General features: G+C 41.3%; 8 protein-coding genes across 9 annotated transcripts; 4 read left to right on the plus strand and 4 right to left on the minus strand.

Annotated features, from left to right (window-relative positions):
* Nucleotides 1–8,883: 8,883 nt before the first annotated feature.
* On the minus strand, nt 8,884–10,396 carry LOC106582333 (gamma-crystallin 1-like). Its single transcript, XM_082966900.1, has 2 exons — nt 10,289–10,396; nt 8,884–9,169 (listed from the first exon to the last, which is right to left on the minus strand). Exons 1-2 carry the CDS (start codon nt 10,394–10,396, stop codon nt 8,897–8,899), a joined length of 381 nt encoding a protein of 126 aa, XP_082823026.1. The 3' UTR covers nt 8,884–8,896.
* Nucleotides 10,369–28,866, plus strand: LOC106582329 (gamma-crystallin M3-like). Of its 2 annotated transcripts, XM_082967189.1 has the most exons (4): nt 10,369–10,620; nt 22,619–22,857; nt 28,196–28,444; nt 28,541–28,866. In XM_082967189.1, exons 2-4 carry the CDS (start codon nt 22,819–22,821, stop codon nt 28,820–28,822), a joined length of 570 nt encoding a protein of 189 aa, XP_082823315.1. In that variant the 5' UTR covers nt 10,369–10,620; nt 22,619–22,818; the 3' UTR covers nt 28,823–28,866. The 2 variants fall into 2 exon arrangements, with proteins under 2 accessions (XP_082823315.1, XP_014020786.1); XM_014165311.3 differs by lacking the exons at nt 10,369–10,620; nt 22,619–22,857 and adding an exon at nt 27,890–27,966.
* Nucleotides 15,223–16,907, minus strand: LOC106582332 (gamma-crystallin M2). The gene is made up of 3 exons (XM_014165314.3): nt 16,724–16,907; nt 16,252–16,494; nt 15,223–15,636 (listed from the first exon to the last, which is right to left on the minus strand). Exons 1-3 carry the CDS (start codon nt 16,730–16,732, stop codon nt 15,361–15,363), a joined length of 528 nt encoding a protein of 175 aa, XP_014020789.1. The 5' UTR covers nt 16,733–16,907; the 3' UTR covers nt 15,223–15,360.
* LOC106582311 (gamma-crystallin M3-like) lies at nt 25,071–25,917 on the minus strand. Its single transcript, XM_014165266.3, has 3 exons — nt 25,862–25,917; nt 25,494–25,742; nt 25,071–25,396 (listed from the first exon to the last, which is right to left on the minus strand). Exons 1-3 carry the CDS (start codon nt 25,874–25,876, stop codon nt 25,115–25,117), a joined length of 546 nt encoding a protein of 181 aa, XP_014020741.1. The 5' UTR covers nt 25,877–25,917; the 3' UTR covers nt 25,071–25,114.
* Nucleotides 28,867–38,329: 9,463 nt separating the features above from the next.
* On the plus strand, nt 38,330–44,214 carry LOC106582327 (uncharacterized). The gene is made up of 6 exons (XM_014165309.2): nt 38,330–38,393; nt 38,591–38,833; nt 38,966–39,268; nt 43,323–43,379; nt 43,516–43,758; nt 43,882–44,214. Exons 1-6 carry the CDS (start codon nt 38,382–38,384, stop codon nt 44,161–44,163), a joined length of 1,140 nt encoding a protein of 379 aa, XP_014020784.2. The 5' UTR covers nt 38,330–38,381; the 3' UTR covers nt 44,164–44,214.
* A 4,215-nt stretch (nt 44,215–48,429) lies between these two features.
* LOC106582326 (gamma-crystallin M2-like) lies at nt 48,430–49,513 on the minus strand. Its single transcript, XM_014165308.3, has 3 exons — nt 49,372–49,513; nt 48,909–49,151; nt 48,430–48,787 (listed from the first exon to the last, which is right to left on the minus strand). Exons 1-3 carry the CDS (start codon nt 49,399–49,401, stop codon nt 48,491–48,493), a joined length of 570 nt encoding a protein of 189 aa, XP_014020783.1. The 5' UTR covers nt 49,402–49,513; the 3' UTR covers nt 48,430–48,490.
* Nucleotides 49,514–52,738: 3,225 nt separating this feature from the next.
* Nucleotides 52,739–53,805, plus strand: LOC106582328 (gamma-crystallin M3-like). The gene is made up of 3 exons (XM_014165310.3): nt 52,739–52,894; nt 53,114–53,356; nt 53,485–53,805. Exons 1-3 carry the CDS (start codon nt 52,865–52,867, stop codon nt 53,758–53,760), a joined length of 549 nt encoding a protein of 182 aa, XP_014020785.1. The 5' UTR covers nt 52,739–52,864; the 3' UTR covers nt 53,761–53,805.
* An 11,658-nt stretch (nt 53,806–65,463) lies between these two features.
* Nucleotides 65,464–66,408, plus strand: LOC106582323 (gamma-crystallin M3). The gene is made up of 3 exons (XM_014165304.3): nt 65,464–65,565; nt 65,714–65,956; nt 66,088–66,408. Exons 1-3 carry the CDS (start codon nt 65,536–65,538, stop codon nt 66,361–66,363), a joined length of 549 nt encoding a protein of 182 aa, XP_014020779.1. The 5' UTR covers nt 65,464–65,535; the 3' UTR covers nt 66,364–66,408.
* Nucleotides 66,409–70,433: the final 4,025 nt, after the last annotated feature.

Consider the following 70,433-nt stretch of genomic DNA (forward strand, 5'->3'; position numbering starts at 1 on the left):
CCATAGCAGACAAATCTTCCCATCCACGTCATGCCATTGTCATTTCCCATAAATTATTTATCAGTCTCTCGGGGATGATAGGAATAGTCTTTATATGCGGATTTTAAAATGGATCTTGGAATTAAGTTCCAAGATCGTAAATGTTCAGTGACATTTGTCTGCCAAATTAAACTTCTAACTTTGGTGATGTTTATAAAAGCACATTTTTATCATGGCTCCCATTATTACATCATTGTTAAACAACGTGTGAGAGAAAAGTTACTTACTCTTTCTGCACCTGTCTAAAACAAGTGACATAACACTAATGCAAAGATTTTCATGAGCAACAATGTTTTGCAGTGTTTTAAAGCTCTGGACCTGATGACTGACAAGTGGATGGGATTTAGATGTTTCGATTTTCCAATGAACCACAAAAAGCCTCGTTGAAAAATGGACACCACCATTATTGCATTTGTCATAAAACATAGCCACCTCGTAAAAAACTTGGCACAAAAAGATCAGTTTATCACCAAGACCAAATAGTGCAGTGTATGTATATTGCATGTACGGCTATTTATAGCTATGATCATTTTGGATCAGACATTCTAGTAACACTGGACCTTGAAATGTGCCAAGATGTCAAATAGGGCTTTAAATGTATCCCCTTAAATGAAGTGCCTCAGTGATCCTCATTTATTAAACAGGCCATTAAGAATATTGCAGAGAGAGCTGATCATGAGAATAGCTAATGTCAGGTTTTGCTTGGTGTCAGGTTTGGGGTGTGAACCCCCTTCCTATAAGAGGTATGTCATCCTGTAAACCTCTCAGACAGACCTCTGGGGAAGCCGAGGGAAGGATTTCATCACAGCTTCTGGCTGGTAACTGTACTGTATTGGCTGCACTGTTAACTTCTTAGTGTAATAGGATAATAGGGTCAGCTATTAAACATGTATTAAACTTGGGGAAATCTTATCCCAAGCAGATACACTACATGACCAAAAGTATTCCAAAATCATGGGCATTAATATGGAGTTGGTCCCCCATTTGTTTCTATAACAGCCTCCACTCTTCTGGAAAGGCTTTCCACAAGATGTTGGAACATTGCTGCGGGGACTTGCTTCCATTCAGCCACAAGAGCATTAGTGAAGTCAGGAACTGATGTTGGGCAATTAGGCCTGGCTCGCAGTCGGCGGTCCAATTCATCTCAAGTTGTTCGATGGGGTTGAGGTCAGGGCTCTGTGCAGGCCAGTTAAGTTCTTCCACACGAATCTGAACAAAACATTCTATATTGACATCGCTTTGTGCACGGGGGCATTGTAATGCTGAAACAGGAAAGGGCCTTCCCCAAAATGTTGCCACAAAGTTGGAAGCACTGAATCGTCTAGAATGTCATTGTATGCTGTAGCGTTAATCCTCCTCCACCAAACTTTACTGTTGGCACTATGCATTCGGGCACGTAGCATTCTCCTGGCATCTGCCAAACCCAAATTTGTCTGTCGGACTGCCAGATGATGAAGCGTGATTCATCACTCCAGAGAACGTCCAATGGCGGCGAGCTTTACACCACTCCAGCCGACGCTTGGCATTGCGCATGGCGATTTTAGGCTTGTGTGCGGCTGCTCGGCCACGGAAACCATTTTCATGTAGCTCCCGATGGACAGTTATTGTGCTGATGTTGCTTCCAGAGGCAGTTTGGAAATCGGTAATGAGTGTTGCAACAAAGGACAGATGATTTTTACGCCCTACGCACTTCAGCATTCGGCTGTCCCGTTCTGTGAGATTGTGTGGCCTACCACTTCGCGGCTGAGCTGTTGTTGCTCCTAGATGCTTCCACTTCACAATAACAGCACTTACAGTAGATTGCAACGGGTGTGGCTGAAATAGCCGAATCCACAAATTTTAACGGGTGTCCACATACTATTGTATATATAGTGTATATAACACTATTGTTTTGGTCATACTCAGTCAACCCACAGAGAAGGTTAGCCCCTTGTCAAGGAGTCGCCTCAGCACTCACTTTTTCTCTCTTTTTCGCTTCTCTCCCTTTCTCTTTTTTCCCCCTTTTAGATGATCTTTTTCTCTCTCTACTTTATTTTCCCTTCAATCCATAGCAGCCATACATGGCAAATCTCTGGTCTAGAAAGTTTATTTTCACATTCTTTCCCTGGGGTTAGAATAATTCCTTTCAGCCGACCTCAACAGAGATAAATAGCTCAGAGAGGATGAGGGATGTTGGCCAGTGTGGTCCAGCTTCCGAACCACAAAGAAGATGACCATATCGGAGAGGGACATGTTTGCTTATGTCTTAATGGCTTTTACAGTAAAGGCTCTATGGTGCATGCAGTGGCGATTTTAGCCTGTTAATCTTGGTGGGGCAAACTCAACATTATTTAAAAAAAATGTATGCCAGCAAAGCCACTACACAACACAAAACAACACTAGGCAATACATTCATTGCACTATAACAATGACAAACTGTGTCTACAAACTGTTAAGACCTACATAAAGCTGTCCCAACAGCAGAGTTTTCTTTTCATCACAATGGAGTGAATGCTTACCACTGCTACACCTGGCTATCAGCGGAGACTTGTCTGGCAGCGAAACAGTTCATTCAGCCTCATTTACTACCGTTAAAAAAAACATAGTTGTGGCTGACTTGCTTAAACAAATTTGGTTGCTAATGACAATTGAGATGTACAAACTATGGCATAAGGGAACGATGAGCGGATAAGAGGCAATACGTAATTTTGATTAAGACATTCATGAGCGAGCTAAGATGGACGTAGTCAAAATAACTATATGTTCAGCACTTTTGAAATGTACAGTGACAGAATTCAGAACATGGGCCGTTCTTACAGTATTCTCCCTGTACACCAAGTCAGAACCGTAGGATAAATAAAGGGAGCATATAAGCAGACAATGAAAGCAATTACAATATTTGATGGTGACATTTCTCTAAAACAGGCTATAGGCTACATGTGCACCACCAAGTCAGAACAGTAGGCGAAATTAAGAGGGGTAAATAGACCAAATTATTAGGGTGAGGCACAACAGCTTACTACACAACATACACTTAGTATTACTTTTTTATCTTCCTGGCATATCACATAATTCATGCAGCAGCATACAATACATTTTTGGGCTCACCGTTGCACTGTGCTCACTTGAACAGAAAAGTGGCGCAGCGGTCCTTCTTGTGGGCAAATTTTGTCATGAAACTTTGTCATCAAGTCTGGCATTCTCTGGATTGATGGTGCTTTCAAGACAACTGGGAATCGGGAAAAAAATCGAAGTCGAATCATGACGTCAGTGATCTTCAGTCAGAGCTCTAGAAAAAGGCCAAGTTCCCGACTTGTAATTCCGAATTGGATGACCGTTCAAAACGTATTTTCACAGTTGGAGCAAAACATTTTTTTGAGTTCCCAGTTGTCTTGAACTCACTGAAGTCTGCAATTTCCCAATTCCGAGTTTCCAGTTTTTTGGAATGCGCAGAAGTCATGCTGGACTGACAACATGGCCAATGTAGTCAACCTTTTCTGGCTCATGGTGTTGAGTGTGAATGTTTATCCTTTTAAGTTTGGAAAAGAGACCCATAAACCCAGACTTGGACCGCACTCCCTCTTCATTGAATAGCAGGGGAAGCAAAATATTGATTGCTTTGCACTGCTTGCAGTCAGCCATTGATTCCTTCCAAACCACTCATTGCTGAATTTGCAATTTTAAACTTGTTGTGTAATGTTTTTATCCAATGGCAGATGAGCACCGATACGTTTTATCTATAATTTATCTTCATAATTATGACAAGGATTGAAAAGGATTTGCCAGTAGATTGTCAACTTGATTCATGATGATGACTGCTTGTTTAGCTTGCTAGCTAAGATTTTGAAATTATGATGTTGACATGATCAGTCCAATCAAAGCTTCGGGAGATATGTGATTTGACGTCATTTTATCTGTGGCCAATGACCTTGAGCCTTCTTGGATATGCACTTCTAATGAAAATCTGTGGCAGCACCCAAGGGGGCTTGAACTTTCTACAGTAGCTCTCCCTGTAGATTTTGCGGTGACGTAGTGTCCTAATGAGTGACAGAACACTGAGCCAATCACGGTGCATCTAGAGAAGATTACCAACCCCCACGCTCTGTATTTTTTGATGACTGCCCCACCAATACAGAAAGGACTGAGCTAGGCTGAAACACCTACATTTTGGAGCTGCTTTACTCAAGAAAGCAAAAAAGGGACCATGTTTTTATGTAGCTTTATTAAATCAATATAGATATATTTTTTTACATTGTTTGGAAACTGTTATGTGACACGTATTAATGCCAAAATAACATGCAAAACAGGTATGTCACAGGAAGGCCAAAAACATCATCAAGGACATCAACCACCCGATCCACGGGCTGTTCACCCCACTACCATCCAGAAGGCGAGGTCAGTACAGGTGCATTAAAGCTGGGACCGAGAGATTGAAAAACAGCTAATATCTCAAGGCCATTAGACTGTTAAATAGCCATCAATCGCCGGCTACCACCTGGTTACTCAACCCTGCACCTTAGAGTCTGCTGCCCTATAAACATAGACACAGGTCACTTTAATAATGGAACACTAGTCACTTTAATAATGTTTATATACTGGTTTACTCATTTCATATGTATATACTGTATTCTATTTTACTGTATTTTAGTCAATGCCACTCCGACATTGCTCATCCTAATATTTAGATATTTCTTAATTCCATTCTTTTACTTTTAGATTTGTGTGTATTATTGTGAATTGGTAGATATTACTGCACTGTTGGAGCTAGGAACAGAAGCATTTCGCTACACCCGCAATAACATCTGCTGAATATGTTAATGTGACTAATGCATTTTGATTTTAGTTGGAGAAAAAAATATATATATACAGCATATATTATAAACTCAGAAAAAAAAGAAAGGTCCTCTCACTTTCAGCTGCGTTTATTTTCAGCAATCTTAACATGTGTAAATATTTGTATGAACATAACATTCAACAACTGAGACATAAACTGAACAAGTTCCACAGACATGTGACAAACAGAAATTGAATAATGTGTCCCTGAACAAAGGGGGGTCAAAATCAAAAGTAACAGTCAGTATCTGGTGTGGCCACCAGCTGCATTAAGTACTGAAGTGTTTCTCCTCCTCATGGACTGCACCAAATTTGTCAGTTCTTGCTGTGAGATCCCAAGTGGCGCAGCAGTCTAAGGCACTGCATCTCAGTGCAAGAGGCGTCACTACAGACACCCTGATTCGAATCCAGGCTGTATCACAACCGGCCGTGATTGGGAGTCCCATAGGGCGGCGCACCATTGTCCCAGAGTCGCCCAGGTTTGGCCAGTGTAGGCTGTAATTGTAAAAAATTATTTGTTCTTAACTGACTTGCCTAGTTAAATAAAAAATAAATAAAAGATGTTACCCACTCTTCCACCAAGGCACCTGCAAGTTCCTGGACATTTCTGGGGGGAATGGCCCTCACCCTCCGATCCAACAGGTCCCAGATGTGCTCAATGGGATTGAGATCCGGGCTCTTCGCTGGCCATGGCAGAGCACTGATATTCCTGTCCTGCAGGAAATCACGCGCGGTATGGCTGGTGGCATTGTCATGCCAGGATGAGCCTGCAGGAAGGGTACCACATAAGGGAGGAGGATGTCTTCCCTGTAATGCACAGCGTTGAGATTGCCTGCAATGACAACAAGATCAGTCCGATGATGCTGTGACACACCGCCCCAAACCATGATGGACCCTCGACCTCCAAATCGATCCCGCACCAGAGTACAGGCCTCGGTGTAACGCTCATTCCTTCGACAATAACCGTGAATCCGACCATCACCCCTGGTGAGACAAAACCATGACTCGTCAGTCAAGAGCACTTTTTGCCAGTCCTGTCTGGTCCTGCGACAGTGGGTTTGTGCCCATAGGCAACGTTGTTGCCAGTGATGTCTGGTGAGGACCTGCCTTACAACAGGCCTACAAGCCCTCAGTCCAGCCTCTCTCAGCCTATTGCGGACAGTCTGAGCACTGATGGAGGGATTGTGCGTTCCTGGTGTGACTCGGGCTGTTGTTGTTGCCATCCTGTACCTGTCCAGCAGGTGTGATGTTCGGATTTACCAATCCTGTGCAGGTGTTGTTACACGTGGTCTGCCACTGCGAGGACGATCAGCTGTCCGTCCTGTCTCCCTGTAGCGCTGTCATAGGCTTCTCACAGTACGGACATTGCAATTTATTGCCCTGGCCACATCTGCAGTCCTCATGCCTCCTTGCAGCATGCCTAAGGCACATTCACGCAGATGAGCAGGGACCCTGGGCATCTTTCTTTTGGTGTTTTTCAGAGTCAGTAGAAAGGTCTCTTTAGTGTCCTAAGTTTTCATAACTGTGACCTTAATTGCCTACTGTTAGCTGTTAGTGTCTTAATGACCGTTTCACAGGTGCATGTTCATTAATTGTTTATGGTTCACTGAACAAGCCTAGGAAACAGTGTTATACCCTTTACAATGAAGATCTGTGAAGTTATTTAGATTTTTACGAATTATCTTTCAAAGACAGGGTCCTGAAAAAGGGAAGTTTCTTTTTTTGCTGATTTATTATTATTTATTTTTTTAGCTAAACAGGTGGGGCTCAAAATGGGTCGCCGCTGCGTGCATGCATGTCTGTACTGTATTGCCTGAATGGCGGGTCGCCACTGGGTGCACATCTCTACTGTATCGCCTGGTAGTTTGGGCCTTCTCTGTCTATTGTCATTCCCTGGGCCTGGGTAGAAGCAAAGCTCTGTAGATTAAATCCCCAAGCTGTGATGTTATGGTGGCAGCCTGCTAGGTCGTTGTGTCAGATGTCTTCAATGGACACAGAGATTCTCCATTGGTATGAGATGCAGTGGCAGACCCCACAGGTACCAGGTAATTAACCCCTGAGTTGGCCTAGTGACAGGGCTTTGGCTTGGTACACTCTTAGAAAAAAGGGTTCCAAAAGGGTTCTCATAGGAGAACCCTTTGAAGAACCCCTTTTGGTTCCAGGTTGACTCATGTGGGTTCTCCTATGAGGATCTTTTTTGGTTCTTGATAGCACCTTTTTTTCTAAGTGTGTACACCTTCCTGTAAGTTCTTCTTATTCATTACCAAAGTCAAAACCCTGAAACATTCCCTGTATTTGTCAATGGTCCCAGCTATCTTGGATCCTTGGGACGTCCTGACATTACACCATTGAAGTTGACATTTAAAATGGTGAAGGTAATGGTTAAGGTTAGGGTTAAGGTTAGGATTAGGGTAAGGTTAAGGGTAGGGGTTTAAGGTAGGAACGTCCCAAGGATTCTGGATTGCACTAACCATTTGGCAATGTCATTCAAGCGTATTTCCTCTCAGTTGTTGACCAGGGCAAGCATGGCTGGCTCCCCTATCTGGATGGAGGACATTTTGCTATCACTATATGACCCAGGTGTGACACACCACACCAAACAGCAGGGGTCACTGTCTGTGTAACTCAGTGTAACTGCACCCCCATGTATAATCTGTCTGTCTTCCTAAACCTCTGCGCATTTTGGCGTCCATGCTATTTGGCGTCCATGCTAGAAGAGGCCAGTTTAGGTAAACAAGGGTATAGTGGAGGCCAGTGACCCCGCTGGGGGAAAGTGCTGGCATAGGGCCTTTTTGTTGAAAAGGCCTGTGTTGTTTCAGAGAGCCCTGTGCCTGCTAGTATCAGCACCAAGCGGGACTGGCATGCGCTGGACCCCATTGGCAAATCCCATGAGTCATCAGCACAGTGGTCCGACCTCTTTGTTAGAAGGTTTAACTGCATGCTGCCTATTGACCACTTTCTATGGTAACGGTGCTGGACTCCTGGCATACCACATCATGTACCGCGGGCAAACATAGGCCTGCCCCCCTGACCTGACGCATCACACACACCCATCTCTCTCCAACCCTCCCACCTGGGCCCTACAAACAGAGACAATACATAGGCCTAATACCTTTACCACATATTTTTTTGCAAAACTTCATAGTTTCCCTAGTTACACCCAATCTCTATCTGAAATATTTAGCATTTCATGTTATTGACAGAAAACAACTGTATTGACCAGAAGTAGAGAGTATATTTATTTATTTATTTATATTTCTTTTCCACTGAAATTCAGGTATTAAAGTATATGGTGAGCAATTCCAGTAGAGGGGTAGAGAGAGTTTCCCGTTGATAACCAGAATGGGAGTCAATGGACAGTAGGTGCTGGCTCAATGAGAGAATAGAACATCAGAAACAAAGAGAAGAGTGGAATGCTTTGCCAGTCTGATTCTGCAATAAGTCTTGATAGTCTGCGATAAATCTTGATAGTCTGCGATAAGCGTTGATAGTCTAACAAATATTGATAGTACTCAATAAATCTTGCTGGTCTGTAAAAAGTTTTGATGGCCTATGATGAGTCTTGACAGCCTGCAATAAGTCTTGATGGCCTGTGATCAGTCTTGATAGTGAGCAATAAGAATTGATAGTCTGTAATAAGTATTGATAGTCTGTAATAAGTTTTGATTATCTGCAAGGAGTTTCATAGTCTGCAATAAGTATTGTTAGTCTGACTGCAATAAGTCATGATAGTTGCAGCATCCAATCTTTGCATGATTTAAGTTAATTGAATTGACTCCTTTCTAACCCATTAAAGTAATTTATCTGAATGAAATATACCCCTTGATTTAGAAGAATTATCATTTTGCATCATAAGCGGATGATTTCTGTATTTTGAAAGTTGGATATCTTGAAAACGTTTTTGTGACTATGACAACAATGGACTACCGAAACGAATACCAAAGAAAGACCGAGGTTCATCTATCATTTGAACACAATATTTTAATTGTATTAATAAATGTGAAATAACACTTATGACTATTAACAGGCATGTAGTGAGGCAACTCTAAATGTTCTGAACACGGCGGATGGACCCCACGTTAGGGTGCATGGCGTTCCACTCGGTGAAGCAGCGGTACTCTGCCCTCTCCAGCAGGTGCTGGCGGCCGCGGTAGTTGGGGTGCTCGTAGAACACCCAGGCGCCGTCCATCACATTGCAGGAGTGCACCTCGCGGTGAGACCAGCGCTCGGGGAGGTTAGGCTTGTCTTCGCTGAACTCCATCATCTGACCGGCAAAGTCAGGACGCTTGTAGAGGCGGATCCTGAACATGCCAGAGGTCTAGAATACAAAGAGGGAACAGAGAGGGTATTTGTATTTATTATGGATCCCCATGCCAAAGCAGCAGCTACTCTTCCTTGGGTCCAGCAAAATGAAGGCAGTTTATACCATTTAACACATTCACAGATTTCACAACACACTGTGTGCCCTCAGGCCCCTACTCCACCATAACCACATATCTACAGTACTAAATGAATGTGTATGTATAGTGTGTGTGTGTGTGTGTGTGTGTGTGTGTGTGTGTGTGTGTGTGTGTGTGTGTGTGTGTGTGTGTGTGTGTGTGTGTGTGTGTGTGTGTGTGTGTGTGTGTGTGTGTGTGTGTGCCAATGTTTGTGTTGCTTCACAGTCTCCGCTGTTCCATACGGTGTTTTTTATGTTTTTTACATCTAATTTTACTGCTTGCGTCAGTTACTTGATGTGGAATAGAGTTCCATGCAGTCATGGCTTTATGTATATACCCATGCTCATAACTTTTTAACTGTTTTAAGGCATTGCATATCTGATTCCACACCTGTGCTGTTAGATTTCACATTTGGATATAGGTAGTTAGTAATCCACTAGGCTACAGTGTGGATCATAACGATACACCTACATATTAGTAGGTTTTCATAGGTTTTCTTCCAATACCTGGTTACTGATTTTGATTGAATGCAATACAGCATATTCAGGACATTTGGTTGTACAGTATGATTGATGAGATAGTGGGTAAAGCTATTGTGGGAAAATGCTACGTGGAGATATGCAAGGTTTGGTTCCACATGATGTGGCTACTGTGCGGTGGCAGTTATTTTTCACAGAATTTTATATGGGGAAGACACTTGACACTCTTTCTCCAAGAAGCATCCTCCAGAGCTCTAACATACAGCAACTGTGTTTTCTAGGTTTTGAGTTGTGTGAACTTAGCTTTGCTACAACATTGATCTTATCTACTATTTCTGTGTATTTCTCAGTCTCCTCATAAGCCTGCCGTTATGCTGCACAGGACACATGTTGTAACACGCAGGTTTGTGTGTGCCAACCTCTGTGTGCGCATGTGTGTGATTGAGAGAGGAAGGTTGAGAGAGAGGTAGGGAGAGATAAAAAAATAGAATTACATTCTCTATTGGCATTAACCCAAACCAACGCTGCCCGGCATGGCCCCAATCTTGAAGCCAAACCCTTGGCCTCCTGGGTGGGACTTAGATTGCGGATGATGCGGCAGGACCTGATGTTGTCATTGTAGCCCATCCAGCGCTGGTAGTCAGGGTACTCCCCCCTGGTCAGGATGTACTGAGAGCCCAGGTAGTTGGGCCTCTCCTACAGCACCCAGTACCCACTCTCCACCCGGATGGAGTTGCAGCGGCTTAAGTGGGAGCTCAGCTCAGGTCAATCGCTACTGCATTCAAAGTGGTGACCCTGGAAGTTTTTGTCCTCATAGAAGATGATCTGTGGATTGAGAAGAGGGGAAGTGGGTGAGTAGCCTAGAGAAACCAAACTGATCTTGCGATAGCTCACATTTTGTTTAACTTCAAGACTAACTAAACGTGAGCACAGTGGTCAGTCTGCTTGACCAGGCTAGTGGGTGAGAGTATGCAAGGTAAATTAGATGGTTGCACATTTTCTGAAACTTTCACAAAGTTCCCAGGATATTCAGAAATCCCAGTTGGAGGATTCCCAGTTGGAGGATTCCCAGTTGGAGGATTCCCAGTTGGAGGATTCCCTATCCGCTCATTCCTTCCTGATTCCGGGAATCCTCCAACCAGGATTTCTGAAAAACCAAGGAACATGGAAACGTTTCTGGAGTTTTGCAACCCTGTTAGGTAAGAATATGGAGGTGGTGTCAAAAGGAAAATTACAGTTAAATGACCTACCTTTCCGATGCGGTCCATGATTGGGGCTTATCTCTGACTTTTTTGATAACTGAATGTTTATACCCCCCTATCATATACAGCAGTATCACTACTGGTGTGGACCATATTTATATATGTGGGACATTGAAATGCAATGCCAGGGGAATCATTGTCATTTGAATAGCCTCAGCATTGTTATCGGCACAATAGCTGATGTGGCAAATGTTTTAAAAGTGCACCCACTTTATACAATGTTTGTCCGGTAATTGTATACCAGCTGACCTTTCGATCATACAACGCCCGATTCCAGGAAATGATTTATTGATGTAATTACATTGTTTTCTGGGCAGCTGGTAGTGCGATGGCCTCCATGAAGTTGGCTTCTGGCCACACGGCTCTGTCCTGTAAGCTTTAACATTTGCAATGGAACTGATAGGAGCATTTCCAACAGCCATCATGCCCCACCCTCCATCTTGGCTACTGTACAGCACACCACATTTACTGTAGAATGAGTCTACCAACATGGAGTTACTCATATAGAGTAGAAGGATTATAATCTTAGTCTTGGAATGCCCTTACAGTTCAATACACCGCAAGATTCCAACACATGGTAAAAGGTTTTCAGTGTAAACTTAAAACAACAAAAACAGATATACAGTATATAGAAAAGATAATAGACCAATATATTTTTTAATACGATCATCTTTGAGAACTTATAATTATAAAAACTAGACAGTCACAGAGAATTTTAAATTCCCAAAATGATCCATTCAGGAGTATTTTTTTCCATGGCATGGGGCCCACATTGATTTTGTTAGAATGTTTGAGTCACTCCGATAGCATAAGAACATGGCATAAGCTATGACAACATGTGTAGAATTGCAGGAAACTAGCTTTAAAATAGCTAAATGTTCTCTATGCGGCCAAGAGGAGGGCCTCTAAAACGTTGGGTTGGCGACCGCACTAATGGCCAAGCCCACTGCCACACCCCGCCATGCCCACCACCTACGCCCCATTTTGATCCAGAAAAAAACCCTGACAGTATCCCTTAATTTAGATAATCCTTTATATTTACATTGAAATTACTATTAAAACGTGAACAAATGTAACATTTAAGAAAACTTTACAGTTAGGCCAGTCGTACAGAGTCATAAAGGTAAAATCCTAATGAGGCCAAATATGATTCTCTATGCAGTTCATACAGTTCATGCTAATGCATTCTTTACTCAGTATGCCAACTGTTGGCATTCATGCTGTAGTTGATGAAACCATGAATTATGTTGTGTAGAGGTTAAAAGTGACATTAATTTCTGCAGTCTCCCTCTGCATTTTTTCATCCATATACTGTAGCTCTGTTTCAAACCAAAGCAACTGTATATAAAGTATTTAACTTGCAGAAAAGCCCACCAGCACAACACCAACACAGATTTCTAACAACTTTAGTAAGGCGATATAGTTCTATGATTCTGATTGTAGCTAGCTTTAGCTATTGGTTAAGTTATTCATTTTATTTGCACTGATTTACAAAATTGTTATAGACAGATCCAGGATCAACACAGCTTAATGACGATCCAGGATCAACACAGCTTAATGACGATCCAGGATCAACACAGCTTAATGACGATCCAGGATCAACACAGCTTAATGACGATCCAGGATCAACACAGCTTAATGACGATCCAGGATCAACACAGCTTAATGACGATCCAGGATCAACACAGCTTAATGACGATCCAGGATCAACACAGCTTAATGACGATCCAGGATCAACACAACTTAATGACGATCCAGGATCAACACAGCTTAATGACGATCCAGGATCAACACAGCTTAATTAAGATCCAGGAGTTAGATCAACATGAACTTGTTTCACAGTCAGAACATTGGAATATGATCCAATAAAGGATTATCTAAAGATGTGGAAGTACATGCACGCTGCGCCTTGGCTCATTTATGACAGGGAGTTTGAAGACAGTGACCGTGACAGAATTACCCACCACAAAAAGGCCAAGCAGCGTGCGCCTACTGGGAAGACGAGCTGGACCGGGGAGAATCAACCACGACGCAAGCACGAGAGGCAGCCCCCCCCCCAAAAAATAGGGGGGGGCACACGGGTTGGTTGGCGGAGCGAGGTTTCAGACCAGAGCCAACTCGCTGTAAAGAGCGTGTGACCGTGCAGGCACCATGCTTTGCGGTTACTCGTACTGTGTCTCTGGTACGCATCCACAGCCCGGTGCGCTCTGTGCCAGCTCCCCGCATTTGCCGTGCTAGAGTGGGCATTCAGCCAGGACGGATTGTGCCGGCTCAGCGCTCCTGATCTCCGGTGCGTCTCTTCAGCCCAGGATATCCTGCGTCGGCTCTGCGCACGAAGCCTCCAGTGTTGATCCATGGCACGAAGCCTGTAGTGATGATCCATGGCACAAAGCCTGTAGTGATGATCCATGGCCCGAAGCCTCCAGTGATGATCCATGGCCCGAAGCCTCCAGTGATGATCCATGGCACGAAGCCTCCAGTGATGATCCATGGCACGAAGCCTCCGGTGATGATCCATGGCACGAAGCCTCCGGTGATGATCCATGGCCCGAAGCCTCCAGTGATGATCCATGGCCCGAAGCCTCCAGTGATGATCCATGGCACGAAGCCTCCAGTGATGATCCATGGCACGAAGCCTCCGGTGATGATCCATGGCACGAAGCCTCCGGTGATGATCCATGGCACGAAGCCTCCGGTGATGATCCATGGCACGAAGCCTCCCGTGATGATCCATGGCCCGTAGCCTCCAGTGAGGAGCCAAGTTCCGGAGTCTCCAGAGACGGTCTGCAGTCCGGAGTCTCCGGCGACCGAGAGGAGATGCCCACCCGGACCCTCCCCTATAGGTTCAGGTTTGCAGCCTGAGTCCGCACCTTTGGGGGGGGGTACTGTCACGCCCTGACCTTAGAGAGCCTTTTTTATTCTCTATTTGGTTAGGTCAGGGTGTGACTTGGGTGGGCATATCTATGTTTCTATTTCTTTGTTGGCCTAGTATGGTTCCCAATCAAAGGCAGCTGTTTATCGTTGTCTCTGATTGGGGATCATACTTAGGCAGCCGTTTTCCCACCTGTGTTTGTGGGTAATTATTATTTTCTGTGAGTGTTTGTGTGCGCCACAGTTGCGTCACGTTTGATTTGACCTGTTTTTTGTGAAAGGTTTCACTTCCATTAAAGATGTGGAAGTACATGCACGCTGCGCCTTGGCTCATTTATGACAGGGAGTTTGAAGACAGTGACAGTCATGCACGAAGTAGATGTCCTAACCGACTTGCCAAAACTATAGTTTGTTAACAAGAAATTTGTGGAGTGGTTGAAAAACGAGTTTTAATAATTCCAACCTAAGTGTATGTAAACTTCCGACTTCAACTGTATAAAAATGCAGGTCAGGCCATTATTTTTGCAAATATCTTGACTACCATGGCTATGGCCCTATAGGATGACAAGGCCTCCATCCACAGGGCACGATTGGTCACTGAATGGTTTGATGAGCATGAAAATTATGTGAACAATATGCCATGGCCATCTCAGTCACCAGATCTCAACCCAAATTAACACTTATTGGAGATTCTAGAGATGCGCCTGAGACAGCATTTTTCACCACCATTAACAAAACACCAAATTATAGAATTTCTTGTGGAAAAAATTGTGTTGTATTCCTCCAACAGAGTTCCAGACACTTGTAGAATATATGCCAAGGTGCATTAAAGCTGTTTTTGTTCATGGTGGCCCAACACCCTATTAAGACACTTTATGTTGGTGTTTCCTTTATTTTGGCAGTTACTTGTACATTCCTTTGTTCAGAGACTTTCCTTCTTAATCCAATTCTTACTGAACTGTGTTGTGTGCTGATATGATATGGTATTCTAGGTCTTTGAGTGGCACAGTAACATTCTGATTCATTGTAATGTGTCTTGAATTTAAACATGCATCTTCTGTTATCATCCAACTTTTCATTATGACTTGTATTGTATGTTCATTTTTATTGTTAACCTTTACAGAATTGTGTAAATACTTATTTCCTTGGAGGGCAATAAACTGTTATATATTATTCTATTCTGTTATATTCTGTTCTACAGTTGATGAAATGCTAGCAAAGATTATTAAAGAAAACTGAGTAAGTAGATCTACTGGTGTTGACATACATGTGTGCCCTGTGTTGATACCCATGTCAAAGTAATGAAGACAGCAGCGTGTGTGCAGATTAGACACGGTTTTATTTGTTGGACTGCAACACTCTCACACAGAGGTGGGTGTCATAAGAACGGCAGAGAGGTTAATGGGAAAGGATGTAGTCGTAGGGCTCTAGAACTAAAACAATAGGGGTCTTAGGATTCTAAAACTCTGTGATCCTGCGGAAGGAGCCCACGACAGGGGAGGTGGCGCCCCAGTCTGTGAAGTTACGGTACTCTCCACGCTCCAGGAAGTACTGCTGCCCCCTGTAGTTGGGCAGCTCATAGAAGACCCAGGCACCGTCTATCACTACAGCAGAGTGGAATTCACAGAACTTGAAGGCTTTGTTGACCGATGGGCAGTCTTCGCTCCACTCTGCCATCTGGCCAGCTAAATCTGGCCTGTCATAGAACCTGATCTTGTAGGAATTTTCATAGACCTGCAAAATAAATACAACCAAAAATACATAAATGCCAGTATCCTTAATTATTAATATAAAAGTAATCACTTTAATTATTTAAATTGCCATTACTCTGTATGTTCTTAACAATATTAGGCCTTTGGAATGCCTCTTTAAATGGGTTTCTTGGCTGTTGTCCTGGTTTCCTTCAACAATTGATGTGCATGGGCCTGGACGTGAGGGAAACTGCTGCCAAAACATGAGCCTTTTATCTCTCCTTATTGTCTGTTGGCTTTTGACTGATCATTGCCTGGTTGGTGCACCCTGGGGCATTCCATTCACTGCCCTGCATCCAAATCTGGTCAGATACTTTTTAACATCCTAATTGCCAAAACCCAAATGTAATATAAATGACAAGTTTATGATGTCTCTCTGATATAAAATGTAGAACATTTAAGATCTGGGAAAGATCTGTCAAAAAGCAAAGAATGCTGGAAATATAGCAAATCAAGAAGCGCAGATTATCAACTTCTTGCCTCAAGTTGTCAGTATCTATCTACTGACACACGTCCGATCCATCAGTGCCATCTTCAAACTTAACGATGAAGTTAGTAGGCTTACAGTTTGTAGCCTACTATTGGTAGGAAGGCTTACATTTTTAATAGAGCGACAGGATCTGATGTTGTCGTTGAAGCCCATCCACTGCTGGTGGTCAGGGTACTCCCCAGGGGTCAGCACGTACTGGTAGCCTCCGTAGTTGGGGCGCTCGTACAGCACCCAGCAGCCGCTCTCCACCCTGATGGAGTTACAGCGGCTGAAGTAGGAGTGCAGGTCTGGGCAGTCGCTGTTGCACTCATAACTACGACCTTGGAAATTCTTATCCTCAAAGAATACGATCTGGAAGAGAGAGAGAGAGAGAAAGAGAAAAGCCTGGTAAGATACAAGCCATACGTTTCATACAGTATGTCTTCCAATCTGTGGCTGTCACGATTGCTTTTTTGGCGAAGCTGCAATACTGCAATACATACAATGCTGCTTGAAGTTACAGAAGTTACAAAAATCTAATGTCAACTTTTTTGTAAAGTTTTAAATGTATTCTTGTATATAATCCAAAGGCTCTTCTCACCTTTCCCATTTTTTTATTGTTATTGTTCACCTCCCACTCACCAGCAGCACTGCCGAGGTTTATATCCAAATCCAGAATGTGCTGACAATGGTAAAGCCTTTGTTAACTAAATTAGCCTGATTTGCATATCATCAAAATGGTTAGTTCAAGTTTGATTTCCCTTTGTCCCAATGTAATGGCTCTGTATCAAAGAATTGCCAGAACTGTGACGTGAAAGTTATAAAGGCCAAGTCTCCCAACCTATCCCCTAAATGCGTTATATGGATTGCTTTCAATCAGTCTGCTATCAAGGAACCTTTATTGGTTTCTATTGGCGTCTAGTATTGTGTGATCTATAAACGTTTTTTGGGGGGTGGCGATTTCATTTTGTCTTGAGCATGATGTTCAGGAACTGTCTTGTTTTGCAACTGTCTGGTCTCATCGTCTGGAGTTGTAGAACTGTCTGGTCTCATCGTCTGGAGTTGTAGAACTGTCTGGTCTCATCGTCTGGAGTTGTAGAACTGTCTCGTCTCATCGTCTGGAGTTGTAGAACTGTCTGGTCTCATTGTCTGGAGTTGTAGAACTGTCTCGTCTCATTGTCTGGAGTTGTAGAACTGTCTCGTCTCATCGTCTGAAGTTGTAGAACTGTCTGGTCTCATCGTCTGGAGTTGTAGAACTGTCTCGTCTCATCGTCTGGAGTTGTAGAACTGTCTCGTCTCATTGTCTGAAGTTGTAGAACTGTCTCGTCTCATTGTTGAATTCGCCAGGTAGCCTAGTGGTTAGACTGTTGGGCTAGTAACCGAAAAGTTGCAAGATCGAACCCACGTGCTGACAAGGTAAAAATCTGATGTTCTGCCCCTGAACAAGGCAGTTAACCCACTGTTCCTAGGCCGTCATTGAAAATAAGAATTTGTTCTTAACTGACTTGCCTAATTAAATAAAGGTAAATATATATATATATATATGGTATGGTAACAGACACAGCATCTCAAGGGGAAAATGAAATCAGATGGCCCAAAAGCATCAGGCAAGCAGTTATTTAAATAATTCTATGATGGAACAAGGCAAGAATGTCTCAGAGAAAGATAGCCTAACTAATACAGAGGTACACACACATTTCACACGCTCAAACCAATCAGGGATCTTCGGGATGAGAAGACAATATTGAATTTACTTGAAAATTCTGTTGTAATCTCAGGTCAAGGTCCGAATTGCTCCTTCATTAACAAAGGAAAACTGTCCCTGTTCAATAATCTATGGTTGATATTTGATCTTTGTCCACTGAGATTGAGACTAAATCAATCTCAAGGCGATATCAAAGGATTAATGAAACGGAAGTTAGGCAGCAATGCTTTAGCCCAAAGTTCTATGTGTGCTACAGAGGTCGTCCAGGAGGGAGTCCCCTGTGGGGACCGGGACAGTTTCTGAAGGACATGAATAATGTCCTTCACAGTATTTTATCATTTTCCAGGGCTAGTTCCTTTGTTATTAAATGGTGGCCATTTGACGGTTGTCAGTAATCTGATTTTGAAAAGGTGGAAGATGAGGAAGAATGGTTCCCTCTGAACTGGGTGTCTTCCTGGATGAGGCGAAGCCATGGAAGAAGAATGGAGATCTTCCTCCCCCATGAAGAGGTGTCTCCTTATTTGAAGGTTGTTTGTCCTTCTCCATCTTGGTGTCAACTGTAGATTGGGAGAAGGAGGTGTCTTTCCTAGTCAGTGGCACGGCATGAAGTCGCTACAGCTCTAACGACTGAACTTTCATCCCAATAGTAGTTATCGAGTCATCATTTAGTAGGAATTGATGTGTTCCTTTTGTGACTTCCGCTGTGCTCTTAATTTACAGTAGATACAGAGGAATGAGCATGCCAATTGATTGTTAACAAAACTGCCTGAAATGATTGATGACACAACATGAACTCCGAACCAAAGCAAGGATATTTTCTCAGGTTGCAAGTGTGACCACTATGACTTAATTTCTTCAATCTTTCAATGAATGTCTCACTCGGATTGTGAAATAGTATTGACATATTTCAAGAATGACAAAGGAACTCCTCTGTGAGCTCTGTGCAGTGTAGAGAGTTCCTGGATGACTATATAGGGACTTTGTGACTCCGTTCTATAACAAAACGATGTGAAAAATGTGATTTGATATATTAACTCTGAATCTAAGGCTGTATTACTCCATTGAGTATTTCTAAACAAACAATGTATAGCTTCAACATGTTTAAAACTGTCATGCCGATCTCATGGACTGTCACTTTTAGTTATACTGTAGATCTGTCATTCTCATTGAAAGCAAGTCTAAGAAGCGGTAGATCTGTTCTATGTGCACTATTTCTGTGCTTCCCTTTTCCTTTCTGGGTCTTTTACTTTCAGCTTTGTATATCTGCTTCAAACCGCTAAAAATACAATATTTTTGGTTTATGCAAAATATATTTCAAAACGGTTAGATGGTACGATGATCCTCTACACTATACTTGCTTGTTTTGTTACATAAACTGAAATTAAGTGAACTACTAGAATTTCAGCAACCAGGAAATGGCGGAGCGATTTATGCATAGAGCACCTTTGATTTCTTGAACCACTGTTGGCATTTTGAAGCATGCCCTTGATTAAAGCCACAAACATTGGCTTTGTATGGGGGATAGGGCTGGGGAAATGTAACCACAGAGCTATGGATGCCAGGTTTGACTGTCCATGAGATTGAAATGATAGCTTTGAATGTTTACAAATACTCACATGACAACACAAACATAAACAGTGGAGTAAAACAAACTTATATTTTTCATTATTATTGTGGAAAGACATTTGCACTATGTCAGTTCCCACATATTTAGGTCACTTATTGTGGGAAATTGGACTGACGTTTGTATTTTATAGACAAGTCTCTCTTGAGAAAGAGAGCAACAGATTCAGTATAATATTGGCAGTTCAATGTTTAAACTCACTTTCCTGAAATGTGCTGATTATTATCATAATAAAAACCAGCATTTTGTGTTTTTGTATGGCACTCCTAAACGGTAGACTAATACACGGTAAACTCCTAAATGGTAGACTCCTAAATGGTATACTCCTAAACAGTAGACTAATACACGGTAAACTCCTAAACGGTAGACTCCTAAACGGTATACTCCTAAACGATAGACTCCTAAATGGTATACTCCTAAACGGTATACTCCTAAACGGTATACTCCTAAACGATAGACACCTAAACGGTATACTCCTAAACGGTAGACTCCTAAACGGTATACTCCTAAGCGGTAGACTCCTAAACGGAATGCTCCTAAACGGTATACTCCTAAACGGTAGACTCCTAAACGGTATACTCCTAAACGATAGACTCCTAAATGGTATACTCCTAAACGGTAGACTCCTAAACGGTATACTCCTAAGCGGTAGACTCCTAAACGGAATGCTCCTAAACGGTATACTCCTAAACGGTAGACTCCTAAACGGTATACTCCTAAACGATAGACTCCTAAACGGTATACTCCTAAACGGTAGACTAATAAACGGTAGACTAATAAATGGTAGACTCCTAAACGATAGACTAATAAACGGTAGACTAATAAACGGTAGACTCCTAAACGATAGACTAATAAACGGTAGACTAATAAACGGTAGACTCCAGTAGACTAATAAATGGTAGACTAATAAACGGTAGACTAATAAATGGTAGACTAATAAATGGTAGACTAATAAATGGTAGACTAATAAATGGTAGACTAATAAATGGTAGACTCCTAAACGGTAGACTAATAAACGGTAGACTAATAAACGGTAGACTAATAAACGGTAGACTAATAAATGGTACACTAATAAACGGTAGACTAATAAACGGTAGACTAATAAATGGTAGACTAATAAACGGTAGACTAATAAACGGTAGACTAATAAACGGTAGACTAATAAACGGTAGACTAATAAACGGTAGACTAATAAACGGTAGACTCCTAAACGGTAGACTCCTAAACGGTAGACTAATAAACGGTAGACTAATAAACGGTAGACTAATAAACGGTAGACTAATAAACGGTAGACTAATAAACGGTAGACTAATAAACGGTAGACTAATAAACGGTAGACTAATAAACGGTAGACTCCTAAACGGTAGACTCCTAAACGGTAGACTAATAAATGGTAGACTAATAAATGGTAGACTAATAAATGGTAGACTAATAAACGGTAGACTAATAAACGGTAGACTAATAAACGGTAGACTAATAAATGGTAGACTAATAAACGGTAGACTAATAAACGGTAGACTAATAAACGGTAGACTAATAAACGGTAGACTAATAAATGGTAGACTAATAAACGGTAGACTAATAAACGGTAGACTAATAAACGGTAGACTAATAAACGGTAGACTAATAAACGGTAGACTAATAAACGGTAGACTAATAAATGGTAGACTAATAAATGGTAGACTAATAAACGGTAGACTAATAAATGGTAGACTAATAAATGGTAGACTAATAAATGGTAGACTAATAAACGGTAGACTAATAAACGGTAGACTAATAAATGGTAGACTAATAAATGGTAGACTAATAAATGGTAGACTAATAAACGGTAGACTAATAAACGGTAGACTAATAAACGGTAGACTAATAAACGGTAGACTAATAAACGGTAGACTAATAAACGGTAGACTAATAAACGGTAGACTAATAAATGGTAGACTAATAAATGGTAGACTAATAAACGGTAGACTAATAAATGGTAGACTAATAAATGGTAGACTAATAAACGGTAGACTAATAAACGGTAGACTAATAAACGGTAGACTAATAAATGGTAGACTAATAAATGGTAGACTAATAAATGTTAGACTAATAAACGGTAGACTAATAAATGGTAGACTAATAAATGGTAGACTAATAAATGGTAGACTAATAAACGGTAGACTAATAAATGGTAGACTAATAAATGGTAGACTAATAAACGGTAGACTAATAAACGGTAGACTCCTAAACGGTAGACTAATAAACGGTAGACTAATAAATGGTAGACTAATAAATGGTAGACTAATAAACGGTAGACTAATAAACGGTAGACTAATAAACGGTAGACTAATAAATGGTAGACTAATAAATGGTAGACTAATAAATGGTAGACTCCTAAACGGTAGACTAATAAACGGTAGACTCCTAAACGGTAGACTAATAAACGGTAGACTAATAAACGGTAGACTAATAAATGGTAGACTAATAAATGGTAGACTAATAAATGGTAGACTCCTAAACGGTAGACTAATAAACGGTAGACTCCTAAACGGTAGACTAATAAACGGTAGACTCTTCAAAATTAGATTCCTAAGCGATAGACTCCTAAATGGTAGACTCCTAAAAGGTTTACTCCTAAACGGTAAGAAATGGACTCTGTTCTCTACATTCCTGCTTCCTCCGTGTGTCTTCAGCTGGTCCTCAGTGCCATGGGCACTCCTTTCTGGTAAGTCACGACAGTACAAAAAAAAGAATGACGATTGCAGACCTGCTTATTCATCAGGTTCCAGAAAATGTGAATAACAAAACCCCATTGCTGTCTGTATAAAAAACCCCTGGCAGCTCCAGGTCATTGGACAGAATCCCACAAACAACATCAAACATGGGCAAGGTATGTACAGATCAGCCAAATGTGGGTCAACCTGTCAGTCCTCTAACGCAGCACAGTCATATTCATCTGGGATTCAGCTAATGGAAAAGAACAGCAGACAGCTTGAAATGGGATCAAGATAAACAAAGATGGATAATTAGATCATTACATATAGTAGGGTGACTGTGTCTTTTCAGGCATGATGAAAGCAACGGCTTAGTGTCACTCATCCTGTGTATTAGTAACAAAACTTCACAGAACTTCAGCAAACAACTTGAGAAAGTGAATTGAACATTTGATGTGTGGTCTCTTTCAGATAATTGCTACGAGGACAGGAACTTCCGGGGCCGCTCTTATGAGACCAGCCAGGACTGCCCTGACATGTCCTCCTACATGTCCCACTGCCAGTCCTGCAGGGTGGAGAGCGGCTGCTTCATGGCGTACGAGCGCCCCAACTTCATGGGAAACCAGTTCTTCCTGAGGAGGGGAGAGAACTCAGACTACATGCATATGTGAATGAGTGACTCTGTCCTCTCCTGCCGTATGATCCCTCAGGTAGGAGAAAGTCTCAGTGATCCATATAACTCGATACAATATCTCTGGGGATATTTTATCATCGGTGTATTTCTGCTTAAACCAGCTTGATTTGATTTTCTTTATTAGGTTCCCCATTAGCCGACGCCAATGACGACAGCTAATCTTACTGGGGTCCGACATATAGCGAAAAATACATTACAGACCAAAAACTTTACAATTGTCATACTGTAACTGTAATTTCCTATGTATATTGGTTTGGCTTGCTTGTGTTGTTTTATAAACTAATGTTATTTTCTTCTGGGAAATCCCGATCTCCAAATGTCTCTAATTCATGTTACAATGGATGCTGTAAGGAGCTGTTGATGTCTACACAGATTCAGTTGAATGTGACGGAACATTTCAAATCAACGCAATGTGGTATTAATAATATGAAAAGTTTTATAATACACAAGTCTTATTTCATCTAGGTTCCAAAAGAGATTTATCAGCCATGACAAACTTAATTTTCCCTACACTTTAGCAGAGGCTCTTACCAAGAGCAACTCGGTTCAAGTGCCTTGCCCAGGGGCACATTGGCAGATTTTTCACCTAGTCGGTGCTAGGATACAAAACCAGTGACTTTCCGGTTACTGGCCCAACGCTCTTAACCGCTAGGCTACCTGGCATACTTTAATTGGAATTACAGCTGTAAAGGAGTGGTGATTATGAGCATGATTTATTTTGCACAACAGCGCAGAGGATCCTTCAGGATGAGAATCTACGAGAGGGAGAACTTCGGAGGTCAGATGCACGAGATGATGGAGGATTGTGAGTCCATCCAGGAGCGTTACCGCATGGCCAACTGCGAGGCTGCCCAGGTCATGGAGGGATACTGGCTGATGTACGAGCAGCCCCACTTCAGAGGCAGGATGATTTACATGAGGCCCGGAGAGTACAGAAACCTCAGGGAGATGGGAAGAAGCAGAATGAGATATAGTTATGTGAGACGCATCATGGAATCCTGTTAAATCTTTTAATTTGTAGCCCTTTTCAATTGTGAAACACGTAGTGATAATGCAATAAAATACCATCTAAGAACATTTTTGTATCTGCCCACCTTTATTGTAAATGATTGTGGTTTTTGTTGTATATTCTGATTTATTTAGAATTGAATGACTGACTTTGGTTGTTCCTCTCAAAATACAACCTAAAATGATTTGTCCACTTGGCTGTAGTTGATTCCCCAAGACAAACCTTGGGGATTTAGTTCCCTTACTGAGATACTTCATCGATATGTTTTGGCAGCATTATATTTTTCAAGTCGATTTATTGATTTAAAAAAATGGGGGTTGCTTCAGCTGTGCTATAATCAAACATCACATTTTAAGTGAAATATAACATAATAATGTGACTTATCAATAACATTTAAATACCATTTCAATCACGTTCAGATTATGTATCACTGTTTGAATAAGCATTGGATTAAAACAAAATTACCAAATAGCATGAAAAGTGATGAAATACTATTTCAAATACAGTTGTATTACTTATGGATAAATTAGATTTTCTGACAGCACAGCTCTTTAGAGGAGAAAAAATACAAATGCAAATGTTGTAGCTACTATAAAATAGGTGTACATATATTTGTTTTTTTGTTTTGATTTTTACTCAGATCATTGGACTATGCACTTAATTAGCCTTCAAGAAAAAAATGGAAATATGTTTAGTTTTCAAGGCTAAGCTTACATAGAACAATAAGGGTCCAAAAACTAAACCTTGCGGAACACCGAAAGTTGAATTTGGTGTTCTGCAAGGTTCAGTGCTAGGAACTTTACTATTCTCTCTCTCCATATATGCCATCCTGTTGAAATAATAACCAATAAACATTGAATGCTATTTCATTGCTATGCAGATGAAAGACAAATCTACTTGTCAATACAATCAGATGATACAATAAAGACATAAAGGATTTTCAGCACAAGCTACAGCCAGTGATTTGATTGTGCCTTTAGGTATACAGTTTTATATTTTATTATTAATATGTTCTCTCTTTGTTTATGAGGCCCTCTGCAATGCTATATATTTGATAGCAATGGTGCTTGGCCCTCTTAATTGATGCTTTTAGGTATTTTCTCATTTTCACAGATATAATAAATGTTGTATACCATGTCATGTCATATCTTATACAATGTAAGTGATATTTCAAAATGAAGAGGATGTATGTGGTGATCAAGTAAGACAAATACTGTACATAGTGTTTTTGCACATTTATTTGAACAATTGACAATCAGATGATTTAGCATATGTCGGTGATACGCCTCATGCTCATGAACCTCATGCCCTTGGCCCCCATGCCCATATCCTTGAAGCTCCTGTACTCTCCAGGCCTCATGTACATCATCCTGCCTCTGAAGTGGGGCTGCTCAAACATCAGCCAGTGGCCATCCATAACCTGGGCAGACTGGCAGTCAGACATGCGGTAACGATCCTGGATGGAGTCACAGTCATCCATCAGCTCCATGCTCTGACCTCCAAAGTTCTCCTTCTCGTAGATCTTCATTTTATAGGATCCTCTGTGCTGTTGGTGGAGAATTTTTTTTAAATTAATTCCAAAGTATGACAGTTTTAGAAGCCTACTTTGTAATTTAAAGGAAGAAATGCTATTTCTTCCATACCATGGGGATCATACGGCTGGACCTGATGCAGTCGCTCTGGCTCATGCCCATCAGGCGCTGGTTGTCGGGGTATTCTCCTCTTCTGACCAGCATCTGGTGTCCCATGAAGTTGGGGCGCTCGTAGACCATAAAGCAGCCGCTCTCAACCCTGCAGGAGTTGCACCTGCTCAGGTAGGAGGACATGTCAGGGCAGTCCTGGCTGGTCTCATAGGAACGACCCTGGAAGTTCTTGTCCTCGTAAAAGATGATCTGCAGAAAAGGTTTTAGAATGCTATACAACACCTACTCAGAATTAAGGTGCAGTAGACACACATCAAAAGCAGTCATTTAGTTAGAATGATATGAACATTAGTTTAAATGCCACCTACCCTGCCCATGGTCATGGTGGCTGTTGGTTGTTTAAACTTGACTGTAAATGCTTGTGCCACCCTTGCCCTTTTATACTTTGTTAGATGCCCACAGCATATGTAACCACATTGTGTTCAATTCCTGAGTCATCACCATGTAATCTACTGTAAACTAAAGCAGGTTCAATATGATTGGTTTTAGTAGTGTTTGCATAATATTTGAAAGAGTTAGTATACTGTAGTAAATGAAACATGTAAATGACTTACCTATGGCGTTGATGATCATGGAACATGAACTATGATTCCTAACTCTAAACAACATCACCTAGAAGTAGAGATGGAGGTTGGCACACTGCCTACTGTGCCAACTAAGCAAAGCAAAAAGCCGCTTCACTGGGACACTGAGTATTGGTCTGCCCTCAGGCCTAGGACTAAAGTACAATAATCCCTAGTCTAAGCTAAATCACTTGGAGTCAACAGTAATGTGTTGAATGCAAGCATTATGGACTATAAAAAAAAACATTCAGTTCAAGAGACAGAGTTATTGTATTTCCTCGAAAACCATCAACATAAGCAGGGTTGGGAAGACTTTGGGAACGGATTTAATGAAGATTGCTTGGTATCCCATCCTCCCCTAGTGCCATTATTGGCACCAAAGGAATCACAAATATTTCCATTTTATTCTATTTTGTGTTGTGCCTTTCTGACTTATTTTAAGCAAAATGCAATAAAGTTCCTGAGGTTTGATATGACTATTTTTATACAATATTATTGAAAAACATGACAATTGGATGAAAATTACAACAAAGTAGGTCTAAGAAAAAAAATATATATAAAATAAAAAATGTAAAAATAAAACAAAGTAGGTCGATACCAACAGTGATGTAGTGGTAAAAAATATGTGGTTGAACTCTGATTGCCGGTCACGGTGAAAAAGGTAACACTCCCTATACTTTCAATGGATTTTTCTGCAAACGGTGGGTAAACAGTTGGGCAAAATGTGTTTACTTGCGTTTACCCTGCACTACACCACTGGATACCAACCTTAACCAAAGTTAGTGACTTAAAGGGGCAATCTGCAGCTGCTACATCCATTTTTGTACTTACAAATAAATGATACATACTCAATGACGCTTGAAGAATATAACTTAGAAATGCCCTATGAGCTTAGTTGTCTTACCCCATCAGAACCAAAAACATAAGGTTGTTTTACTCCAATGTTTGTAAACAATGTGAATGTAAACAAACACTGTATAGCTTCAAAACATGTTAAAACGATAATGTTGATATCATGGATGTTCCGTTCTTGCATCCATAGCTCTGTCTATGATTTTGAGTGGTTACATTTCTCCAGCCCAATGCCTCAGATTTGAATCTTTGTTTTCATTTCAGCAATGTTCTACTTGCGATGTGCTAGACGGCTTGCTCAAGATTGTAGTAAAAAAAAATTGACTGGGGCTGATTTGCTTGATCCCTCCTTGCTGCAGCTTTCTGCTCCTCTGATCGCAGCATCTTTAACACCTATTTAACCTTAAAAGTATTTCTGGTACCATCCCCAGGGTCTGGAAGGTGGCCCATATACTTCCCCTTCACTCCCCCTTGAAGAATGTGTTTGTTTCATATGATTGTGTTTTGCTTTTCGTGTTTTGTGTTTGCTTTTCATGTATTGATGTGCATATAGATATGTATAGTGTAATTGATGTGTATATAGATATGTATAATGTAATTTATGTGTATATAGATATATATAGCGTGATTGATGTATATAGAAGTGTTGGGCAGGTCGTCACTGTAAATAAGAATTTGTTCTTAATTGACTAACCTGTATAAATAAAGGTAAAAACAAAAAAAGCCAGAACAGTCGATGCATTCGCTGCCCCCATGCACCTGTTCCCCATAGCAGCGGGTTTCAGTTGGCACTGCCCCAGATGCATACAATCTGGAATAATAACCATTTACAGACTGATTTAACAAACTTTACAGCACGCTATGCTGTGTTGCTGAGTTAGGCATTAAAAACAATGGACCATAGATCATTTAGCAATCAAGTTGAGTATAAAAGTGACAGCGGAGGATGAGTGAGCAAAGTGGCAGTGTTGTCAGTGATAGAAGAAATCATGGGCAAGGTAGGATAACTATATCTGTTGTGGACTTCCATGGGTTGGTCAAAGTCTACGCTGACACAAACAATTCAATACGTTATTAAGTAAAAATCATGTAAATTCTAAAATACAGAAATGTGAGTGAACTCACCTAGATGGAGTTCACATTTATGTATGTGATCATATTTGACTGGTGACATAGCTCATTGAAGATGTGTATTTTAATAACTTTATAAAAACCATATCTTCCTAGATCATCTTTTACGAGGACAAGAACTTCCAGGGTAGTTCCTATGAGACCAGCCAGGACTGCCCTGAGCTGACCTCCCACCTGAGCAGGTGCAACTCCTGCAGGGTTGAGAGCGGCTGCTTTATGGTCTACGAGCGCCCCAACTTCATGGGACACCAGATGCTGGTCAGAAGAGGAGAATACCCCGACAACCAGCGCCTGATGGGCATGAGCCAGAGCGACTGCATCAGGTCCAGCCGTATGATCCCCATGGTAAGAAGAGCTAATGTTTCATGGTTCAATTCAGTGTGTTGTTTATTTCATTTACCACACATGGATAAGCAATTCCAATCAAATTCCCCAAAACAGCACAAAGGAAACTACAGGATGAGGATCTACGAGAGGGAGAACTTCGGAGGTCAGATGCACGAGATGATGGACGACTGTGACTCCATCCAGGAGCGTTACCGTATGTCCGACTGCCAGTCCTGCAACGTGATGGACGGCCACTGGCTGATGTACGAGCAGCCGCACTTCAGAGGCAGAATGATCTACCTGAGACCTGGAGAATACAGGAGCCTGAGAGATATGGGCTTGGGCCCCATGGACATGAGAATCGGCTCCATCAGACGTATCACGGACTCCTGTTAAACCCCCATCAAACTCCACCTAATCATAATAAATATATGCTTTTATCTGTTGTAAGACTTTTGCTCTTTTACTCCCTTCACAACAAGTGTTCAGTATTGTACTTATCAAATAATGTAGACTTCATGTAGCAGCCTTAATTCAACAGATACTGCATTAAGACTTCACTTTCAACCAGATCTCGCATACTTGAGATGTACAATTCATATTTAAAAAACATTTAAAAAAGGATTGTACTCTAGGTTTGAGAGATGTTCTGGTTAGGGTTCCATCCGGAGAATAAATCCCTTTTTCTACCAGGTAACCCGGTATTTCCCGGCAAAACCGGAAATATAATTCTAAAGCTTTATAAATCATTATAAAGCATTATAAATCATATAAATGTCTAGATATGATTAGAGCTTTAATCAGCATGAACATTCAAATCTGATGCTACCTGACCCTGACGTGCCATATATTAAATACATGTTATGAGCCCTACTTTAACAACATTTAATGAGCCCAAGCCCAAAGAAGCCCAAATGATTGTGCCGTTATCCAATACATATGTGATATAGGCACATTACGCACAACAGAAAAACATAAAAGCCAATAGATGTAGCAAGCTATATATGATCTCTTGGGTAAATAAATTAAACAAGCTTCAGTAGGCTAAACCTTTTGAGTGTCAGCTGTATTACTGTACTGTATTGTATTATACTGTATTATATGGACTGGAATTATGCACATCATTCAAACCATGATAAAGAAGAAGAGAACATGCGATACTGGTGCAGCACATGTTACCTATGAAGGTACAAGTATTGGCTAGCGAATTAGATTTAAACTTTGAAATATAATAGGGCTTATTTGTATAATTAGCAGGCTGACGCACATATACAGTTGAAGTCGGAAGTTTACATACACCTTAGCCAAATACATTTAAATTCAGTTTTTCACAATTCCTGACATTTAATCCTAGTAAAAATTCCCTGTCTTAGGTCAGTTAAGATCACCACTTTATTTTAAGAATGTGAAATGTCAGAATAATAGTCGAGAGAATGATTTATTTCATCTTTTATTTCTTTCATCACATTCCCAGTGGGTCAGAAGTTTACATACACTCAATTAGAATTTGGTAGCATTGCCTTTAAATTGTTTAACTTGGGTCAAACGTTTCAGGTAGCCTTCCACAAGCTTCCCACAATAAGTTGGGTGAATTTTGGCCCATTCCTCCTGACAGAGCTGGTATAACTGAGTCAGGTTTGTAGGCCTCCTTGCTCGCACAGGCTTTTTCAGGATTGAGGTCAGGGCTTTGTGATGGCCACTTCAATACCTTGACTTTGTTGTCCTTAAGCCATTTTGCCACAACTTTGGAAGTATGCTTGGGGTTATTGACCTTTAGGAAGACCCATTTGCGACCAAGCTTTCACTTCCTGACTGATGTCTTGAGATGTTGCTTCAGTATATCCACATAATTCTCCTCACTCATTATGCCATCTATTTTGTGAAATGCACCAGTCACTCCTGCAGCAAAGCACCCCCACAACATGATGCTGCCACCCCCGGGCTTCACGGTTGGGATGGTGTTCTTCGGCTTGCAAGCATCCCCCTTTTTCCTCCAAACATAACGATGGTCATTATGGCCAAACAGTTCTATTTTTGTTTCATCAAACCAGAGGACATTTCGCCAAAAAGTACGATCTTTGTCCCCATGTGCAGTTGCAAACCGTAGTCTGGCTTTTTTATGGCGGTTTTGGAGCAGTGGCTTCTTCCTTGCTGAGCGGCCTTTCAGGTTATGTCGATATCGGACTCGTTTTACTGTGGATATGGATACTTTTGTACCTGTTTCCTCCAGCATCTTCACAAGGTCCTTTGCTGTTGTTCTGGGATTGATTTGCACTTTTCGCACCAGAGTACGTTCATCTCTAGGAGACAGAACGCGTCCCCTTCCTGAGCGGTATGATGGCTGCGTGGTCCCATGGTGTTTATACTTGCGTACTATTGTTTGTACATATGAATGTGGTACCTTCAGGCGTTTGGAAATTGTTCCCAAGGATGAACCAGACCTTTGGAGGTCTACATTTTTTTTTCTGAAGTCTTGGCTGATTTATTTGTATTTTCCCATGATGTCAAGCAAAGAGGCACTGAGTTTGAAGGTAGGCCTTGAAATACATCCACAGGTACACCTGTGACATAATTTTATGGAATTTTCCAAGCTGTTTAAAGCCACAGTCAACTTAGTGTATGTAAACTTCTGACCCACTGGAATTGTGATACAGTGAATTATAAGTGAAATAATCTCTCTGTAAACAATTGTTGGAAAAATGACTTGTGTCATGCACAAAGTAAATGTCCTAACTGACTTGCCAAAACTATAGTTTGTTAACAAGACATTTGTGGAGTGGTTGAAAAACGAGTTTTAATGACTCCAGCCTAAGTGTATGTAAACTTCTGACTTCAACTGTACCTTTCATAATATTTCCCCAAATGTTATTAGCCTACCTCCTCTTTCTCTCTATGTTGTTGCTTCATTCCTTCCTCGTTTTCAACAGTTAATTGAAATACGTTTCATTGTCCTTATCTTCATCATAGCTTCCCTGTGGCTCAGTTGGTAGAGCATGGTGTGTGCAACGCCAGAGTTGTGTGTTTGATTCCCATGGGGGGCCAGTACAAAAAAGAAATGCGTGAAATGTATGCATTCACTACTGTAAGTTGCTCTGGATAAGAGTGTTTGCTAAATGACTCAAATGTAAATGACATCTTTGAATAATATAGAATTAGATGCAGAAGGCTTTCACTTCTCTTCATGAATATTGGATGGTTATGGTTCTGAATAAATACATTTTATATCCGTGAGTTCTATTGGCTGCTGTATTTAACATTCAGCAAAAAAGAGGTTGCGTCCCTCTTCAAATTCTTTATTGGTATAGGAAATGCGAGAAAAAAATGATGTCCAGCAAGCTATTGTAGTCTAGCTTTTCCGTGAGAGAGTGCTCAGCTGTGCACTGATTTAAAGCAATGCTAGATAATCGAGTTATAGGCTGCTCTAAAACTCTGCAGCTGCAATAAAAAATAAAACATCTTTATAATTAAAAAACAAGGTGACCCCCGAATGCCAGATGGAGATGGGTAAATTTGACGTGTATTCGGTCTTTATATGACTATAGCATAGGCTATGCTGCAGCAAATGTAGGCCTACCTGTCACAAGAAAAAAAAGTTACCAAGATGAGATGATAGGTCTACACATGCATAGTGAACTGCAGTCCATACTGAGATGGGCTGTCTGTCCCCACCCTGAGGGTTGATGATTCATCATGCAGAGGCGTTAGAAAAGACAGATTTAGACATCACATGTAATTTAACTGTTTCATTTCACGCCATGCTGTTCATATAAATAATTGATTATAATTTACTGGTTTCTCACAGTTATTTATCCCAGGTAAAGGGACTGGTTTTGGGCGGTAAATCCTGGTAAATCCCGTAACCAGGTTTTTAAGCCTTGAGACAATTGAGACATGGATTGCAGTCAAGAACTGCAATGCTGCTGGGATTTTCATGTGTATCAAGAATGGTCCACCACCCAAAGGACATCCAGCCAACTTGACACAACTGTGGGAAGCATTGGAGTCAACATGGGCCAACATCCCTGTGGAACACTTTCGACCCCTTGTAGAGTCCATGTAACAACGAATTGAGGCTGTTCTGAGGGAAAAAGGGAGTGCAACTCAATGTTAGGAAGGTGTTCCTAATGTTTTGTATCCTCAGTATATGTTGAAGTATTACAAAAGAAAAGTCAAGATGTGATACAGTATATGGAAAGTTGGACAACAGGTTACTGAAACACCAGACATGTTTTTGTTTGACTCAGTGAGTGTCATATTTTTGTTAGCTAACTTTTAAACTAACCCTAGCCTTATCCAGTCACTAGCATGGTCCACCACCCAAAGGAACTTAACTCTAACCTTAACCTAACCCTGACCTTAAACTGGAGCTAGAATACTAACAGTTGTCCCGCTTCCCAAATGTTCACATGTTGACATTTGAGAGTGAAAATAAGAGATTTGACTTTATTGGAGATAAACATTAGTATGTAATCCAAGAGAGTTAGACTGTGTATGGAATGGACATGTTGCTGTTGCAATGGGAGTCTGACAACGTTACTGCTGGTGTAAATGTCCAGTGTTTACTTCACCATTAGCATTTCATACGTGGTGCATCTTGTGTCACACTTAATGATGTCCCCATACACCCCACTTATAGTGTACTAGTTCCAGTTTAACCCCCGCCCATTAATATATCCCCCTTCTTTTAATGTGAAACAACAACAATGTTCAATGTATCTCACAGGCCATTGTTCAACGCCCATCTGTCTATTTGTTTTGGAATGAACAAGGTGGCCATACTTGGGATTGGGCTTGCTTGTCCTCCTAAACCGTGTGACTATCGCCAGCTAGGAGAGCTGGCTCAGGTCAAACTGTTTCAGACACAGCTTCAGTGTCAGGGGCAGTGGGGACAGGTTCACTTTTCCCTGTACTCTCCCCTTTTCCATTTCCTTTTTTCTCTTTTTCCTTCACTTTTCCCTGTACTCTCCCCTTTTCCTTTTCCTTTTTTCTCTTTTTCCTTCACTTTTCCCTGTACTCTCCCCTTTTCCTTTTCCTTTTTTCTCTTTTTCCTTCACTTTTCCCTGTACTCTCCCCTTTTCCTTTTCCTTTTTTCTCTTTTTCCTTCACTTTTCCCTGTACTCTCCCCTTTTCCTTTTCCTTTTTTCTCTTTTTCCTTCACTTTTCCCTGTACTCTCCCCTTTTCCTTTTCCTTTTTTCTCTTTTTCCTTCACTTTTCCCTGTACTCTCCCCTTTTCCTTTTCCTTTTTTCTCTTTTTCCTTCACTTTTCCCTGTACTCTCCCCTTTTCCTTTTCCTTTTTTCTCTTTTTCCTTCACTTTTCCCTGTACTCTCCCCTTTTCCCCCCACAGTTTTGTGTTCAGGGTCCAGTTCTTAGCACCAGCAACAGGTGCCGACGGTTCCTCACATAGTTTGCGCCTTCTGAGGTGGCATCGTAGCTGTCTCTATGCAGGAGACAGCAACCTTCCCGGGAAAGCAAAGCAGCATGGATATTGGGCCTCTTTTTGCTGAAGGCACAGCGCTCCGCCAACCCGTTTGACTGAATGAGTTCGAAATCCCATGTTGAGGCAAAATTCTTAAAAGTCCTACATACAAACAGGGTTCCATTGTCTGTCATCAGACACTGGGGAACCCCATGGACAGCCTCTTCAGTTTTCAAATCACAGTGGTGCTCCTCATATCTGACAAGGTAGTCCAGTTTAAACTAGCCTGAAAACGAGTCCACCAGGACCAAGTGCACCATCCGAACAGGTCTGCAGCAGTCATCGACCAGGGCAGTTCAGGTATGTCATGCAACAGATTTAGCTCCTTAGCCTAATGTGGTTGAAGAGCATTTCAGGGAGCACAGTGGGACACCTCCCTCTCTATGTCAGCATACATTTAGGGCCCGTACCTAGTCTCCCTTGCTCTACATTTTGTTGTCTCAGCCCCTGGGTGCCCTTGATGCAGTTGGCCTGTATAGAATTCAGCAGCCTTTGACCCCGCAGTACTAGCCCATTCTGTACTGTAAACTATTATTTTATGGCATAATAGGGGCACACGTCTTGGGGAAGCTCCGTTGACAATTTTGGCCAGCCATTTAGATTGACTTCTCTGAGGCGCTGGCATGTTATGTCTATTGCCACCGCAGCCACCACATGAAAAAATACTACAGTTTACTATAGAATACTACAGTACTTATACTACACACTGTAGAGTCCCTCGATCATGTGTTGTACCTACTATAGAATGTTGTATTATAATGTAGAATACTATAGTAAATACTACGGTATTATCCACACAAAAACACTGTATTAAATACTACGGTAATGTTCCCAAAAAAACTACAATCCGTAAAAACACAACACTTTTTTAACTAGAGTATAAACTAAAGTATTTAATTTGCATATACCCTGCCCATTCCCCTCCCCCATATCGCAATTTGTGCCACCCATACAGTAAGTGAGAAACGTACATGCCAAGTATAGACTAAATATTGTGTTCCCTACAGCTTATAGAAAAGAGCTTAGTATTTCTTAAGTAGGTTTCCTGAAAGTAGATGTCCTCCACTTCTAAATCAAAGATAATAAAACTGAAGCACTATAGTAAATACTACAGTAATGTCCTCATGAATACTGCAGTACTATAGTATACTACAAGCCTAAAAACACTACATTAATTACTATAATATATACTACAGTTTTCTTTTACTACAGTATTTATACTATAGTTGACTGTAAACAGTACAGTATACTACAGAATACAGCACTAAATATTACAGTAAACACTATAGTGAATACTACAGTATAGTACAAAAAAAAGACTAGTCAGTACATTTGAAGTATAATTGCAGTACATTATGTACTTATATGATATATTATATTGTCACATCCTGACCAGTATAAGGGGTTATTTGTTATTGTAGTTTGGTCAGGACATGGCAGGGGGTGTTTGTTTAGAGTGTTTCGGGGTTTGTTGGGCTATGTTCATATTTAAGAGGGGTGTTTGTTTAGAGTGTTTCGGGGTTTGTTGGGCTATGTTCTTTGTTAGTCTATTTCTATGTTAGTTCTAGTATGTCTATTTCTATGTGATGTTTATTGGGTGGACCTTCAATTGGAAGCAGCTGCTCCTCGTTGCTTCTAATTGAAGGTCCTATTTAAGAGGGGGTGTTTTTCTATGGGATTTGTGGGTTGTTGGTCCTTGTATAGCTGTAAGCCTTACAGGACTGTTTATTGTTGTTATTTTTGTATACTTTTGTTTTTCCCTTCTTTCTGCCGAATAAAAGAAGATGAGTATACACATACCCGCTGCATTTTGGTCTAATCCTTACGACAACCGTGACATATATATCTTACAAGTATTCACACCTCTTGACTTTTTTTGTGTTACAGCCTGAATTTAAAATGGATTAAATGTAGATGTTTTTGTCACGGGCCTACACACAATACCCCATAATGGCCAGAGGAATTACGCAACAAGAAAATGTACTAATTAATTTCAAATGAAAAGCTGAAATGTCTTAAGTCATTAAGTATTCAAGCCCTTTGCTATGGCAAGACGAAATACATTCAGGAGCAAAAATTTGAGCAGGGAATTTCAAACACAGATTTAATCACAAAGACCAGGGAGGTTTTTAAATGTCTCACAAAGAAGGACACCTATTGGTAGATGGGTAAACATATAAAACATCTGACATGGTGAAGTTGGTGCATGGTGAGCATGGTGAAGTTATTCATTACACTTTGGATGGTGTATCAACAAACCTGGTCATTACAAATGTACAGGCGTCCTTCCAAACTCAATTGCTGGACAGTAAGGTAACCGCTCAGGGATTTCACCATGAATTCACATTGAAACAGGTTCATAAACGTAAACACAAGGTCAAATATACACTGGAGTTTATTACCAAGAAGACAGTGAATGTTCCTAAGTGGTTGAGTTACAGTTTTGACTTAAATCTCCTTGAAAATCTATGGCAAGACCAGAAAATGGTTGTCTAGCTATGATCAACAACCAATTTTACATTTTTTAAAGATTAATGGGCAAATGTTGCACAATCCAGGTGTGGAAAGCTCTTTGAGAAATACTCACAGCTGTAATTGCTGCCAAGGGTGCGTCTACAGTACAAAGTATTGACTCAGGGGTGTGAATTCTTTTGTAAATTAGATATTTCTGTATTTCATTTTCAATAAATTTGCAAAAATGTCTAAAAACATGTTTTCACTTTGTCATTATGGAGTATCATGTGTAGATGAGAAAATAATCTATTTAATCCATTTTGAATTCAGGCTGTAACAACAAAATGTGGAATAAGTCAAGGGGTATGAACACTTTCTGAAGGCACTGTAAGTGAATAGTGTGTAACTACATTGCAATTATACCTGCATATACAGTATATACAGTGTAAATTCCAAAATGATTGCTGGGCATTAGTGGACAGGTGATCCATGATCTCGCCATCACGGTTGACAACTCCCTTGTGTCCTCCTCCCAGAGTGCTAAGAACCTTGGCGTGATCCTGGACAACACCCTGTCGTTCTCCACTAACATCAAGGCGGTGACCCGATCCTGTAGGTTCATGCTCTACAACATTCGCAGAGTACGACCCTGCCTCACACAGGAAGCGGCGCAGGTCCTAATCCAGGCACTTGTCATCTCCCGTCTGGATTACTGCAACTCGCTGTTGGCTGGGCTCCCTGCCTGTGCCATTAAACCCCTACAACTCATCCAGAACGCCGCAGCCCGTCTGGTGTTCAACCTTCCCAAGTTCTCTCACGTCACCCCGCTCCTCCGCTCTCTCCACTGGCTTCCAGTTGAAGCTCGCATCCGCTACAAGACCATGGTGATTGCCTACGGAGCTGTGAAGGGAACGGCACCTCCATACCTTCAGGCTCTGATCAGGCCCTACACCCAAATAAGGGCACTGCGTTCATCCACCACTGGCCTGCTGGCCCCCCTACCTCTGAGGAAGCACAGTTCCCGCTCAGCCCAGTCAAAACTGTTCGCTGCTCTGGCACCCCAATGGTGGAACAAGCTCCCTCACGACGCCAGGACAGCGGAGTCAATCACCACCTTCCGGAGACACCTGAAACCCCACCTCTTTAAGGAATACCTAGGATAGGATAAAGTAATCCTTCTAACCCCCCCCCCCCCCCCCCCCCTTAAAAGATTTAGATGCACTATTGTAAAGTGGTTGTTCCACTGGATATCATAAGGTGAATGCACCATTTTGTAAGTCGCTCTGGATAAGAGCGTCTGCTAAATGACTTAAATGTAAATGTAAATGTGATGGAAGTGAAATAAAAATTCTTCATAGTTACTAGTTACATAGTGGCCATCTGATGTTTGAATACATTTACTGAAGATTTTTGCCTAAAACTATTACTGTGATGAAAGCATGTGACATAAAATTAACACAGTTCTAAATTATATACAATTCCTATTTGTAGACTATGAGCTCATCAATATAAATATATTCCTAAGAACATATGCCCTTTGTTGGTATCATTAGGCTAGAATAATGACAAAGTGTTAAGTATTTAATAACATATTTCTGAGGAATATGTTTCAGAATGATATTCTACAATAATGACTAAAGACAGACACGAATGTCAAGTTCAATCGCCATATTGCTATATTACCTGATGTAACAACCATATGTTTTTACATACGTAGAGTCAATAATATACACTATATGTATAATACGTTGTCATGAATGTTTAGAATCTTCTGTTTTACTCTTTATATGTTGAACACAATATGGACACACATGCACCTGCGACAGAAAAGCATACAGAGACAGATAATAACCCTTTGAAGTCCACACTGAGCAGTAGGTCCCTGTGCTGTGTTGTTGAGTCAGGACTTTACACAATGAGAGGCCACAGATTCTTTGGGTGTTGGACAGGTATAAAAGTTAGGGCTAACACAGACAGGAATTCAGTGCAGTCACAGCGCAGTCCTGAAGAACAAACGCCATCATGATGGGCAAGGTATGAACCTGAGCAGAATTTTCCCTCTGTTTCTTCTATCTATATGTGGTAGACTGTTTGACATCTACAACAATTTCATAATGTCAGACATCATTTCGGGGTAAATGTAGTTCAAGTTCAATGTCTATTTAGTTAGTTATCTATTGTAGCTTCTCTCTTCATGACAGTATTACTCACAGACCGTATGTCATCCCCAGATCATCTTCTACGAGGACAAGAACTTCCAGGGTCGTTCCTATGAGACCAGCTCCGATTGCCCTGAGTTGACCTCCTACCTGAGCAGGTGCCACTCCTGCAGGGTTGAGAGCGGCAACTTCATGGTGTACGATCGCCCTAACTTCATGGGAAACCAGTACTTCATGAGGAGGGGAGAGTACTCTGACTACATGAGTATGATGGGAATGAGGGAGTGCATCAGATCCTGCCGCATGATCCCCATGGTAGGTTGAACGTTGGTAAATCTATTCTTGAAAATAAAGTATGTTTTGATGGTGGTATTCTTAACAAAATGAGTTTGTTAATAATTTCACTGATCAATAAAGTAACCCTATGATGTTCTTTCCTCCTAACAGCACCGTGGAAACTACAGGATGAGGATCTACGAGAGGGAGAACTTCGGAGGTCAGATGCACGAGATGATGGACGACTGTGACTCCATCCAGGAGCGTTACCGTATGTCTGACTGCCAGTCCTGCAACGTGATGGACGGCCACTGGCTGATGTACGAGCAGCCCCACTTCAGAGGCAGGCAGATGTACATGAGGCCTGGAGAGTACAGGAACTTCAGAGAGATGGGCATGGGAATGGGCGGCATGGGCGGCATGAGTGGCATGAGGTGCATGAGCATGAGACGTATCATGGACAACATGTCAATGTAAATGCTCCAATGTTTAATGAAAAATGTATTTCTGGTTGGTCTATGTGGGACGATTCATGAAAGGTTAAAAAAATAAAAACATTTTAACTCCAAAATCTGAGTTTGAGTGATTTGTTATCAGTGACATGGTATATTTACTTTAATTTAAATACCACATAAAATGTTTTAAAAAATCACAACTATCTACTACGTACTAATACAAAATATATTGTTATACAAAAAAAGCAAGAAATAAAATACGTACAAATTATAAGAAAATAATATAAAGAATGAAAAAGGAGCATTTTTATGCTTTTTAAAAGGAACAAGATTTTTCTTAAAAAGAATTATTCGAGTTTCTGAGACATGGTTACTTAAAAAAAATGTAGTTGAATTTTATTCACTTCGACATAATTACATCTATAACAATTTGTGTATAATTATAAACATAAATTAATTTTACAAGCTAGCTAGTTTCATCACCATAAAATAGTTGCTTACAATACTTTTATCAAAATAGTTTGTGAATAAATGGATTGTCAAGTACTATAGGAAGGCACAAGGACTACCTTAAAGGTGCAATATGCAGAAATCGCATGGCTATTTCCTGGTTGCAAAAATTCTAATGGTTCGCCTAATTTCAGTTTTTTTGACAGTGTTGAAAATCATTGTACAATCTAAACCGCTGTGGATTATATTTTCTATATCCAAAACAATTGGATTTTCAGCTGTTTGAAGCTGGTGTAAATGGTGTACACAAAAACGAAACTTAAGAATGGGAAGCATATAAATAGCACACAGAACAGATCTACCGCTTCTTAGACTTGCTTTCAATGAAAATTAAAGGTCTGTAAGTTACACATATTGCAGTTATTGCTCTTGCTAAGAAGCTATTTGTGTTTCTTTTTGACCATTTTAATTGAAAACAATCACATTAAGTTACTTAATTGTTACCTAGAAATGATTTGATATTGAGATAAAAATGGTTGCATTGGACCTTTAATGAAGGCAAATAATTAGACATGTAGTATGTCCTGAAGATTTTAACACAGTTGTCTTATTTTGTTCAGAACATCAGTCACAAACCATTTGCATGTTCTGTGTTAAACTCTCAGCGGTTACACCAGCAGTGGTGAAATTGGGAGGGGGTACGAGGGAGTGGGAGTTCATAAAGTGAAAATCTCTGTTATTGGTTGTTACTGGCTGATAAGATGCTGTCAAACAATCTTACCATAACAATTTTAACCTTTTCAACTTTAAAAGATTAGTTACCAGACTTAAATAAAATGTTAAGTTGTATATTATTAATTTCTTTCCAATCTCAATTTGATTTCCTAATTTGACATAACTTGTGATAACATTTTAACAAAGCAGGGTATTTCATATCTCTATTTCAAAGTTACCCTGCTGCCTTTATGTTAAGAAATGTTGTTCAAATAGCTGATGCAAAAAAAAAGTTAAATTGCCAATAACGGAGCGGTTATGTACTGTAGCTTCAACTTCAACAAAATAAACCATTATTAATCCTAAATTCAGACAATACATGCAATTTTCCAACACCATCAAGTGCATAAATCTTCACCACTTACAGTGCATTTGGAAAGTATTCAGACCCCTTGACTTCTTCCACATTTTGTTACGTTACAACCTTATTCTAAAATTGATTAATTCGTTTTTTTTCCCTCATCAATCAACACACAATACCCGATAATGACAAAGCAAAAACAGGTTTTTTGTTTTTTTTGCAAAATTATAAAAAATAATAAACTGAAATATCACATTTACACAGGAGCGCATCTTTGGTTTAAGAAGTGGGGGGGACATATTATATATACATACAGATATTGCTCTTTGCTAAGAAGCAACTTTTGTTTCTTTTTGACCATTTTAATTGAAAACAATCACAGTAAGGTACTTAATTGTTACCCAGAAATGATTTGATATTGAGATAGAAATGGCTGCATTGGGCCTCCTTAAGAGTCTATTGAAACACACGGGAGTAACATAAAAAAAAAATCCCCATCAAAATCATTCGGTTTTAATCCTCAGCATCTTCCTATGTCGGCCTTCTGCATCTATGGTGGAAGGTGGCCGAGCTACAACGATGTTAGTCAGACTATGAGACTTCCCTAAAATCGGTCTTTTCACAAAAACGTCTGCAGCATACGAAAAAGGGGAGACTCTCACGAACACGATGGTGTTCTCCGTTTTGCTCTACGACCCCCACAAGTGTCACGGGACTCATCTGAAAGTAACCCAAACAAATGAATGGAGGTAGTTTTGTGCCAACAAAAATAAGGGGTGAAATACGTATGTGTAAAAAAAAACGTTAATATTTCCTGAGCTTTCTTATATCTCTTAGATATAGGACAAACACTTAAAAAACGTGTTCCTTATTATTTATTTTTTGACTCTCTTTTTTTCTATTTATGAATGTGTTATTCAATGCACTTCTATGGACTATAGTAGTAAAGGCCAAATTTGTACCTAAAGGGGTCCTAAAATTCAAAATCAAATACCTAAATGATCCTGTGACGTCCTGACCATAGAAAGCTGTTATTTTCTATGGTAGAGTAGGTCAGGGCGTGACAGTTTTTTTTTTCTAGTTTAGATTTTCTATGTTGTTATGTTCTAGTTTTTGTATTTCTATGTTGGGCTTTTTTGGGATGATTAGAGGCAATTAGAGGCAGCTGGTCATCGTTGTCTCTAATTGGAGATCATACTTAAGTAGTTGTTTTTCCCACCTGGGTTTGTGGGAGATTGTTTATGAGTAAGTGTATGTTGTAACGCTTCGTCACGGTTTGTTGTTTTGTTCATTCAGTTTATTTGTATGTATTGCATAGTTTCACAGTTTATTAAAGAAAATGTGGAACGATACACACGCTGCGCTTTGGTCCACTCCTTCATCATACGACAACCGTGACAGACCCGTGGTATGACCAGCTTAAAACAATTCAATATTTTAGCTTAGTAAAATCCCTCCCAACGGCTTAGAGTTTTAGAGGTTGAAGCAAATATAGTATAATGATTAGGCAATAACAAAAACCAAAGGCCAGAATAAAACATCCTAAAGCAGGGTGTCCAAGACCACAAAATATGTTACAGTGTTCTGCAAGGGCTTAATCCTAACTTAACACCTTAGCTTAGACTTTCACAAACGTCATACACTGAATTGGAGTTTTGCGTTATAGATTGAGGTATGCAAGCAGAATTCAAGTTATCATTCTGCCCCCAGGAAATGATGTTTAGTGGTCCTGTGTGGCTCAGTTGGTAGGAGCATGTCCATAGCAACGTCAGGGTCGTGGGTTCAATTGCTCCTGGGGTCACCCATGTGCAAATGCATTCTTTCACGGATGTAAGTCGCTTTGGACAGAAGTGTCTGCTAAATAGCAAATATCATGTTAGAATTAATATGAACACTGCAGGGATAAATATGAGGAATTCAAGCTATATTACACCTCTAATAAAGAGAAAATGAGGCAGTGAGCTATAGGGGAGATTATAGGTCAACTTTTATGGTCGAATGAGGGAAATATATAATTAATACATTTATAATCAATTATAAATGTTCTGGCAATTTCTTTTTCATTAAGAGTGACTACTTAACGACACTGTAATATCTATCTACTACTATCATATCCATCAAACTATGTGATTGTTATCTATTTTCTTAACTAATTTGTTTGCATCTATACACAGTAGTTAACTGTCACGTGAAAGCAAAATGAAAGCTGTTGGTATAGATTTATGGATTATGTCACTGCTATACCATTAAAAACGAACTCAAGCTAAATAACACTTTTACTGAACATGTTTCACTAAATATCTGGTGTGTTTTTAAATGTGTAAAACAGACCATTGTATACTGCTTTGAAAAGCTCAGTTGTATTGGCTTCTAAATGGAAAAACCCATTCTAAAGTCTTCTAGGGACCCAGTCACATGGAAATGTAGGGAAAGCACTTCAGCACTCTACAGGCCTCTATACTGTGTTGCTGGGTCAGGGGTTTACACAATGGGACCCACAGATTCTTTGGGTTAGGTCAGGTATAAAAGTAAGTGTTAAAACAGGCAGGACACCAGTGCAGCAGCAGCACAGCTAAAGGAAACAACCGCAACCATGATGGGCAAGGTAGGCAGTGTTTCATCCTATAATTTTAAGTTGTTTAATGCTTGACTAATGGCTGGTTAAGGAAATCATAATTGCTATATCTTTTGTAATATTTAATTGATAATAATATTTCCATATTTTATTGTTGTGTTTTCAGATCATCTTCTACGAGGACAAGAACTTCCAGGGTCGTTCCTATGAGACCAGCCAGGACTGCCCCGACATGTCCTCCTACCTGAGCAGGTGCCACTCCTGCAGGGTTGAGAGCGGCTGCTTCATGGTGTACGATCGCCCTAACTTCATGGGAAACCAGTACTTCATGAAGAGGGGAGAGTACTCTGACTACCAGCGCATGATGGGAATGAATGACTGCATCAGGTCAAGCCGCATGATCCCCATGGTAGGTTGAAAATATGTCATCTTAAAATAAACTAATCTTGTCATTGAAAATAAAACTCTCCTATTACACAAATTTTATATATAATTTATCTGATCAATGAAGCCTGTTCTTTCCTCCTAACAGCACCATGGAAACTTCAGGATGAGGATCTACGAGAGGGAAAACTTTGGAGGTCAGATGCACGAGATTATGGATGACTGTGACTCCATCCAGGAGCGTTACCGTATGTCTGACTGCCAGTCCTGCAACGTGATGGACGGCCACTGGCTGATGTACGAGCAGCCCCACTTCAGAGGCAGGCAGATGTACTTGAGGCCTGGAGAGTACAGGAGCTTCAGGGATATGGGTATGAGTGGAATGAGGTTCATGAGCATGAGGCGTATCATGGACAACATGTCTATGTAAATTCCTCAAATGTATGAAAATTGTTGATTAAATTGTTTTCAAATTCTATAACTGCTAAATTGTCTTCTTTTGTGATAATTACACTCAGAGCACTCCATGTTTAAGAATTTCACTATTTCACTCCCTACATCTTTAACATTTCAAAGTTTCTGTGTACTGTAGATATGAATGTGTTCAACAGATGTATGCTGGATGTAAAACAATATCCAGTGATATCTCAGATATTTACATGCTATTTTGCAATGCACATTTTTTAGGATTTTCAAAGAAACTAACTTTCAAAATCAAGATAACAGAGTTATCTAAAACAATGATTATAGGGTGAGAGGAACATTAGCAACAATTCATTTGCATTTGTTTACAAATCGTATATCTATGAAACCAGTCAAGGTGTAATTACACATATCGCAAACAAGTGTAAAAGTTGTAAGTACTATCTATCAATGTGTAGCTACGGTGCCTAGTGAAAGTCTACACATCCCTTGCACAGCCTTATAATGTAATCTAAAAATATGATTATATTAGATGTTTGTCCTACTGATGTACACAACCTACTCCACATGTTCAAAGTAAGAACAAAATTATAGAACATTTTCCAAATTAATTCCAAATACATAGTTGGTTTTTTTTGTATTAGGAACATTTTCTATAATTTTTCTTTCATTTTGAAAAAGAGAAGGTTGTGTAGATCGGTAAGAAAAATATAAAATGTGTGTACACATTTAGGTACACATTAAGGTACAGTACACATTAGGTACAGTACACAATTAGGTACACATTAAGGTACAGTACACATTTAGGTACAATACACATTTAGGTATACATTTAGGTACAGCACACATTTAGGGACACATTTAGGTGCACATTTAGGTACAGTACACATTTATGTGCACATTTAGGTATAGTACACATTTAGGTACACATGTAGGTACAATACACATGTAGGTACACATTTAGGTACAATACTCATTTACAATACGTACAGTACACATTTAGGTACACATTTAGGTACAATACACATTTAGGTACACATTTAAGTACACATTTATGTACAGTACACATTTAGGTGCACATTTACGTACAATACACATTTAGGTCTACATTTAGGTACAGTACACATTTACAGTAGGTACAGTACACATTAGGTACACATGTAGGTACAATACACAGTTAGGTACACATTTAGGTACACATTTAGGTACAGTACACATTTAGGTACACATGTAGGTACAGTACACATTTAGGTACACATGTAGATACAGTACACATTTAGGTACACATTTAGGTACAGTACACATTTAGGTACACATGTAGGTACAGTACACATTTAGGTACACATTTAGGTACAATACACATTTATGTACACATTTAGGTGCACATTTAGGTACAATACACATTTAGGTCTACATTTAGGTACAATACACATTTACAGTAGGTACAGTACACATTAGGTACACATGTAGGTACAATACACAGTTAGGTACACATTTAGGTACACATTTAGGTACAGTACACATTTAGGTACACATTTAGGTACAATACACATTTAGGTACACATGTAGGTACAGTACACATTTAGGTACACATGTAGATACAGTACACATTTAGGTGCACAATTAGGTACAGTACACATTTAGGTACACATGTAGATACAGTACACATTTAGGTGCACAATTAGGTACAGTACAGATTTAGGTACACATGTAGATACAGTACACATTTAGGTACACATTTAGGTACAGTACACATTTAGGTACACATTTAGGTACAGTACACATTTAGGTACACATTTAGGTACAGTACACATTTAGGTACACAATTAGGTACAGTAGACGTTTAGGAACACTTTTATTTTTATTTTATTTATTTCACCTTTATTAAACCATTTAGGCTAGTTGAGAACGAGTTCTCATTTACAACTGCGACCTGGCCAAGATAAAGCAAAGCAGTTCGACACAAACAACAACACGGAGTTACACATGGAATAAACAAACATACAGTCAATAATGCAATAGAAAAAGTATATATACAGTGTGTGCAAATGAGGTAGGATAACGGCGGTAAGGCAATAAATAGGCCATAGTGGCGAAATAATTACAATATAGCAATTAAACACTGGAGTGATAGATGTGCAGAAGATGAGTGTACAAGTAGAGATACTGGGGTGCAAAGGAGCAAAATAAATAAAATAGATAACAATATGGGGATGAGGTAGTTGGATGGGCTAATTACAGGTAGGCTATGTACAGGTGCAGTGATCTATGAGCTGCACTGACAGCTGGTGCTTAAAGCTAGTGAGGGAGATATGAGTCTCCAGCTTCAGTGATTTTTGCAGTTCGTTCCAGTCATTGGCAGCAGAGAACTGGAAGGAAAGGCGGCCGAAGGAGGAATTGGATTTGGGGGTGACCAGTGAAATATACCTGCTGGAGCGCGTGCTACGGGTGGGTGCTGCTATGGTGATCAGTGAGCTGAGATAAGGCGGGGCTATACCTAACAAAGACTTGTAGATGACCTGGAGCCAGTGGGTTTGGCAACGAATATGAAGCGAGGTCCAGCCAACGAGAGCATACAGGTCGCAATGGTGGGTAGTATATGGGGCTTTGGTGACAAAACAGATGGCACTGTGATAGACTGCATCCAATTTGCTGAGTAGAGTGTTGGAGGCTATTTTGTAAATGACATCACCGAAGTCAAGGATCGGTAGGATGGTCAGTTTTACGACGGTGTGTTTGGCAGCATGAGTGAAGGATGCTTTGTTACAAAATAGGAAGCTGATCCTAGATTTAATTTTGGATTGGAGATGCTTAATGTGAGTCTGGAAGGAGAGTTTACAGTCTAACCAGACACCTAGGTATTTGTAGTTGTCCACATATTATAAGTAAGAACCGTCCAGAGTAGTGATGCTGGACGGGCAGGCAGGTGTGGGCAGCGATCGGTTGAAGAGCAAGCATTTAGTTTTACTTGCATTTAAGAGCAGTTGGAGGCCACGAAAGGAGAGTTGTATGGTATTGAAGCTCGTCTGGAGGTTAGTTAAAGTGTCTAAAGAAGGGCCAGAAGTATACAGAATGGTGTCGTCTGCGTAGAGGTGGATCAGAGAGTCACCAGCAGCAAGAGCGACATCATTGATGTATACAGAGAAAAGAGTTGGCCCGAGGATTGAACCCTGTGGTACCCCCATAGAGACTGCCAGAGGTCTGGACAACAGGCCCTCCGATTTGACACACTGAACTCTGTCTGAGAAGTGGTGAGCCAGGCGAGGCAGTCATTTGAGAAACCAAGGCTGTTGAGTCTGCCGATAAGAATGTGGTGATTGACAGAGTTGAAAGCCTTGGCCAGGTCGATGAATACAGCTGCACATTATTGTCTCTTATAGATGGCGGTTATGATATCGTTTAGGACCTTGAGCGTGGCTGAGGTGCACCCATGACCAGATCGGAAACCAGATTGCATAGCGGAGAAGGTACAGTACACATTTAGGTACACATTTAGGTACAGTACACATTTACAGTATATACAGTACACATTTAGGTACAATACACATTTAGGTACACATTTAGGTACAGTACACATTTAAGTAAACATTTAGGTAAAGCACAAATTTAGGTACAGTACACTACACATTTAGATACACATTTAGGTACAGTACACATTAAGGTACATATGTAGGTACACATTTAGGTACACATTGTTACGTAGTACTTATATTCTTCAACTTTTATACTTACTTTTGTAGATATTAGATATGGAAACAAATGCTAATTAATTGTGGCTCACCTTCCCCTCACCCTATTTTTATTGTTTTAGATAACTGTTACCTTGATTTTGAAAGTTTGTTTATTTGAAAATCCTTAAAATTGTGCACTGCAAAATAGCATGGCAGGATCGAGTAATATTTTCTAAATTAAAGATCTGAGATATCACTGGATATTATTTTACATCTAGCCTACAGTACGTCGGGCTCCCAAGTGGCACAGCGGTCTAAGGCACTGCATCTCAATGCTTGAGGCGTCACTACAGACACCCTGGTTCGATTCCAGGCTGTATCACATCCGGCCCTGATTGGGTGGAGTGTTTGGCAGGTGTAGGCCGTCATTGTAAATAAGAATTTGTTCTTAACTGACTTGCCTAATTAAATAACGTTTAATTATCTACTGTACACAATCATATCTACACAGAAACTTTGAAATGTTAAAGATGCAGGGTGTGAAATAATGAAATGCTCAAACATGAAGTGCTTTGACTAAAAGCATGACAAACAGAAGACAATTTAGCAGTTTTAAAATAGGAAAAAATTTAATCAGCAATGTTCATACAACATTTTAAGAATTTACATAGACATGTTGTCCATGATACGCCTCATGCTCATGAACCTCATGCCGCCCATGCCTCCCATTCCCATCCCCATCTCTCTGAAGTTCCTGTACTCTCCAGGCCTCATGTACATCTGCCTGCCTCTGAAGTGGGGCTGCTCATACATCAGCCAGTGGCCGTCCATCACGTTGCAGGACTGGCAGTCGGACATACGGTAACGCTCCTGGATGGAGTCACAGTCGTCCATCATCTCGTGCATCTGACCTCCGAAGTTCTCCCTCTCGTAGATCCTCATTCTGAAGTTTCCACGATGCTGTTAGGAAGAAAGAACACGTTTCATTGATCAGATAAATTATTTATAAACTTGTGTGATATGAGAGATTTCTTTTCAATGACAAGATTATTCTAGTTTAAGATGAAATATCTCAACCTACCATGGGGATCATGCGACAGGACCTGAAACCATCGCTCATTCCCATCATACTCTGGTAGTCAGAGTACTCTCCCCTCTTCATGAAGTACTGGTTTCCCATGTAGTTGGGGCGCTCGTACATCATGAAGCATCCACTCTGGACCCTGCAGGATTGGCACCTGCTCATGTAGGAGGAAATGTCAGGGCAGTCGGAGCTGCACTCATAAGAGCGGCCCTGGAAGTTCCTGTCCTCGTAGAAGGTGGCCTGAAAATAAAAAGGAATCATTTCTAGAAATTAAACAATTTTATAAAACAAACATTTTAGATACATTTGCGATGCTATTCAGTCACAATGGTAACCAGGTTATTGGGATAAGTACAACTATCATGTTGTAGTTTAGGGTGCAAGAGCATTACAGCCCTTTTGTCGAACAATCTATGAAAATTAAAGAATACATTTTTTTTTTTTACTTCCCTGTTCTTACCCTGCCCATGTTCATGCTGGTGTTGGACATGTTTGCTCACTGTACTGCTGGTTTCTGCTGCTGAACTGACTTCCTACCGGGTTTAACCCTTTCTTTTATACCTGACCAAACCTAAAGAATCCCTAGCTCCATTGTTCAAACCCCTGACCCAGCACCATGCTATAGAGGCGTACTGAGGCCACATTTCCAGGGACTGGATCCCTCACTGTCTTTAGAAAGGCTGCTTCTCAATTGGCTGTTTCTCAAACAAAGTAACATAAAGACTTTTGAGAGTAGCTAGTAACAGCCTTGAAATGGAAGGTTCTCCATACATTGAGCAATAGTTTTTTTTAAAAGGTTGCAGACGATTTATTAAGACATTTAGAAGAAATCACACATATTGACTTAAAGGGGAAATCTACAGTTGAAACAATACCAAAGCACACCCCACCTCTGTTTTGGTAAAAAGCTGAAAGATGTGCCTGGAGAAATGTAATCACTCTCAAATTCATAGACAGAGCTCTGGATGTAAGGACTGACCATCCAATATATGATAATTACTGTTTTAAACATGTTTGGAGGCTATAAAGCATTTGTTCACGTCTACAATATTTACAAACATTGGATTCAAACAAGCTCATATTTTGCGTTCTGATGGTGTACAACAGTTAAACTAAGGTTATGATGCATTTATAAAGTATATTCTTCAAGAACCAATGGGTATATATATTTTGTTCACAGTGGCTTAATGTAGACCGACATTCCTACTCATTGAAATGACGTGGAAACAACATTGATTCAACCAGTGTGTGCCTAGTGGGTAACCAGTGTTCCTAGTGGGTAACCAGTGTTCCTAGTGGATAACCAGTGTGTGCCTAGTGGGTAACAAGTGTGTGCCTAGTGGGTAACCAGTGTTCCTAGTGGGTAACCAGTGTGTGCCTAGTGGATAACCAGTGTTCCTAGTGGGTAACCAGTGTTCCTAGTGGGTAACCAGTGTTCCTAGTGGGTAACCAGTATGTGCCTAGTGGGTAACCAGTGTGTGCCTAGTGGGTAACCAGTGTGTGCCTAGTGGGTAACCAGTGTGTGCCTAGTGGGTAACCAGTGTGTGCCTAGTGGGTAACCAGTGTGTGCCTAGTGGGTAACCAGTGTGTGCCAAGTGGGTAACCAGTGAATACATAATTAAAAGTGAGTTGTTACTTAACTAACCTTTATAGTTGATAATTATGATACTAAATACATTTGTACAAAACAAATTGTATTATGTATTTCTAAATCAAATACATCAATAATGTATTAATTTGTTAATTAAATAGATTGAATGGGATCTTAAAATACCCAATGCAGCCGTTTTTATCTCAATATCAAATCATTTCTGGGTAACAATTAAGTACTTTACTGTGAAGCATGGTGGTGGCAGCATCATGCTGTTGGGATGTTTTCCAGCGGCAGGGACTGGGAGACTAGTCAGGATCGAGGCAAAGATGAATGGAGCAAAGTACAGAGAGATCCTTGATAAAAACCTGCTCCAGAGTGCTCAGGACCTCAAACTGTGGCAAAGGTTCACCTTCCAACAGGACAACGACCCTGAGCACACAAACAAGACAATGCAGGAGTGGCTTTGCGACAAGTCTCTGAATGTCCTTGAGTGATCCACCCAAAGCCCTGACTTGAACCCGATCGAAAATCTCAGGAGAGACCTGAAAATAGCTCTGCTGCAACACTCCCCATCCAACCTGACAGAGCTTGAGAGGATCTTCAGAGAAGAATGGGAGAAACTCCCCAAATACAGTTGTGCCAAGAAGACTCGAGGCTGTAATCGCTACCAAAGGTGCTTCAACAAAGTACGGAGTAAAGGATCTGAATACTTAAGTAAATGTGATATTTCTGGGGGGGGGGGGGGGTTAAATATGCTAAAAATTCTAAAAAACATTTTTTGCTTCATCATTATGGGGTATTGTGTGTAGATTGATCAGGGAATGTTTTTTTATTAAGGCTGTAACATAACAAAATGTGGAAAAAATCAAGGGGTCTGAATACTTTCCGAATGCACTGTACAAATAGCAGGATTTTTGCAACATAAAAAAAATGCAGGACATAACATATCATACTAAATATATTATGAAATGTAATATGTGAAGAGATATCTGATATTACACAACTATATTCAAATGTATGGGTTTTTTTATTTTAAGAAACATACAACATAGTGTGCTAAAAGCCTTATATTTTATATCTGGGAACTTTTATTTGAAAACTTTTTCGAGATATCTTCAGAAATACAGACAATGCATCATTGACGTTATTAAGGTGACTTTGTGTTTGCTTGTTTGCTAGCAAGCTACTTAATTGTGCTATTTTAAAGAGGAAGGAAGGATACACAATCTGCCAAGTCACTGAACAAATGTAGCTGATTTACTATACTTCCGAGGGACTCACTGCACAACCTCATAGTTAACAATCACAACCCCGAGAAATGAGAAGCTGTGGGAGGAGCCAGAACCAATTTGTTTGCTGAGCCACCAAGGTGTACCCAGAGCCACTTTATTGCATTAGATGGATTTTACATTTACGTCATTTAGCCGATGTTCTTATTCAGAGCAGTTTACAGGAGCAATTGGGGTTAAGTGCATTGCTCAAGAGCACATTGACAGATTTTTTTACCTAGTCAGAGCAGGGATTTGAATTTCTGACCTTTCTGTTGTTGGCCCGACACTAGGCTACCTGCCTCCCCACGGTTTACCCAGTGTCGTGGGCAGCAGCAAACACAGGAAATACAGAGGCAAACAGTTTGTCCAACTGTTCTAATTTAAAGATGACCAACATACACACCTTGTAGTTTAATTTCTAGTGTTCAATGTGCTTCATAACAAGCCAGACAAAGTTGTTTTCTAGCTAACTAGTCTGGTAATATTTTCTATCAGATAGCTACAGTATCTAATGTTAGCTATCATAGCAACATTCTTTACAGTTCATGATTAGATTCAGTCTTCATCCAGGAACCCTGTCTGCAGTGAAACAGAGAGCTCTGTTGGTGTAGAGAGCTCTGTTTATTTACTTAGATATACACTGAGTGTACAAAACAAGAACACCTTCCTTATATTGAATATATGTATAGAGAGCAGAAGCCGAAAAAGTCTTCAAAGATTTTGACAGCAAGCAGGACTAAAATGTTAACACTGACATCAGCTTTAGGGAGCAGTAATTTGGTGGTCAATAATGGTTGCAATTGAAATCAGCTGTGCTGGTGATTTTAGCACGTATTTATGGTTTAAGGAGAGATCAACTGGCGATAATCTAGTGGCCATCGATGGTTACAATAGGACCTGAGGGATCCAGTCCCTGGAAATGTGGACGTCACCTCAGTGGCCTCAATAGGCCTCTATAGCATGGTGCTGGGTCAGGGGTTTGAACAATGGAGCTAGGGATTCTTTAGGTTTGGTCAGGTATAAAAGAAAGGGTTAAACCCGGTAGGAAGTCAGTTCAGCAGCAGAAACCAGCAGTACAGTGAGCAAACATGTCCAACACCAGCATGAACATGGGCAGGGTAAGAACGGGGAAGTTTTTTTTTTAACTTATTCTTTAATTTTCATAGATTGTTCTACAAAAGGGCTGTAATGCTCTTGCACCCTAAACTACAACATGATAGTTGTACTTATCCCGATAACCTGGTTACCATTGTGACTGAATAGCATCGCAAATGTATCTAAAATGTTTGTTTCATAAAATTGTTTAATTTCTAGAAATGATTCCTTTTTATTTTCAGGCCACCTTCTACGAGGACAGGAACTTCCAGGGCCGCTCTTATGAGTGCAGCTCCGACTGCCCTGACATTTCCTCCTACATGAGCAGGTGCCAATCCTGCAGGGTCCAGAGTGGATGCTTCATGGTGTACGAGCGCCCCAACTACATGGGAAACCAGTACTTCATGAAGAGGGGAGAGTACTCTGACTACCAGAGTATGATGGGAATGAGCGATGGTTTCAGATCCTGTCGCATGATCCCCATGGTAGGTTGAACATAGATTAATCTTTGAAAATAAAGTATGTTTTGATGGTGGTATTCCCAACAAAATGAGTTTGCATATAATTTCACTGATCAATAAAGTAACCCTATGATGTTCTTTCCTCCTAACAGCACCGTGGAAACTACAGGATGAGGATCTACGAGAGGGAGAACTTCGGAGGTCAGATGCACGAGATGATGGACGACTGTGACTCCATCCAGGAGCGTTACCGTATGTCCGACTGCCAGTCCTGCAACGTGATGGACGGCCACTGGCTGATGTACGAGCAGCCCCACTTCAGAGGCAGGCAGATGTACATGAGGCCTGGAGAGTACAGGAGCTTCAGAGATATGGGCATGAGTGGCATGAGGTTCATGAGCATGAGGCGCATCACTGATATGTGTTAGATATCTCATATTGACCAAATAAAAATGATTAGTAATCCGAAACAATTGAGTGTGCTACATTATTTCAATATTTTGGTATTGGGGCACAGCATAAGCGGTATTTGGTTCATGAGCATGATGTGTATCATTGACTCATGCTACTATATACTATAAACCATTTCATATATTGTTTGCTACTATATATAAACCATTGAATAAAATAATTCACAAACCTATTTTAAGTGATTTTAAGCCCTTTTTCTACTTACTCAGAGTCAGATGAACTCTGACCAATGAAGCATGCTGTTCCAGTATACTTCCAGTCATAACACTAACGCTAGTTCAACTACCATAGACATAAACATTTCATCCATCAGTTCATTTCACTCTGGGTAAGTAGAAAAGGTCTTAATTGCCAAAGTCTCACGCTATCCATTTAATGTATCCCTTTTTAAGTGTGACAACAAATGTACCAACTGATTAATAAATGTAATATAATGTACTGTACTGTATGTTGCATAATGTTAGCATAATTGGTCTCAGCTATATGCCAATGGTTGCAGGTGTGTGAACAAGAAATCAAATCTAATAACATTTGATTTGATTTCATTTGATTTGTTGTTCACACACCTGCAACCACTGTCATATAGCTGAGACCAATTATGCTAACATTATGCAACATACAGTACAGTATCTAGTGGATCATTGGCAATATGATTAGCTGAACAGCTTCATTGACTCGCAAATACTTTTGGGTAACACTTTATTTGAAGAGTGCCTACATAAGGACTTCATCATATTACATTTATTAAGCGTACATGACAGACCACGTTTGGTATAGAAATATGCATACTAGTATACAAGATTTTAGCATCAAGCCAGGATTTTCCTAGGGACATTAAAGGCCATGTGGCTGGCCACTCTTTGGAAACCATTCCACACAGTTGCTCACTGAGCAACAACTAATCATTATTGTTTTGAAAAGTCATAGACAATCGTTCAATAATATAATCATTATTTTAGAAAAAATGGTTTATCTTTAATTTACAATCTGTAGAAGCTATGAGAATAGAAATGTTCAGTACTTTTGTGAAGCCTCACAGCACAGTTGAAAAATATATGGCAAATAGAAATCCAAAATGGATGGTGTTAAGAGATAGATGGGAGGGGTTGAATGGAGCTGAAGGGTTGGACTAATAACAACAAGATAACAAATGTAAAACATACGGGGTCTGTAAAATGTATATAGGTGTCACGACATCGACTGAAGGTGGCGCCCCTCCTTGCCCGGGCGTTCAGGACCCTGGCCGCTGGAGCGGGGTGGAATGAGAGGGCCCTTATAGATCACTACCGGTATAGTCTTAGGGAGGACGTCCGCCGGGAGTTAGCCTGTCGGGACACCACCATCACCCTGGACCAGCTTATTGACCTGTCCATCCGACTGGACAATCTGCTGGCCGCCCGCGGACGTCCGAACCGGGCCCTGCTCATTCCAACTCCCAGCCCTCCTGCTCCAACGCCTATGGAGATAGGGGGGGCTGCAGCCAGGAAGACTGGAGGGGGAGCCCTCTCCTGCACCCACTGGGGTCGCAGAGGGCACACTGTGGACCGGTGTTGGAGGAGCTCGCCCGGGAGTCCAGAGGGCAGGCAGAGCACTCCTTTGAGTTAGCACCAGCCTCACACAGAGCCCCCTGTCAGTCACATGCATGCATTATTTTCCTTTTCTGCTTTTTCCCCTCACTCCTGGCTTAAGGCGCTAGTCGATTCAGGCGCGTGGGGTCGCCGCTAAGTTATGGATTCCTCTGGTCCAGTTGGACCAACCCTTCCCCGTGCACGCCTTAGACAGTCGACCACTAGTGTCAGGGCTGGTCAGGGAGGTCACCATGCCACTGGTCATGGTAATGCGGGGGGTCATGAGGAGAGTATCAGTCTCTTCCTCATTGATTCCCCGGCGTTTCCGGTGGTACTAGGGATCCCCTGGCTAGCCACTCACAACCCTAAGATTTCGTGGAGACAGAGGGCTCTTAAGGGGTGGTCAAAGGAGTGCTCGGGCAGATGCATAGGGGTTTCCGTCGGTGCGACTACGGTGGGGAGTCCAGACCAAGTCTCTACCGTGCACATTCCCTCAGAGTATGCCGATTTGGCTATCGCCTTCAGTAAAACAAAGGCGACTCAATTACCACCTCGTCGACGAGGAGACTGTGCGATAAACCTCCAGGTGGGCGCTGCACTTCCCCAGAGTCATGTGTATCCCCTGTCTCAGGAGGAGACAGTGGCTATGGAGACATACGTCACTGAGTCCTTGAGGCAGGGATACATTCGGCCATCCAAATCACCCCTCTCCTCAAGCTTCTTTTTTGTGAAGAAGAAGGAGGGGGGTCTGCGCCCGCGCATTGACTATAGAGGCCTAAATTCCATCACAGTGGGTTTCAGTTACCCGCTACCTCTCATCGCCACGGCGGTGGAGTCATTTCACGGGGCGCGCTTCTTCACGAAATTGGATCTCAGGAGTGCGTACAATTTGGTGCGTATCCGAGGAGGGGACGAGTGGAAAACTGCATTTAGTACCACATCTGGCCATTATGAGTACCTCGTCATGCCGTATGGGTTAAAGAATGCTCCCGCCCTCTTCCAATCCTTTGTGGACGAGATTCTCCGGGACCTGCTCAGTCAGGGTGTGGTGGTGTACATCGACAACATTCTGATCTACTCCACTATACACGCACGTGTCTCTGGTGCGTAAAGTGCTTGGGCAACTGGTGGAGCATGACCTATACGTCAAGGCTGAGAAATGTGAGTTCTCCAAACCAGCTGTCTCTTTTCTGGGGTATCGCATTTCCACATGGTGATGGAATGTGGGTGGTGATGGAATGTGACCGCATTTTGGCCGTGCGTAATTGGCCGACTCCCACCACGGTGAAGGAGGTGCAGCAGTTCTTGGGGTTTGCCAATTACTACCGGAGGTTTATCCGGGGCTTTGGGCAGGTGGCGGCTCTCATTACCTCACTGATGAAGAGGGGGCCGATGCGGTTGCGGTGGTCAGCGGAGACGGACAGGGCCTTTAGTCGCCTGAAGGCTCTGTTTACCGATGCTCCAGTGCTGGCGCATCCGGATCCCTCTTTGCCATTCATAGTGGAGGTGGACGCGTCCGAGGCTGGGGTAGGAGCCGTGCTATCACAGCGCTCGGGCACACTATGATGTGGGGGACAGAGAGTTGCTGGCTGTGGTAAGAGCCCTGAAGGTGTGGAGACATTGCCTTGAGGGGGCGCCTCACCCTTTTCTCATCTAGACTGACCACCGTAATCTGGAGTACATCCGGGCGGCGAGAAGACTGAACCCTCGTCAAGCCAGGTGGGCGATGTTCTTTACGAGATTTCAGTTTACGATCTCGTACATCCCAGGTTCCCGGAACACTAAGGCTGAGGCACTGTCTCGTCTCTATGACACCGAGGCTCGGTCCACCGATCCCACTCCCATACTTCCAGCCTCCTGCCTGGTGGCACTGGTGGTCTGGGAGGTAGATGCGGATATCGAGCGGGCGTTACAGGCGAAACCTACTCCTCCTCAAGGTCTCGTGGGTTGTAAGTACGTCCCGCTCGGGGTCCGCGATCGGTTGATCAGGTGAGCGCACACGCTACCCTCCTCGGGTCACCCAGGGATTGAGCGGACGGTGTGTGGTCTTAGTGGGAAATACTGGTGGCCCACCTTGGTGAAGGACGTGAGGCGCTATGTCTCCTCCTGTTCGGTGTGCGCCCAGTGTAAGGCTCCTAGGCACCTGCCTAGAGGGAAATTACAGCCCCTCCCGGTTCCACAGCGACCATGGTCCCACCTGTCGGTGGATTTCCTCACCGATCTCCCGCCGTCTCAGGGCGACACCGCGATCCTGGTCGTTGTGGACCGGTTCTCTAAGTCCTGCCATCTGCTCCCTTTACCCGGTCTTCTTACGGCCCTGCAGACCGCGGAAGCTCTATTCACCCACGTCTTCCGGCACTACGGGGTGCCTGAGGACATCGTCTCTGATCGAGGCCCCCAGTTCACGTTCCGGGTGTGGCGGGCGTTTATGGAGCGACTGGGGGTTTCGGTCAGTTTGACCTCAGGTTTTCACCCCGAGAGTAATGGGCAGGTAGAGAGGATAAATCAGGATGTGGGCAGGTTTCTGCGGTCCTACTGCCAGGACCTACCAACCTGTCGCCTTTTCAGTGTGTGTTGGGTTACCAGCCGGTCCTGGTGCCCTGGCATCAGAGCCAGACGGAGGAGGACTGGGTCCAGCGCTCTAGGGAGACCTGGAACGCCATCCAGGAATCTCTGGAACGGGCCAGGGGACGACAAAAGGAAGGTGCTGACCGCCGCTGCAGTGAGGCCCCCGTGTTTACCCCAGGGGAGAGAGTCTGGCTCTCGACCCGGACCCTGCCCCTCCGCCTGCCCTGCCGGAAACTGGGTCCGCGGTTTGTGGGGCCATTCAAAGTCCTGAGGAGAATAAACGAGGTGTGTTACAGGTTACAACTTCCTTCTTATTATCGTATTAACCGCTCGTTTCATGTGTCTCTCCTCAGGCCGGTGGTAGCTGGTCCGCTGCAGGACGCTGAGGTGCAGGAGGTCCCTCCAGCCCCCCTGGACATCGTACACAGTCCGGTCCATCTTGGACTCCAGGCGCCGGGTGAGGGGCCTGCAGTACCTCATGGACTGGGAGGGGTACGGCCCGGAGGAGAGGTGCAGGGTACCGGTGGAGGACATATTGAACCCAGCGCTGATACGGGAGTTCCACAGCCTCCATCCGGATCGCCCTGACCTCGCCCTCCGGGGCGATCTCGAGGCCGGCGTCGGCGTGCTGCGGGAGCCGCGCGTCGGGGGGGTACTGTCACGACATCGATGGAAGGTGGCGCCCCTCCTCGCCCGGGCGGCGCTCGGCGGTCGTCGTCGCCGGCCTACTAGCTGCCACCGATCCTCTGTTTCACTTTCTGTTGGTTAGGTCTAGGTTAGTTAAGCACGCACCTGTTTTGTATTAGTTGTTTAGTGGGGGGGTATTTAGTCTGGCTATGTAGGCTTGTTGTTTGTGCGTGATTGTTTTATGTCAGGACGATTTTCATCTGAGGAACAGGTGTTTCCCTCTGCCTGTGGTTTCGCAGAGTTTATTGTGGGCTGCATCCCTGCATTGTGTGTGGGCTGGTATTTTGGGCATTTGTTTTATGCGCCCTGCCCTACCTAGTTTTTGGACTGAGTGGATACTATTAAACGTGTGTTCACAGATTTGTGTCTCCTGCGCTTGACTTCACCCCTCCTGCTTCCTTGAGCCGCCTGACAATAGGTTCAGAAATGTTGTGAAATAGCACAGTTACAAATAGAAATCAAACTGGATCGACATCAGATATTGAGGAAGACCAGGACTAAAAACAAACAAAATATAACTATTGTAAAATAGACCGTCTGTAAAATGTGTATAGTATGTATAAACTGAAAGTAGAAGTCTACTGTAAGTGTTAGGGTTTATTCGTTTACTCCAGCTGGGGGAGGGGTGCTAGGGTTTGCGGGGAATAATAAAGGTATATTCTAAAAAAAGTGTGTATGAATATGCAGTTGAAGTCGGTAGATTACATACGCTTAGGTTGGAATCATTAAAACTCATTTTTCTACCACTCCACAAATTCCAGAAAATTATGTCATGGCTTTAGATGCTTCTGATAGGCTAATTGACATCATTTGAGCCAATTGGAGGTGTACCTGTGGATGTATTTCAAGGCCTAACTTCAAACTCAGTGCCTCTTTGCTTGACAATATGGGAAAATCAAAATATATCAGTCAAGACCTCAGAAAAGAAATTGCAGACCTCCACAAGTCTGGTTCATCCTTGGGAGCGATTTCAAAACGCCTGAAGGTACCACGTTCATATGTACAAACAATAGTACGCAAGTATAAACACCATGGGACCACGCAGCCGTCATACCGCTCAGGAAGGAGACGCGTTCTGTCTCCTAGAGATGAACATACTTTGGTGTGAAAAGTGCAAATCAATCCCAGGACAACAGCAAAGGACCTTGTGAAGATGCTGGAGGGAACAGGTACAAAAGTATCTATATCCACAGTCAAACGGGTCCTACATCGACATAACCTGAAAGGCCGCTCAACAAGGAAGAAGCCACTGCTCCAAAACCGCCATAAAAAAGCCAGACTACGGTTTGCAACTACACGTGGGGACAAAGATTGTACTTTTTGGAGAAATGTCCTCTGGTCTGATGAAACAAAAATATAACTTTTAGGCCATAATGACCATCGTTATGTTTGGAGGAAAAAGGGGGAGGCTTGCAAGCCGAAGAACACCATCCCAACCGTGAAGCACAGGGGTGGCAGCATCATGTTGTGGGGGTGCTTTGCTGCAGGAGGGACTGGTGCACTTAACAAAATAGATGGCATCATGAGCGAGGAAAATGATGTGGATATATTGAAACAACATCTCAAGACATCAGTCAGGAAGTTAAAGCTTGGTTGCAAATGGGTCTTCCAAATGGACAATGACCCCAAGCATACTTCCAAAGTTGTGTCAAAATAGCTTAAAACCTGGCTACAAGTTAGCAATGAACCCCGAGACGGGATTGCTAACAAGGCTGGAAATTCAAAACATCAAAAATCTAATAATTTCAATTTCTCAAACAATCAACTATTTTACACAATTTAAAAGATAAACATCTCCTTAATCTAACCACATTGTTCGATTTTCAAAGAGGCTTTACGGCAAAAGCATAAAGTTAGATTATGTTAGGACAGTACATAGCCACAAAAGTACAAACATCCAGTTTCAATTCAAGGTCAGGCGTCACCAAAAGCAGAAACCAGCTAAAATTATGCACCAACCTTTGACAATCTCCATCAGATGACACTGCTAGGACATTATGTTATACAATACATGCATTTTTTGTTCCATCAAGTTCATATTTATATCCAAAAACAGCATTTTACAGTAGCGTGAAATTCCGATGTTTTTCTTCTCTGAAATGCTTCCGGTGAACATAACAAAATTACTATTCGAAAACATTGGTAAATTATAATATTGTCATTCAAAGAATAATATATTATCATCTCGTAATTGCTACCGAATGGCCAGATCTCAAAATAACTTTACTGGGAAATCACATTTTGCAATAAACGGGGTGCTATGCTAAGAACAATAAGCTATGCTATACAGTTAGCATCATCTAATATCGATAATAACATTGTAAATATCCCCTTACCTTTGATTATCTCCATCAGAAGGCACTGCCAGGAATCCCAGGTCCAGAACAAATGTGGTTACTTTTGACAAAGTTCATAATTTATGTCCAAATAACACCAAGTAGTTAGCGTTCATTATGCTCCCACAAAACGTGGTGGGGGGGGTGTAAAATCACGCCGAAAAGCTAAAAAAACCTAGTAAATAATCTATTTACGTTCGTTCAAACATGTCAAACGTTGTTTAGCATTAATCTTTTGGTCCATTTTTAACGTTAAACATCAGTAATATTTTCACACAACCTATCCTATGTCTAGATAAACAATTATGACAAACTCACGCTTCTCAGATTTATGCGCAGGCGCAAAAAAATGAAGTGACGACATGTCAACTTCCCTGCATTCTAATTTGCTCTCTGTTTATCATAGACGCTTCAAACAACTTTATAAAGATCGTTGACATCTAGTGGAAGCCGTAGGAGTTGCGAAATGAATCCTTTCTCACTATGGTATCTATAAAACAATGACACTAAATAGTACAGTCACAAAATTCACATTTTTTTATCTATTTTTCACAGGTTTTTGCCTGCAATATGAGTTTTGTTATACTTACAGACACCATTCAAACTGTTTTAGAAAATTCAGAGTGTTTTCTATCCGAATGTGTTAATAATATGCATATCCTAGCTTCTGAGTTGGTGTAGGAGGCAGTTAAAAATGGGCACATATTTTTTTCAAAATTTCTCAATACTGCCCCCTAGCCCCAACAGGTTTGGACAACAAAGTCAAGGTATTGGAGTGGCCATCACAAAGCCCTGACCTCAATCCTATAGAAAATGTGTGGGCAGAACTGAAAAAGCTTGTGCGAGCAAGGAGGCCTACAAACATGATTCAGTTACACCAGCTCTGTCAGGAGGAATGGGCCAAAATTCACCCAACTTATTGTGGGAAGCTTGTGGAAGGCTACCCGAAACGTTTGACCCAAGATAAACAATTTAAAGGCAATGCTACCAAATACTAATTGAGTGTATGTAAACTTCTGACCCACTGGGAATGTGATGAAAGAAATAAAAGCTGAAATAAATCATTCTCTTTACTATTATTCTGACATTTCACATTCTTAAAATAAAGTGGAGATCCTAACTGACCTAAGACAGGGAATTTTGACTAGGATTAAATGTAAGAAATTGTTAAAAACTGACTTTAAATGATTTGGCTAAGGTGTATGTAAACTTCCGACTTCAACTGTATGTGGGTATGTGTATGTATGTATGTATATGGATATATATATATTTACCCAAAAAATTAATGGGGGATTGGAAATGATGCAGACAATTACATTGATGGAAGCAACAATCTATCCGCAATATTATATCCACCCCCTAATAATGTTTTTTTAACATTTAAAAAAAATAATAATGATAATAATAAATATTCATTATTGTTTTTGTTTTTTTTCATTAAACTAAAGATTTTTACAAATATGTACTATTGTTGAAAGGAAAAATATGAAATCATAGATTGTTTATTGTGATGTTACAAATCATAGATTTTTGTTGAATGGGAAAAATATTGAATCATATTTTCATTAAATTATTCCTATTTATTTGTATTGTTTTATGGAAATATTTATGTATTTTATTACAAATCATTATCCTTGCTGTTTGAAAAATATACAGTAAAGTACAAATGTTTGCACAAATATCTCTTATTGCATTTTCTTCAAGAATTATATTTTTTGATGAATCTGTTTTTGATATTCCAGTTGGCCCTATATTAGTTCTTGCTTAGTAAATAACACAATCTCCACATTCATCTCTAGGTATTTTGAATTACATCTTAGAAATGGAATGTCAAAACCAGCCTTATAATGTTAGCTAGCTAGTTCTAGAGTTTAAAAAAATATATATATTTCACCTTTTTTTAACCAGGTAGGCTAGTTGAGAACAAGTTCTCATTTACAACTGCGACCTGGCCAAGATAAAGCAAAGCAGTTCGACACATACAACAACACAGAGTTACACATGGAATAAACAAACATACAGTCAATAATACAGTAGAAAAAGTCTATATACAGTGTATGCAAATTAGGTAGGATAAGGGATATATAAGGCAATAAATAAGCCAAGGTGGCGAAGTAATTACAATATAGCAATTAAACACTGGAATGGTAGATGTGCAGAAGATTAATGTGCAAGTAGAGATACTGGGGTGCAAAGGAGCAAGATAAATAAATAAATACAGTATGGGGATGAGGTAGTTGGATGGGATATTTACAGATGGGCTATGTACAGGTGCAGTGATCTGTGAGCTGCTCTGACAGCTGGTGCTTAAAGCTAGTAAGGGAGATATGAGTCTCCAGCTTCAGTGATTTTGCAGTTCTTCCAGTCATTGGCAGCAGAGAACTGGAAGGAAAGGCGGCCAAATGAAGAATTGGCTTTGGGGGTGACCAGTGAGATATACCTGCTGGAGCCCATGCTATGGGTGGGTGCTGCTATGGTGACCAGTGAGCTGAGATAAGGTGGGGCTTTACCTAGCAGAGACTTGTAGATGACCTGGAGCCAGTGGGTTTGGCAACGAATATGAAGCGAAGGCCAGCCAACAAGAGCGTGCAGGTCGCAGTGGTGGGAAGTATATGGGGCTTTGTTGACAAAACAGATGGCACTGTGATAGACTGCATCCAATTTGTTGAGTAGAGTGTTGGAGGCTATTTTGTAAATGACATCGCCGAAGTCGAGTATCGGTAGGATGGTCAGTTTTACGAGGGTATGTTTGGCAGCATGAGTGAAGGATGCTTTGTTGCGAAATAGGAAGCCGATTCTAGATTTCATTTTGGATTGGAGATGCTTAATGTGAGTCTGGAAGGAGAGTTTACAGTCTAACCAGACAACTATGTATTTGTAGTTGTCCACATATTATAAGTCAGAACCTTCCAGAGTAGTGATGCTGGATGGGCGGGCAGGTGTGGGCAGCGATCGGTTGAAGAGCATGCATTTAGTTGTACTTATATTTAAGAGCAGTTGGACGCCACGAAAGGAGAGTTGTATGGCATTGAAGCTCATCAGGAGATTCGTTAACACAGTGTCCAAAGAAGGGCCAGAGGTATACGGAATAGTGTCTCTCTGCGTAGAGGTGGATCAGAGAATCAACAGCAGCAAGAGCAACATCATTGATGTATACAGAGAAGAGAGTCGGCCCGAGAATTGAACCCTGTGGCACCCCCATAGAGACTGCCAGAGGTCCGGACAACAGGCCCTCCGATTTGACACACTGAACTCTATCAGAGAAGTAGTTGGTGAACCAGGCGAGGCAATCATTTGGGAAACCAAGGCTGTTGAGTCTGCCGATGAGAATGTAGTGATTGACAGAGTCCTTGGCCAGGTCGATGAATACGGCTGCACAGTAATGTCTCTTATCGATGCCGGTTATGATATCGTTTACAACCTTGTGAAGACATTGGTTAGCTAAAGCAGCCAGCGACTGCTTTAGTGATTACGTCACTGACATGGCAAACCCCTATCCTAACATTAGGGTTTTAATAAGGGTTTTTGATGTTATAAAAACTCAAGTCTTTGACATCCAGCTCGCCAGCATCCCGCATGGCATATTCTCAGTCCCAAGTTGTCAAATTACATTTAACTTGTTGGCACGACTACAATTTTTTTAATATATTTGTCTAATTGATATAGCTAGTTAGTTATGTGTGTTGTAATCTTCATTCTAATCACGAAATATAATATGGTGTATCTCCTCAGTAAGTGAAACATAACTCTGAACTTTTAAACGCATGCAGAATTAGGGCTACCATACACCCATGGAATGGACATAAATTATGCTTGTGATGTACTTAACTAATCCTCATTCCACACAATTTGCTGTTTTCTAACCCAGTTAGTCACAATCTAGATACACTAACTGAGTAGTACTAATCAGGAACATTTTGAAACATTGTCGTCAAAAAAGTTTTTTTATTCTCTGTTCATTTCATTCTCATTAAAATTCTCTTTAAATAAATGTTTTACTTTTCTGAACCATTATTTAACAGAGAGTTTCTCATAGAAAAGCTGATATTGACATGGTGGACATGGGATTCATATCTGATCCAGAAAAAAATTATATTGACAGAAAATACATCTATGGAGTCAGGTGATTACATTTTAGCATTGAGTTACATTTAACACAAGAGTTACATTTAACTGACTTCACTGAATGAAAGAGATCACAAGGGAATATGAATCATATGTTGAAATATAATTAAAATTCTGTAACTGACTTGTAGACTCCACCCCACTCATATGCGTATATGTATGCAATGGTTTTCACTGCGAGAGTCCATTGTTCCTTTGAAAGGTTTTGTGTTACCTGTTTCACAGTGAAAATAGGCTTTTATGTCTTTTTTGGGACCCGGTCACGTGGAAATATGACTACAGTACTTCAGCCCTCTACAGGCCTCTATACCCTGTTGCTAGGTCAGGGGTTTACACAATGGGTCTAACAGATTCTTTGGATTAGGTCAGGTATAAAAGTAAGGGTTACCACAGACAGGACATCAGTGCAGCAGTAGCAGCAGCAACAGCAGCAACTCAGTGACCAACAATGACCACCACCGGCATGAACATGGGAAGAGTAAGCATTTATTTTCATTTTATTCTAAAACACATTTTTCTCTATATTATCTTCATATCTTTACGTACAAAACTAAAAGCCTCTTATATTTGTTGCATTTATTGAATTATATATTTAGAAATTATAAATAAATACATTGTGTTTTCAGGCCACCTTCTACGAGGACAGAAACTTCCAGGGCCGCTCTTATGAGTGCAGCTCCGACTGCCCTGACATTTCCTCCTACATGAGCAGGTGCCAATCCTGCAGGGTCCAGAGTGGATGCTTCATGGTGTACGAGCGCCCCAACTACATGGGAAACCAGTACTTCATGAAGAGGGGAGAGTACTCTGACTACCAGAGTATGATGGGAATGAGCGATGGTATCAGGTCCTGCCGCATGATCCCCATGGTAAAATATGATATTCAGGCTGCTGTAACAGCCCATAAATCCTTAATTAATCACGCAAATCATATTTGAGCTATTCAGCAGTCTGGTGCATTCAGTAAATATTTCAACATGTTCTTATTTCCTCCTAACAGCACCGTGGAAACTACAGGATGAGGATCTACGAGAGGGAGAACTTCGGAGGTCAGATGCACGAGATGATGGACGACTGTGACTCCATCCAGGAGCGTTACCGTATGTCAGACTGCCAGTCCTGCAACGTGATGGACGGCCACTGGCTGATGTACGAGCAGCCCCACTTCAGAGGCAGGCAGATGTACATGAGGCCTGGAGAGTACAGGAGCTTCAGAGATATGGGCATGAGTGGCATGAAGTTTATGAGCATAAGGCGTATCACTGATATGTGTTAGATATCTCATATTGACCAAATAAAAGTGATTAGTAATCTGAAACAATTGAGTGTGCTACATCATTTCAATATTTGGGCGTTTTGTGTTTACATTTTTACCAGAAAGATATGCGTTATATTTATATTGTACTTTATACCATAAAACCTACTAAGTGCTGTTATGGCATGACTTATTGACTGCCATAAAGCATTGAAATGAATGTCCTTAAGATGATAAAGAGAGATTTTGATGTTAACACTAATGAATTGGTCACCTTGTCGAGTGAACAAACTTAACTAATAACACACGTTGCGCTACTCCACAAACATCCCATCAACCCGTCTCCAATAAACGCTCGCTACTCCACAAACAACCCATCAACCCGTCTCCAATAAACGCTCGCTACTCCACAAACATCCCATCAACCCGTCTCCAATAAACGCTCGCTACTCCACAAACATCCCATCAACCCGTCTCCAATAAACGCTCGCTACTCCACAAACAACCCATCAACCCGTCTCCAATAAACGCTCGCTACTCCACAAACATCCCATCAACCCGTCTCCAATAAACGCTCGCTACTCCACAAACATCCCATCAACCCGTCTCCAATAAACGCTCGCTACTCCACAAACAACCCATCAACCCGTCTCCAATAAACGCTCGCTACTCCACAAACATCCCATCAACCCGTCTCCAATAAACGCTCGCTACTCCACAAACATCCCATCAACCCGTCTCCAATAAACGCTAACACGTATTAATACAGTTTACTAAAGCTTTTTTCGAGCTCATTTTGCAACTGCAGCAGAATAAGTAGAATGGTATCAAATACATCAAACACATGGTTTCCATGTGTTTAATACCATTCCATTCGCTTCGTTCCAGCCGTTATTATGAGCCAATCATCCCCTCAGCAGTCTCCAGTGTTGTGTACGGTAAAGGTACGGCTTTTTTACACAGACATTAAAACCAATCAGCAGGATTAAGACAATCAAGAAAAAAAGAAAAAAGATACAATTAATATAGAGACGAGTTTGATAAATTACCCTCTACAGCCACAATATTAAATAAAAATAAAATGTTATGTCACATGCAGCAAATACAACAGGTGTAGACTTTACCGTGAAATACGTATTTACGAACCCTTTCCCAACAGTGCAGAGTTCAAAAGTAAGAAACATTTGCTAAAAGGAAATAGTAACACAATAAAATAACAATAATGAGACTATATACAAGGAGTACTGGTACCGAGTCAATGTGCAGGGGTACGAGGTAGTTGAGGTAATTGAGGTAATACGTATAGGTGTGTGTGTATGCATGTGTTGGAGTGCCAGTGTAGAATGTGTGAGTGTGTGAGTAGAGTCCAATGAGTGTGTGAGGAGAGTCCAGTGAGTGTGTGGGTAGAGTCCAGTAAGTGTATGGGTAGAGTCCAGTGAGTGTGTGGGTAGAGTCCAGTAAGTGTTTGAGTAGAGTCCAATGAGTATGCATAGAGGCGGTGCAAGAAACTCAGTGCAAATAAAAAGGGGGTCAATGCAAGTAGTCAGGGTAGCCATTTGATTAACAGTTCAGCAGTCTTATGGCTTGGGGGTAGAAGCTGTTCAGGAGGCTTTAGTTCCCAGACTTGGTGCTTCGGTACCGCATGCCATGTGGTAGCAGCGAGAACAGTCTATGACTTTGGTGGCTGGTGTTTTTGACCATTTTTAGGGCCTTCCTCTGACACCGCCTAGTGTAGAGGTTCTGGATGGCAGGGAGCTCAGCCCCAGTGATTTACTAGGCCATACGCACTACCCTCTGTAGTGCCTTACGGTTGGATGCCAAGCAGTTGCCATATCAAGCGGTGATGCAGCCAGTCAAGATGCTCTCAATGGTGCAGCTATAGAACATTTTGAGGATCTGAGGGCCCATGCCAAATCTTTTCAGCCTCCTGAAGGGGAAGAGGCGTTGTCATACCCTCTTGACGACTGTGTTGGTGTGTTTGGACCATAATACAGTGCCTTCAGAAAATATGAATACCAATTGACTTATTCCATATTTTGTTGTGTTACATCCTGAATTCAAAATGGATAAAATATAAAATAATTATCACCCAACTACACACAATACCCCAAAATGATTTTTTTTTTTTTGAAAATGTGCATTATTTATTAAAAATGAAATACAGAAATACCAAATGTACATAAGTATTCACCTCTAAGTCAATACTTTGTAGAAGCACCTTTGGCAGCGATTACAGCTTTGAGTGGTCTTGGGTATATCTGTATCAGCTTTGCACATCTGGATTTGGGGATTTTCTTCCATTCGTCCTTGCAGATTTTCTCAAGCTCTGTTAAGTTAGATGGGGAGTGGCGGTGAACAGCAATCTTCAAGTCTTTGCACAGATTTTGAAAGAGAGTCAACTCTGGGCTTTGACTGTGCCACTCATGGACTTTCACATTCTTGTTCTGAAGCCATTCCAGCGTTGCTTTGGCTGTATGCTTGGGGTCATTGTCCTGTTGGAACATAAATCTTCTCCCAAGTCTAAAGTTGTTTGCAGGTTCTCATCAAGGATTTGCCTGTTTTTCACTCCATTCATTGATCTCTCTGTCCTTACTAGTCTCCCAGTCCCTGCCGCTGAAAATAATCCATATTGCATGATGATGCCAGCATCATGCTTCACGGTAGGGACGGTGTTAGATGGTGATGAGCTGTGCCAGTTGTTTTCCAGACATAGTGTTTGCTGAGTTTGGTCGGAGGGCCAGCTCTAGGCAGTCTGAGTAGTTCTATATTTTTTCAATTTCCCAGTGACGTCAGAGGACAAAAATCAGTTAACCACCTAACTGAGGAACTCAATTTAACCTTGCGCAATACCCTAGATGCAGTTGCACCCCTAAAAACTAAAAACATTTGTCATAAGAAACTAGCTCCCTGGTATACAGAAAATACCAGAGCTCTGAAGCAAGCTTCCAGAAAATTGGTTTGGAAATGGCGCCACACCAAACTGGAAGTCTTCCAACTAGCTTGGAAAGACAGTACCGTGCAGTATCGAAGAGCCCTCACTGCTGCTCGATCATCCTATTTTTCCAACCGATTGAGGAAAATAAGAACAATCCGAAATGTATTTTTGATACTGTCGCAAAGCTAATTAAAAAGCAGCCTTCCCCAAGAGAGGATGGCTTTCACTTCAGCAGTAATGAATTCATGAACTTCTTTGAGGAAAAGATCATGATCATTAGAAAGCAAATTACGGACTCCTCTTTAAATCTGCATATTCCTCCAAAGCTCAGTTGTCCTGAGTCTGCACTACTCTGCCAGGACCTAGGCTCAAGGGAGACACTCAAGCGTTTTAGTACTATATCTCTTGACACAATGATGAAAATAATCATGGCCTCTAAACCTTCAAGCTGCATACTGGACCCTATTCCAACTAAACTACTGAAAGAGCTGCTTCCTGTGCTTGGCCCTCTTATTTTGAACATAATAAACGGCTCTCTATCCACCGGATGTGTGCCAAACTCACTAAAAGTGGCAGTAATAAAGCCTCTCTTGAAAAAGCCAAACCTTGACCCAGAAAATATAAAAAACTATCGGCCTATATCGAATCTCCCATTCCTCTCAAAAAAATTTGAAAAAGCTGTTGCTCAGCAACTCACTGCCTTCCTGAAGACAAACAATGTATACAAAATGCTTCAGTCTGGTTTTAGACCCCATCATAGCACTGAGACTGCACTTGTGAAGGTGGTAAATTACCTTTAAATGGCGTCAGACCGAGGCTCTGCATCTGTCCTCGTGCTCCTAGATCTTAGTGCTGCTTTTGATACCATCGATAACCACATTCTTTTGGAGAGATTGGAAACCCAAATTGATCTACACGGACAACTTCTGGCCTGGTTTAGATCTTATCTGTCGGAAAGATATCAGTTTGTCTCTGTGAATGGTTTGTCCTCTGACAAATCAACTGTAAATTTCGGTGTTCCTCAAGTTTCCGTTTTAGGACCATTATTGTTTTCACTATATATTTTACCTCTTCGGGATGTCATTTCGAAAACATAATGTTAACTTTCACTGCTATGCAGATGACACACAGCTGTACATTTCATTTCAAAATTGCC

This window comes from Salmo salar, chromosome 21, assembly GCF_965601325.2.
Source record: "Salmo salar chromosome 21, fSalSal1, whole genome shotgun sequence".
NCBI lineage: Eukaryota > Metazoa > Chordata > Actinopteri > Salmoniformes > Salmonidae > Salmo > Salmo salar.

Excerpts from the sequence above, each read along its gene's own strand:
- LOC106582333 (XM_082966900.1), bottom strand. The coding sequence starts at position 10,396 with ATGGGCTACAATGACAACATCAGGTCCTGCCGCATCATCCGCAATCTA. Across the intron at positions 9,170-10,288 it reads GGCCATGCCGGGCAGCGTTG|ACCTCTGGCATGTTCAGGAT; the intron begins GTTTGGGTTAAT and ends TTTGTATTCTAG.
- LOC106582332 (XM_014165314.3), bottom strand. Across the intron at positions 15,637-16,251 it reads CCTGTCGCTCTATTAAAAAT|GTCTATGAAAATTCCTACAA; the intron begins GTAAGCCTTCCT and ends TTTATTTTGCAG.
- LOC106582329 (XM_082967189.1), top strand. The coding sequence starts at position 22,819 with ATGAGTGACTCTGTCCTCTCCTGCCGTATGATCCCTCAG. Across the intron at positions 22,858-28,195 it reads CCTGCCGTATGATCCCTCAG|ATCATCTTTTACGAGGACAA; the intron begins GTAGGAGAAAGT and ends ATATCTTCCTAG. Across the intron at positions 28,445-28,540 it reads CCAGCCGTATGATCCCCATG|CACAAAGGAAACTACAGGAT; the intron begins GTAAGAAGAGCT and ends TCCCCAAAACAG.
- LOC106582311 (XM_014165266.3), bottom strand. Across the intron at positions 25,397-25,493 it reads CCAGCCGTATGATCCCCATG|CACAGAGGATCCTATAAAAT; the intron begins GTATGGAAGAAA and ends CTCCACCAACAG.
- LOC106582327 (XM_014165309.2), top strand. Across the intron at positions 39,269-43,322 it reads TCATGGACAACATGTCAATG|GACACCAGTGCAGCAGCAGC; the intron begins TAAATGCTCCAA and ends TAAAACAGGCAG. Across the intron at positions 43,759-43,881 it reads CAAGCCGCATGATCCCCATG|CACCATGGAAACTTCAGGAT; the intron begins GTAGGTTGAAAA and ends TCCTCCTAACAG.
- LOC106582326 (XM_014165308.3), bottom strand. The coding sequence starts at position 49,401 with ATGTCCAACACCAGCATGAACATGGGCAGG. Across the intron at positions 49,152-49,371 it reads CCAGCATGAACATGGGCAGG|GCCACCTTCTACGAGGACAG; the intron begins GTAAGAACAGGG and ends TTTTATTTTCAG. Across the intron at positions 48,788-48,908 it reads CCTGTCGCATGATCCCCATG|CATCGTGGAAACTTCAGAAT; the intron begins GTAGGTTGAGAT and ends TCTTCCTAACAG.
- LOC106582328 (XM_014165310.3), top strand. The coding sequence starts at position 52,865 with ATGTCCAACACCAGCATGAACATGGGCAGG. Across the intron at positions 52,895-53,113 it reads CCAGCATGAACATGGGCAGG|GCCACCTTCTACGAGGACAG; the intron begins GTAAGAACGGGG and ends TTTTATTTTCAG. Across the intron at positions 53,357-53,484 it reads CCTGTCGCATGATCCCCATG|CACCGTGGAAACTACAGGAT; the intron begins GTAGGTTGAACA and ends TCCTCCTAACAG.
- LOC106582323 (XM_014165304.3), top strand. The coding sequence starts at position 65,536 with ATGACCACCACCGGCATGAACATGGGAAGA. Across the intron at positions 65,566-65,713 it reads CCGGCATGAACATGGGAAGA|GCCACCTTCTACGAGGACAG; the intron begins GTAAGCATTTAT and ends TTGTGTTTTCAG. Across the intron at positions 65,957-66,087 it reads CCTGCCGCATGATCCCCATG|CACCGTGGAAACTACAGGAT; the intron begins GTAAAATATGAT and ends TCCTCCTAACAG.